Source organism: Neopelma chrysocephalum, unplaced genomic scaffold (assembly GCF_003984885.1).
Source record: "Neopelma chrysocephalum unplaced genomic scaffold, ASM398488v2 Primary Assembly neopelma1_253, whole genome shotgun sequence".
NCBI classification, from domain to species: Eukaryota; Metazoa; Chordata; class Aves; order Passeriformes; family Pipridae; genus Neopelma; species Neopelma chrysocephalum.
In genome coordinates, this window is record NW_020897915.1 from 67,416 (window position 1) to 138,508 (window position 71,093).

The following is a 71,093-nucleotide window of genomic DNA, read 5'->3' on the forward strand; positions in this document are numbered from 1 at the left end:
GTCACCCCACATCACAGGGCATCCTGTATGACTTCATTTATCCTGGGAACAGGCCTTCATTTATCCTGGGAACTGCCTCCTCGTCCTCCCCAGGTGAGCAGCTTTAGATACTCTCACGCCCTGCAGCCTTGGCAGTTGGCTCGTGGTGCTGGATCTCCTTGGCCTCTGCTGCTTGGGGTTTTGCTGAAGGAGCAGCAAAACCTTCCTAGCTGGCAGCCTGGGTGAAGCCCATCAGCCCTGCTCCTACCTGAGTGAGGGAAAAGGTGTTGGCACTCAGCTGTAAGAATCAGAAAGTCACAAAGTGAGGCTGAAAGTGGATTTTTGTGGTTTGTTTTCTTTTTTTTTTCTTTGCTGTCAGGACATGCAGATCTCATCCAGGAGGTCCCATGCTGTGCATTGTCTGAGGTCTTGGGATCCGTCAGCGGCACAGCATCAGTGACCCCACTGAGTTCTTTGTAATCTGAGCAAAACTCCCTTTTCCCCTATTTTTTGGAGTGCCCAGGATCAGGAGGATTCCCCTTGGTTTGTTCTCTCCTTGCGACCTGCTTGCAGCATCTCCCCATCATGTGAAAAACACTGTGGCCCTTCTGTACCAACTACATGGGTTGTGCTGCTGATCCAGCCTCTCCACTTCCTCAAAATCATCTCAACATAGCTCTGATTTGTGGCATTCACAGCAGCCTGTGCAAGGACAGGGATCCCTGTGACATCCATGAGAAAAGCTGTCTCCTGCTGCCAGTCTGACCTCTGAAAAGAGATATATGAATGGAAAATACCTGGGACTTTAGGGTCTTTAATTCATTGTTATTCCTACTCAGAGGAATTGCTGGTTGCTTCCTGTCTGGATTTTGCAGGAGGGTTTGGAAGGGAGCTGCACTGACTCTTCCCCAAGGAATGGCCATTGCCACCAGCTGCTGAGCCCTGGGCATGGCTCTGCTGTGCTCTTAGCAGGGAATTCTCATCCTTCCCAAAACTTTCCCTTGCTTCCCTGCTCCTTTCTGAGTCTGGACTTGTGTAGGTAACAGGACAGATTGTCCTGCTCTGGTGCCATGGGCATTTCTGAGACGATTATCCCATGGAAACAAGAGAGTCACCAAGTCCCACTGCTCATGGGAGATGCTGTTGGAGTAGCACCCAGATCAGAAGGAAAATTTGGGTTCCCCTTAGCTCTCCTCCATTTCAGACCTGATCATTGTGATTGCAGCTCTGGCTGGAGTCACCTTCCCAGCTCTTCTCCCTTAGGATTGTTGCTGAATTACAAATACCAGCATCAGTTGTCTGCTTTGGATATATTAAGATATGTACTTTGACAGCACGTTGTTCTCTGAGAGATCCTGGAGTTGTTTCCCTGGATCACCTTGTTCTCATTCTGCCCTGGCACTGGAGAGATCATTAGAGAAAACTGCATTTAAACATCACCCCAAAAATAAACTACTCAAATCCAAACGAGCCCTGAACTGTTTGGTGAGGGTGTAGGATGGTGTTACAGGGAGGTGGTTTGAACAAACACTGCACTGGTGCCTTGTCATGGTCCTGTCAGAAAATCCCAGAGGCCCTGGATCATCATAGAATCCTTGGAATGGTTTGGGTTTGAAGGGACCTCGAAGACAACTTAGTTCCAACCCCCTGCCATGGGCAGGGACACCTTCCACTAGACCAGGTTGCTCCAAGCCCTGTCCAGCCTGGCCTCAAACACTTCCAGTGATGGGGCAGCCACAGATCCTCTGGGCAACCTGTGCCAGGGCCTTCCCACCCTCACAGCCAAGAATTTCTTCCCAATATCCCATCTAACCCTACCCTCTGTCACTGTGAATTCATTCCCCCTTGTCCTGTCCCTCCAGGCCCTTGTCCCAAGTCCCTCTCCAGCTCTCTTGGAGCCCCTTTAGCCACTTGAAGGAGCTCTCAGGTCTCCCTGGAGCCTTCTCTTCTCCAGGCTGAACACTCCCAGCTCTTCCAGCCTGTCTCCATGGCAGAGGTGCTCCAGCCCTCAGAGCATCTTTGTGGCCTCCTCTGGACTCAATCCAGCACATCCACATCCTTCTTAAGCTGGGGGTCTCAGGGCTGAACCCTGTACTGCAGGTGGGTTTCTAAATATTAATTTTTTATTTTCTTGCTGATGGGAAACATGGCATATTTGCATTTTTGAGCCTGAACAGTTTTAATTCAGTTTTTTATTGTACAAGCTCAAGAGGAACATTTACTTTGTTTTCACTGATTAGTTATACAATTATTCCTTTCAGATACCACATGAACCATGAACCATAATATTGTATTCTTTGCTAATACATTTTGACTGAGGTATTTACATGAAAACACAATACATAAATGTAATGAATTTTTCAAATGAACACATTGGTAATATAAAGTAATCTTTTCTTTTTTTTTTTTCAGGCACCAAAAATTCATTAAACGTTTTCTCAATTAGCAAACTGACTTTTCTAAATAAGCTGCTGATTGAGCACGAGCCAGTCACGCAAACCAGCTGGATTTGATAACTCTGGATGGTGTGTGTCACTGGGGAGAGGGAGATTATCTCCACCAGCCCAAGGCAGGAATCTTCTGCTGGATCTGACACAGGTTGAAGGGGGTACCACTTCCAGCTGCCCACCAGTGAGAAGTCAGTGTTCTCTAATACCTAAATGACAATAATCTTCTGTCTAGGAGGTGAAATGAAGTCCTGAGCCATATCCAGCCTGCAGGCTTGTATCAGCATCCATGCTGTGGCCAGCCAGGTCAGGGAGAGGATGAAGATGGGAATGAAGGAGGAGAAAACCTGGTTTGTTTTCAGCTGATTGAGGGCACAGATGTGGCTGCTCGCATCCCTGCAGCTGTGCCAGGAAGAATGAGGCCCAACTGCACTGCAGACAAGTCACATGTATTGCAAAATAATTTTTCCTGGATTCAGGAATCTGTAGAAGTGTTGGGATTTTTTTTTCCCCTCATGTGAGTCTCAAACACATGATCATCTGGCTCATCTCAGGTTTGCTGGGCTGGGCCTGGCAGAGCAACAAGTGTTGTGGAAGTGTCCAAGGCCAGGTTGGACAGGGCTTGGAGCAACCTGGTCTAGTGGAAGGTGTCCCTGCCCATGGCAGGGGGTTGCAATGAGATGGTCTTTAAGGTCCCTTCCAACCCAAACCACCCCAGGATTCTGTGATTATGTTCAGTGATGACATGAACTGTTGCAGCCTGGAGAAGAAAACTCATCCTTCTTTTCAAGTCAGCACCGCACTATAGTTTTCATATTCTATTTATTTTACAAGTCTTGTTTTTTCCATACTTTCCAGAGACAGTAATTCTTTTTTGTGGACCCCTTTAAGTATTCCCTGCAGAACCCAGTGAATGATGCTGGAATCTTGGTCTCACTGAAGTTAGTGGGCAGCTTGCTCCTGTCTTTATTGGGGAGGTTTGACTCTGATCGAGTCTTTTTGCATGAAGAGGAATAAATCTGTCAGGAGAGGAGTGTCTCAGCACAATGAACACCTCCCAGTGCCTTTTACACAGGTCATACTGTTATGTTATGTGTCTGACCTACTTTGCTTTAATAAGCTCCTCTGTGTGCAGTGAAAGATAAGTAAACCCACTCTTCCAACACCGAAAATCCATCCTGTCCATCAATACCTGTGTGTTGCCATGGGTGGGGGCTGATCCTGGGCTGATAAGGGCTGGTTTTCCCTCTTGAGCAAGCAAGACTTCCACAGGCATCCAGTCAGACTCAGTCTGCGAGGACTGGCACAGGTTGCCCAGAGAAGCTGTGGCTGTCCCTGGATCCCTGGAAGTGTTCAAGACCAGGCTGGATGGGGCTTGGAGCAACCTGGTCTAGTGGAAGTATGCCTGCCCATGGCAAGGAGTGGAATGAGATGGTCTGTAAGATCCCTGCCAACCCAAACCATCCTGTGATTCTATGACTGGACCCCTGGGCAGTGGTGGGAAGGACAAGTAGTCAGCTTTGGGGTCTGGTCATGGACTAAGAGTGAGGAGTGGGATCAGTGATGGGATTTAAGAAATATGGCAGGGTGTTCCCTGTGTTGGGGTACCCAGGGCTCAAGAGGAAGTTTGGAAAGACCCCAGGCTCTGTGTCCACCTCCTCCTGGATGGGCCACAGACCCGTTTCTCTTTGAAAGCTTTATTTTCAGGATACAACTCCCCAGAGCCACCATGGAGCCTCCCAGGGTTTCTGATCCCATGGGACATTCCAGACACTCGCTCCTGCATAACATCTACATGCTTGGGTTTCCCACCAGGCTCCAACTGAGCACGGGCAACCCCAACTCCAGCATCTTTGCCTTTGGAGGGGCAGGATCACAGAATCACAGAATATCCTTAGTTAGAAGTGACCCACAAAGATCATCGAGTCCAACTCCTGGCCCTGCACAGGACAATCCCCAGAATCCAACCATGAGCTGTGTTCAAACACTTCTTGCAGCCTCTCAGGCTTGGGGCCACGACCACCTCCCTGAGGAGCCCGGATGTCCTATCCTACCCAAAAATACTGTGTGCCCTCTGAAAAACCCCAGCCTTTCTTGGGAAAGCCTCCTCCACAAACTGTGCTAGATATGTCAGGGTGGGTGTTACGGCTCTCGTTGTCAGAGGCATCCCTGAGACAACCCCTCCGAGTTCAAAGCATTTCAGCAGTGGAGAAAAGCTGGTTTGGTTCCCAAAATAGCTCCCGCACGCGACGTGGGAAATGACAAAGCTCATTACCTGGGTCATGTTCTGGGGCGTAGCTGGCAAATTCCTTTGTGAGACAAAATCCTGCCTGCTATGAAATGCCCTTGACCAGCTCTAAACCTGCTTTTCCTGGGCTGGGAAGAGATGGGAGCGCAGCCACAGCTGGCTGAGCAGTGTGGAGGTGAGCAGGACCTTTGTCATAAGCAAGAATCCAGAATCAAGATGCAAACTTCCTGTGGTTCCCTCCCTCTTTCTTTTGTTTTATCTTTGCCAGTGAATCCAAGTCAGTATTTTTTTCTTTATTTCCCTCTTTTCCCCCCCTATTTATTTATATGTTTTCTTCTTTACTTTTTTTTAAAAAAGATGAGAAAATAAATAAATAAAGATAGCAGTGCGGAGGAGAGGGATTTGCTTTCCATGTGTTCCTTATTTTGGAGACGTGGGGATTTTCCGGATGTTGCTTTGATTGCCTCAGCCTTGAGGATGAGAGGTGGAAAAAAGAGCATCGTTTCACCACTGAAAAAACATGATGGTAGGGGTCTGCACGAGCTTCATTCCAGCTCTGATCCTGCCTGACTCACACCCCAACTTACCTTTATTTATTTTCTTCACCCGAGGTGGTCTTGGAGCATCAGGATAACACAGTGCTCCTGTAACACTGGCTCAGGGTCTGATCCTGGCTCTGTTGGGACCAGTGGATGAGTTCCTGTCCTCAGGATGTTGTAGGAGGATGTTCCATCAGCCTGGAGAGCTTCACAGCTTGCACTGACCACAGCTTTTTTACAGGTCTGAGGCTGTTGCTGGTCTGTGAGTAAATGCAAAGAGCTTTCCTCTGGAGCAGGGGACAAGAGGAGCAGCAACTTCTGGGTAGGAAGGACACAGGGACATAAATAAGGTCTCTGACAGCCTCTGGTGGAAATAGCTGCTTGCAGGGTGTCAACCACGGGAAAGCTGCTTCTTTGAGCCACCTGGCAACAGCAGCTGTGACCTACAGGCTGCTTCTGGATCCCAACAGTCCAGTTTGGGAGGAAGGATCAGGTTTATTCATGCCAAACCAGTTTAGTGGTTCAACAAAACCCCAAAACGAGACCTGAAAATTAAGCACAGCTCGAAGTGCTTTGCTGGGTGGGGCTGGAATATCCCACCTCACTTTGATGAATCAAGACCTCATTTTCTCACCCAGCTATGGTGGAAGGTAGTGTGACATCTGCCTGGTCCATTTTTGGTGTTAATGTGCTGTAGCAGCTCTGAAGATGAGTTTAACCCTTTTTGTGGCGAGATGAGACATTCCAGAAACCACGAGAATCCACAAAGGTTGGTTCTGACTCCTGGGAACGAGATCCCAACGTGCCTCCAGGGTCAGCAGTGCCTTTGTTTGCCATTACTGGTGTTAATATTTGGTCCTGTGGGACATCTTGGGTTCATGTTCTTTCTAGTTAATCACAGCCTTTGTGTTGTCTCCCCTTTGCTGGGGGGGGAAAGGCTAATGCAACACTCACTGTGCTCCAGCTGCTGGCTGGGAATTGTCAATAGGTCATAAATAAATCTACCACTGCACAGGAAAGACAATGAGATTATACATCCTCCTACTACTGCCAATTACAGTAAGAGCAACAATTATAAGGTAGCACTCCTACAGGTACCCTGGGGAGAAAATGAGAGGAAAATGTTCCATTAGCCTAATGAAGAGAGTGTGGTGGAGCTGCAGTCAAATTTTCTCACTATTAGCCCTGCCTGTGTGCCACTAACACACGAGGGAAGCAGGAGTCATAGGGTAACAATTAAACTTTCTGACAATTAACCCCTACAAGGTGCATGCCTCTAATCTGATGAGGAAATTAAAAAGAGGCACAGCCACATTTTCTCACCATTAGTCCCCGGAATGTACAATGTGGCATTTGCAGGTGACAATGAAGGTTTCTCACCACTGAGACCTGGGAAATGCCCTGTGTGTTGCAGATTTGGTGTTAAATGCTCTTGGGAGCGCCGGGGTGACAAAAAGCCATGTGGAGATGGGTTAAACCCCCTCTATTTAACACAGAGGAAAGAGTTACTGGTACATTTCCTCATTAGCTGGAGGAAAGGATGGATTCGCTGCAGGGAATTCTCTGGTGTCCAGACCCTGTGATATCCCCAGAGGAGGAGAAAGATCAACTCTGGGAACAGCAATGGGAAATATAGGAAATACCTTGCTGGATTTATATTGGCAAAAGCACAACTTGAACCCTGACTGGCAGCACCCACAGGCTGCACTAAGAGTTGCTTCATTTCTCGTGGGGTGATTTGGTCAGTGCAGCCCAATATTTTCCAATTTTTCCCCAAATATTGCTGTTTCCAAGACTTTTTAATGCAAGGGGAAAACTGTGGTATCCTGAAAACCCACCCACTAGGTATTCTGTTGTTTAATGGCATGCCATAGATCAATTTTCACACCAAAAATTCCAGGATAAAATTCAAACCCTTTCCCAGCGTGGACCCAGACCCGCTCTTCACATTTTTCATTTCTGCTGTTGCCTCTGTGACAAGTTGATATTAGCTTGAGGATCACAGTCAGCAGCCAGATTGGCATCTGGCTGGGGGATTTGGCCTGGGCTGGGGATTGGCTTTATTTCCACACCCCATAAAATGTGAGAAGGGAAAAACCTGTTTTCGGACCTCACACAGACTCGTGGTGTTCGAGTATCTCGACACCACTCAGGCTGTAACATAATTATCCTCAAAAAGCCCCTCTGAGGAGGATGTCAAGACCTCCTTGGGATCACTTACAGATCCTTCCCCTCAGGGGAACAACAACCACCCCTTTACCACCAGTTCCTGGCTGGCAGGACTCCGGGCACCTTTGGTCTGGAAGCCACTTCCTGGAACAGGAGCAGGAATTAGTTCCATGTGTTGTCAGACCTATCGGGTCTTGTAGCTGCCTCCTGTTTAGTCTGCTCAGGACTAGATGCATTGAAGGTCTTGCCCCACATCCCAAGAAGGTTTATGGCACTTTCCCAGCACAGGCTTTTTGAGCTGACCCTTGCTGGGAGGGTCAGCTGAACCATCCTGTGTCTGCCATGGAAGGATTTGTACAGGTAGGAAAATGAGCCCTTTGTGCTTGAGCTGGACACTGTCCCCAAGCACAGCCCAGTCCCTGGATCCCTGGAGTCTGCCTGTGGGTCTCCCCATACCCTGTTTAGGATCCTGGGTACAAGCTGGGGCCAATTCCCCTTTCACTGCCAGTCCAAGCAGTGGGATCTGCAGTGCCAGCCCCTTCCTCACTGGGGCTGAGATAACCACCCTGAGATGGCTGCTGCCTTGCCATTTTGGGGAGTAGCCATGGATTAAGCCATGCTAATTCCCTTGTACAGCTTTAGATCATCCTCCCCTAAGCTACACTGAACCACAGTTTTTGTAACTTGCCGCTCAGCAGAAGGGCAAAAGCAGTTTTTGCAGAATTGTCATAAGTTTTTGCTGTGCCTACAAACACAAAAAGACTCTCTATCCCTCTCTTTCCTTTTCTTTCCCGCTGTAAGTTCTCTGCCTTCCGAGATGTCCATCACTGCTACAGATTTACTGTATTTTTGGTAACTCATTTCTGAGTGTAAAAGAGAACTTGGCATCCATTTATTTATGTGACATTGGGAATGAGAAGCAGGATGGGAGCTTCAAAGCCAGCAGAGAGGTTTAGAAGCACAAAAGAATGACAGCTAAATCCTAATTACCTGCTCAGAGAGGATGGCCCAGCACAGCCCCTGGATGACTTGCCACCGGAGTGAGACCTGCCCGAGCACAGCTGCTCTTGAACCTCATTTTTGGTGGAAGGAAGATGAAAACCTGTAAAAAAGGTCAGAACCAGGTGTTCCTTGAATTTGGCTCGCTCTGGGTGGCGAGGATGACCATGGCACAGCACAGACCATGGGGTCCAACCTGTGAAATCAGCTGGTTTTGGCCAAAATAAGAGCTCCCCTTGCTCTGTGGGTGATGGTGTTGCCCCTCACCTGCTCCTCGGGGTTAATACCTTGAATTTGGGTGCTTTAGAGAAAGCTCTGTTGCTTGACTCCCAGTACCATGGAGCAGAGGGATTCATTGTGAGCAGCTGGAGAAGCACTAAGTGGAAAAATCTCAAAGACCCACCCAAATATTCCATCCATTGACAAGGAAAGTCATAGCAGGGTGGGAAGCTGGAGCAGGAGGGAGCTGGAGGAGGAAGATGAGACCATGTTTGACTCCTCCAGAGAATCCTTTCCCCACTTTCCATGAGTTTGAGGCAGTGGGGCTAAAAACTTCAGTGCTCTGAGTGATTTGTGTAGTAATTTCAGAGCTGACAGGCACTACATGGCAAATCTGAATTCCACTTTTAGCCCTGTTAAGAGATAAGGAATAGTGATTATTATAATTACGCCGTGGTTACTTTATTGGTTAAATTAACATTCCGTTGTTGGGGTTGCTGTGCAATATACAATATTATTTTACCTACTGTGCCTTCAAAGTCATCTTGTCACAGCAACAGCATGGCAGCATGGAAAAAGCCTTTTAACAAGTAGGTAAATACATGCCTTTGGGGAAGTCAGAGCGATAATTATGTCAGCTTCAGTACATTTGATAGTGAAAAAAAAAAGAGGCTAAAAATAAGTTGAAACATAAAATGATAGAAAATATTGAATGCTTGGAATTAAAAAGGTGCAAAAGTATTCAATACACTGGGCTTACTCTTTGGACCAGGTGTCAGGAGTCCAACTATTCAGACTGCTGGGTTGCTTTAGGTTTACAAGTGTGTGTAAAGGGATCTTACAGCCCTTCTCTGGGGATAAAGAGAGATTTATTGGTAATTCCACCTCAGTTCTAGAATCACAGAATCACAGAATGGTTTGGGTTGGAAGGAAGGTTAAAGATTGTCCAGTTCTACCCCATGCCATGGGCAGGGACACTTTCCACTAGATCACATTGCTCCAAGCCTGTCCAACCTGTCCTGGAGCACTTCCAGGGATGGGGCAGCCACAGCTTCCCTGGGCAACCTATGCCAGGGCCTCACCACCCTCACAGGGAAGAATTTCTTCTGTATATTCACCTAAACTTCCCCTCTTTCAGTTTGAACCCATTCCTCCTTGTCCTATCACTACAGTTCCTGATGAAGCGTCCGTCTCCACTGAGATCATGTTGTTCCACAAATGACCATGCTTTTGCAAAAGAAAGCCAGGGGACACCTTTCCTCTCCATCCATCCTTCCTTAATGCATGGGGATGCTCCAAGTTTTCCTACAGAATCCAATTTATCTGGGCACTGACAGAAGCAGCTGCAGATTTTTGCTTGAGCAAGTTGCTTGGTTGTGTTTTTGTGAAATTTGATGGTAGCGTTGTGCCAGACATGAAGCAAAGCTGGTCCTGGCTTTGGGGCTGCATCATCTCCCAGACACAGGAGGGGAAGAGGGAACATGGAAGGGAAGTGACAGAAAGGATGTTTCACGCCAGTTTTGAATCACCAGAAGGAAAACAAAGCAACACCTCCTTGTAGGCACATGAGTCTTGCAGCACTTGCTGGCCAGAGGGGTCTCCTTGCAGCTCAGTCTGGTGCAGCTTTGGAGATCAAGATGGACCTTGGCCATCACCCAAAGGCTGGCTGAGTGTGACATCAACCTCTCAGCATGAGCTGGAGTTGACATGGCTCATTCTTAGTGCTTGCTTCCTGGGAAGAGGCAGAGTGAACACCCACATGTTTGCTGCAGGATGCACCTTGCTGGATTGCTTTGGGACTTTCCTGCTGCTTCTGGAATGTGGGGCAGGAGAGATGTTGTAGAGTGCTCCTGTTTGGGATCTACAGGCAAAAGATCACCCAACAAAATGCTCTTGTCCTTCTAGAGAAAGAGGTGGCCAAGAGGACCCAGCACAGAAATCCTACCCCTGGGGTCTGTGCTGAGCCTGGGACTGAGACCAGCGGTTTCCTGACCCAAGGATTAAGGACTGGCTGATTCCCTTTCCCTTGTCTTTCCTACCACTCTGCCCTCAGATGTCAAGGAGAAGAGAAGGAAACTACAGAAAAATTGGAAAATTCTCTCTGTGAACAAGCACTCCCTCGGCTCTTGTCCATGGGCCAGCAGGCACGAGCGGCAGGAGAGAGCAATGGGATTTGGGGCTTAGCTTTCCCAAATAATTGACAAGGACAGAGCAGGACTGGATGTCATTAACTGTGAAAAGCATCAACACCAGACCTGCTCTCTGCCGTGAGCCTGTCACACAGGAGCCCAGGAGGAGGGTGGCAATGGGAATTGTCCCTCCACAGCAGCTATCCCAAGGTTTCTAGGGCACACCCTGCTTGGACATCTGAGGTCTCCTCAGAAACACAAGTGCTGATGTGGGACCTGCTCATCAGAGCCAGCACTGCCACGACAGAGGCACTTGCAGCTAAATCACTCTGATTATTCTTCCAGTTGAAACCATTCACTTGGGTCCCAACTGGGCACACTCCCCTTTTCTTTCCCCCAACATTTTATCCTACAGGTGCATCAGTGCTTTATTTTAATAGAAGCTGTGACATAAGTTAGAAGAGGGAAGGCTCATGATGTGCAAGTGATTTCCTTGCTCATCTCCACTGCCCCAGCACAGTTTCCCCTCCCTCTCCTTCTCCACTGCTTATTGAAAGTCAAAAGGTTCAGTGGAAATTGCAGCAATGAACATGCAATTATTCTTTTTACAAGCTAACGAGCATATATGATCAAATATATTCAATTACACAACCACACACAATTAAACAATACCCACACACAAGTTTGCATCTGTATCAAGCTTTCATTGGACACCTTGAATGGATTGTGCCCTGGTCTCCATGAAGGAAAGCAGCAGGACTTTTGCATAAAGCACATGTTGAGCGATCCATTATGCATAAAATGACATTATTTTTCAAGAAAACTTGATTTGGAATCACAAAAAATCCCCCATAATGTGCTTTTTCCTTAAAAGGGGTCCTGGGGGACAAAAGCTTTCTCCTGAGGGCAATCTTCAAAATCTGAGTTTCCTTTTCATTAGCCTGGGAGAGAGAAATATGATTTTATTGGGTTTTTTCCCCCCACAATAAAACACTTGTTTCCACTACTCTTCCCTCCAAATGGTGCAGCCCATCCTGAGAGGCTGGAGATGAGACTAATCTGCCCCTCCAACACTCCAATAAATAAAATGTAAATGTTTGTCATAATAATGCCCCCATTGTCAGCACCATCCCGGGATTTTTCAACCTCTGACTCCCGGCAGTGACCGGCTGAGTAGCAACAGCCGAGTGCTGAAAGAATTTTTCAACAGCAATTTGCTTGTTCCAATTTGCTTTTCAGGGCTGCTGCTCGGGATTGCTGGCCAGGCTGTAAAAGGATCTCGTCCCATTAATTTGGCCCAGCTTCTCCTCTTGTTCCCGTCATATTCAGTTTCTCCGGGAGTTCCAGTGAGTAAGTTAATTGAATTGGAAGTGCCACCGGGAGCCCGCCTGCGGATCTACGGTTTCATGTAGGAAAAGCGGCTCCCTTCGCCCGCAGAAACGGATCCGTGCACCTGTTGAGAAGGTGAAGAAATGTCTGGAGATGATGACTTATTCCCCTGATTCTCCTCTCAAATTGGTCAGACAATAACACTCCCTTCATCTGGCACCGGTTATTCTCCGGCCAGTTCCTTGGGCAAACGAGGCTGAGGAGCACAATCGGTGCATCAGGGCAGGGACTGGGAGCGCAGCAATTTGAAATGTGATTTTGTAGGAATGGGTTGATGTTATTTCATGCTGCTTGTTCCCTCTGTGTCTGTTTTAGCCATGCAAAGTGTTATTTTTCTAATTGCTTAGTCTGCAATCTCAGCTCACCCTCTGATGTCAATAAATACGACGGTACCTGACCTGGATTGTACTGGCTTTCAGTTGAGCTCAGGGTTAAGTGTGGACACGCTTTTTCTGCCAATAAGTAGAAAAACGGAGACAGAAATCATAGTTCATGCTTACTATTGCATTTTTAGTGAGGTTTAGGGGTGAAAGGTGCATAATATTGCACTCCTGAGTCTTGAAAATTCTTCTAAAAACTGGGAGAAACCTTGGAGAAGCCCTGCCAGCGGCAAAGTGATTCCACAGCAATTTGCAGAAATAATTCTGAGCCCGTTTCAAAGCTTTGCCACCACTTGTTGTAGTCACTGGAGGTTTTCCCAGCATGATGTACCTCTGCTCACCTGGAACACCCCAGGGAGCTGCTGTGGCCCGGGATGAGGACAGGTCAGCTCCAGGCTCGGAGGGGAGCTGAGAACGAGCCTAAATATTTGCAAAGGCCAAGCTGTGGTAGCAAAGTGATTCCCAACCCTCTTCCATCCCCAAAATTAAGCTATCCCCACCCAGACTCTGAAGAAATGTGTACCTGGATGAGCAACAAATGACAGAATAAAATAAAAAGGGTGAGGACCAGGATGACAGTGCATTCGAGGCAGCAGAGCAGAGGTGGTTGCAGTGCTTACAGCACAGAAGGGTGCAGCAAACCAGTCACACCAGTGAACCACAGAATCACAGAATGGTTTGGGTTGGAAGGGACCTTCAAGACCATCTCGTTCCAAACCCTCTGCCATGGGCAGGGACACCTTCCACTATCCCAGGTTGCTCCAAGCCCTGTCCAACCTGACCTGGAACACTTTCAGGGATGGGGCATCCACAGCTTCTCTGGGCAACCTGTGCCAGGGCCTCACCACTCTCACAGGGAAGAATTTCTTCCTTATATCCAATCTAACCCTTCCCTCTGTCATTTTGAAGCCATTCCCTCTTGTCCTGTCACTCCAGGCCCTTTGTGAAAAGTCCCCCTCCCGAAAAAAAAAACCCCGTGAACCAGTGACCTGCAGACAGCCCGGATACTACATAAATAAATGACACATCCGAAGCCATCCCTTCCTGCCGGGCTGGTTTTGGAGCTGGAGCGCTGGTTTGGTGCCACCACCGGGGGGCAGAAACGACCTTTAGAGAACATCAGCCTTTCCCAGGAAAACTGCAGCAGTGCTGAAGTAAGGAAAGTTCTTCCTTTATTAATATATCCCTGCCCTTTATTGAAATTGGGAGGTTGACCTGCTGTCCACTGCGTTTAAAACAGAGCTCTGTGCAGTGGTTTGAGGTATTTCTCCTCTAGAAATACTGCTGAGGGCCGAAAAACAGAAATTATCTGCACTTCAGGGATGTTGGAGATGTCTTCTGGTTTTGAACAAACCCATACTTATTAAGAAATTAAGCAATTAGGAATCAGTTTACTATTATTAATCAGTAAATAGTTTTTAACGTCATCAGAATAGACTATCATCCCATGTTATGCCTTTGATGAAAATTTGTTATTGCTCAGTTTGGGAAAACAGCTCACAAAACTGATAAATATCATGCAGATATTTTGCCTTAAGATATTTCCCATCTTATTTATATCTTTATATATTGTATATACAGGAGCACAGACTCACACAACCACTGCAAAGCAAGAACACCCCCTCCACACTTTTCATTTCGCTTAAAACATGAGGCATTTTTTTTATCTCATATAATTACAACCCAGTCTTTCTAAATAATTTAATGTAGTCATTACCTAAATCAAGTCATCAATTACCACTGATGAGGCAGTACAGAGATCAACATGGGCTTTATGGGTCTTTGCTCTAACTGCTTGCAGTCCCCGTGTTCTATTTATTATGCTACAAGATCAGGCAGACAAAAATTTGGGCTTATTTTCAAATATAAATTTCTCTCGCTGGCTTGTCATGGAGTTCATATAGCAAATATAGTTTATATAGCAAATACAAAAAGCATTTTAAACCCCTCCCTTTTTATTTTTACCAACTCCCAAGTACGTGTAACATTATGTTTACCAGAAAGACCCTAAAGCCTCACAGACTATCACGTTACTCCAGATTTTGGCATTTCTTAAAAGGGATTTCTCCCTGGAAGCCACTACACTGTAATGGCTCTTGAGAAGCTGTTACTGTCTCGAGTGCAAATCCTTCTTAGTTTGTGTATTATTGACCTGATCAAGTGTGATGGGGGCCTTCCACGAGCCTTCGGGGGGATTTTGCGGCTGTTGCGGGTGAGGAATCCCATGAGGAGGTATTCACTGGAAATTAAAATTTCCCTAAATGTGTGTGTGTAGGGGGTTGGAACTGGATGAAATTTAAGGTCCCTTCCAACCCAAACTATCCTGTGGTTCTATAAAATGCGAGTAAATGATGAGGGGACACAATTGGAGTGAGGGGACCCCAGCTCAGGTTCAAGCCCCTTCACGTGGATCTTCCTAAAAATCTAAATCATTTAACATGAGGGAATGAGAAAAACAATAACAAGGTATCTGGATGGTTTACAGTTTGTCCATGCAATGTAGAAAAATCCAAATACAGCCCCAATTCCGCAAGGACGTACAAACACAGTCATGCTTTGGGAGGTTGATTTTAACAGATCCTACGCACAGGGAATTTGTTCAAGTAACAGCCTGATATCTCAGGAAATGGCAAAGTCCTAAAAGTGGAATAAAATAATTTTCCTCCCCTCCTTCAGCCATATTTACATACAAACAACCCTCCCCTAAAATCACTGGGATTGGAGTGAAAATCCTGGCAGCCACTTTAACCGGGAAAAGGATCCCACAAATGATATTGTTCCGCCTCTCCCTTTGCTATAAGAAAATACAGCTTTATGCCCAATCCCGTAATCAGCTTCTCACGGGCTGACCCAGCTAAGCCCTGGATCAGGACCGTGCTCCCGTGGTGCTGTCTGGGTTGCTGCAGCATTTTTGCAGTTTAGGCTTCCACAAAATGATGTCATAATTCAGCAAAAAGAAAACACAAGCAAAGAAAAAAAAAATATTATTTCAGATGTCGGGCAGCCCCGGAGCAGCTGCCTGATTTTCTTTTTTTATTTTAGGGAATGACTTCTGTCATCTCTAGTGATGTGTTTTCCTTCATGAATAGGTACAAAAATATTGTGCTGTGTCTGCTGGAGGTATAAATATACATCTAACAATATAAACCTGCCCAAAATGATCCCAAAGAGCCCCAGGTACAGCAGCAGGTGAGAGCCAGTGTTCCTAAGACAAAGGTCAAATAAAAAAAGGGATGTTAATAAACAGCCCTCCAGTTTAAAGGGACTTTTTTTTTTCTGAAGGATTACATCTTAAATTCCAATAAATCAGATTTAGGAGTTACTGAAAGTGAAATGGATCCAACCCTCCTGTGACTTCATTTAAATGGCTGCATTATCAGATTAAAAATATGTAATTTTATAATATGTACAATATTATATGTATTTATAGAATATATATTCTGTATTTTATCTCTCTCTATATAAATATATTTAAATAAGTATAAATATATATAAAATGTATAAATATATATAAAATATATAAATATATATATAAAAGTATATATATAAAATATATATATATGTAGTCACTGGAGAAGTAGAGAAGGAGGATTTTTTTTGCAAAAGCAAGGTGAATCTCAAGGAATAACAATGAACATCTCAAAAGTGGAAAATATCATCCCTCATCTGCTTTTTCAAGAGCAAAGATCTTTCACACATGCCACGTGCTAATTTGAAATAAAGAGGCAGCTATGGAAGAGTGAGGGAAAAGCAGGTCCCAGGAAAAAAAATCCCCGGGGGTGGGAATATCTCGGGTTTGGAGGCGACGTCTGCGCTGCGCATCCCGTTCCATCGGGACCAAGCAGCATTTGGAATTCAATTGACTTTCTAACTCGGGAGACAGGACTTTCCATCTTCAAATGCTGCAAATAGATTGCATTCTTGGCCCTTCCCTTTGAACGGCTGGGGAGAATAAACGCACACCCTGGTCGTGTTCTAGTGATCTCCCTAATCTCGGTTGCACTTTGTCAGGACGAGGTAACTGGTAGTTAAGTGAAATACCTTAGATCAAAGGGGGATTAATCGCCAACTGAATCCTTGCTGAATAAACCTGTCATTCAAGAAAATTATTTCCACTGAACTAAGCAGAGGATTGAAGGTATTTGCATAACAGGGACCCAACGTACTTCAGCCAGGTTAAAAGGTTCCGAATTCAGGCAGTGTTTAGCTTTTTGGCTCCTTTTCCTTTCAGCGGCCCTGTACAATGGTTTTTAATCTGATAATACAGCTAACTATCTAAATGATGTCAGAACAGGAAAGTATTGCAAAGTTTGGCTGAGGGATGGATCAATTTCACTTTCAGCAACTCCTAAATCTGATTTGTCGGAATTTAAGATGTAATCCTTAAAAAAAAACAAAAAAGAAAAAAGTCCCTTTAAACTGGAGGGCTGTTTATTAACATCCCTTTTTTTATTTGACCTTTGTCTTAGGAAAAGCGGATCTTGCCTGCTGCCATACCCGGGGCTCTTTGGGATCATTTTGGGTAGGTTTATACCAGCATCCACCAGTGGTGCCCATGGATTCGTGTGCCCACGGATCTGGGCAAACACACACACACAGAGATTTTCAGGCTTTTTTTCCCCCCTTTTTAAGCCCATCTTTCGGAGGTCACGCTGAATTTGAATGTAAGTGAGAGGGAGATAATTAAATAACGGGACCCAACAGGCTCCCATCATTTCCCAGGATCAGCCTTGGAAGAGATTTAAGCGCCGCAGCCTCGCTCAGGGTTTGTTTTGTGGTTGTGGCGATGATTTCAAGCCACATGAATTATCCCTGTTTTATGGCTGTGAGTTTTAACGGGGAATTCATTTCTCCAAGAGTGAAGAGGGGCTCTTCCAGACAACGGCTTTTTAATCTGTGCTATTAAAAAATGGAAAGAACAGCTAAAAATACACATATTTCTGGAGGATGCTTTATGCCACCTCCCTCCCCAGCCTTCCCGGGAGTTCATTTGCGAGCGCTCCCACCTCTCCTACCTTTCAGGCATGTGGAATGATGTCAAGCTACACGGAGGACGTCAGGTTTCATAATCAGATTTTGACAATAAATGGAATTTAGGCACTTCTGCATCCAGCCCGAGCCCGACACCATTCATTCCTTGGGTGGGTGCAGCTCATACTCGTCGCAAACTCAAAGCATCTTTCAAGTCAAAAAAATCGCAAAGAATGGTTATCAAAGAAAATGAATAAAATCCATATTGAGATAATTTTTTAGAAAATGATTGAAGTTTTAACCCAAGAAAGGACTCTTAGAGTTTCTTATAGCTTAGAATAAGAACGTGTCAATCACGATTAAGCTTCTGGAATTGGAATCCCTTTGAAATGCAGCTGTTTCTTCTTTAATTGTGGCAGCGGACTCAAAAGAAAAGAAAGGTCCAGCCTTAAAGATGAGTAAGGAATACAAAATAGCTCAGGATTAGTTGTGGAGTTCAAAGGTCGCTAATTACACTAAGGAGTTCCCAGACACAGGGAAAACATTAAACAGGTCACCTACCAAACGGGAAACAGACTTTGACTTCAAAAAAAATAAAGAAAAAAAGGGGGAAAAAAAAAAGATCTTGAAAAGATAGGTTTCTAGAGAAAATCAAAAGCCACCAGCTGATCTCATTGGGAAGAAAATGGGTTGGGTTTAGTTCTTTGCTGTTGCTACAGAAGGCATCAGGCTTTCAAAAATTCATCTAGAGCTCAACCAGGTTTCAAGGAAGTGAAGCAAGAAGAGGAAAGGGAGCAGGCCTGTGCCTTAAAATACCTGATTTTCAGTTGAATTGTGGGTGGGGAGTCTGTGGAAAAAAGCATCCATGAGGGTAGAGACCTCCCCGTGGTGTCTGACTTGGTTTGTTGAGGACGTGGCATCTTGGTGAACAGGTGCATCTTTAATGGGAAGCCTCTTGGGAGAGTCTTATGGCCCCTTTGTGGGCAGTGAGGTGAGGTTTGGGGTGCAGTGGGACATCCCACTCCCTGGGAGAAGCACAGCTCCTGTTTTCCAGCTCCTCCCTGGCCTCAATGACTTGAGATAGACTGGTGAAGCTGCTGTCCTTCCAGACATCTCACACATGCAGCAGCTCCTTATGGACCAGCACTCAAGTTCCTGGGATGCTCGTTTCCCCTGAAATCCTCTTGGGAATATGCAGCTGGTTGTCCTGTCTTCTGGAGGGCTGCTGTAAGCTATGAACCTCTGGTCCTTTAGATCTGGCTGTGGGTGGAGAGAGGCAGTAGTTTATTGCCAGCCTGTTCACAAGAGAGAGAATTCCCATTTTTGGGGGGGTACAAAGCCTTTTTTTCTCTCAGATCCTGCTCCCCTGCATGAATTACCAACTTATTTCTGCAAAAAAGTCAGCAAATTAGTGCATCTTAAGGCAACATGGGATTTGTGGAAATAAGAAAGAAAAATTTCAGAAAATCAAGGAGGTGCACTACCCAAGTGGCCTGTGCTGGGCCCATACAGGATCCTGCTTGTGCCCCTGGAATTTTTAGCATTGAAACTGGGAGTCACTGAGAGTTAAAACTCCGTTCTCTGTTTCCTGCACCTGAATAACTTTGGGGTGTTGTACTGGGTTTGTGTGGTAAGGCTTTGGTAGCAGTGAGGGGCTACAGGGGTGGCTTCTGTGAGAAGATGCCAGAAGCTTTCCCTGTGGCCTAGGGAGCCAATGCCAACCATATCCAGGATAGACCTGCCACTGGTCAAGGCTGAGCCCATCAGCAACAGTGGCAGCATCTCTGGAATAACATATTTTAGAAGGGAAGAAAAAAAACTTGGGAATCTCAGAGGGAGAAAGGAGTGAGAATAAGTGAGAGAAACAGCTCTGCAGATCCCCAGGGCAGTGCAGAAGGAGGGGCAGGATGTGCTCCAGGTGCTGGAGCAGAAATTCTCCCACAGCCTGTGGTGCAGCCCATGGAGAGGCAGCTGTGCCCCTGCAGCCTGTGGAGGCCCACGGAGCAACAGATCCAGGCAGGACCTGTGACTCCATGAAGAGGAACCCAGGCTGGAGCAGGTTTTCTGGCAGTACTCATGACTCCATGGGGAACTCACTCTGGAGCACTCTGTTCCTGAATGACTGACACTGTGGGAGGAACCTACACTGGAGAAGATCATTAAGAACTGCAACCCATGAGAAGGATCCATGTGGGAGAAGTCCCTCCTCCTGTGGGAGGGATCTCGTGCTGGAACAGGGGAGGAGAGTGAGGAGAAAGGAGCAGAAGAGATGACGTTGTGATGAACTGACCACAGTCCCCATTTCTCATCCCCCCTGTGCCACTGGGGGGAGGATGCAGAGAAATTGGGAGTGAAGGAAGGGTGGGGCAAAGATCTTTTAAGATTTGGTTTTATTTTTCATATCGTACTCTGATTTGATTGGTAGTAAATGAAATTCATTTCCCCAAGTCAAACCTGAGTGATCTCCCTGTCCTTAGGTCTCTTGTCCTAATTTTCTCTCCCTGTCCTGCTGAGGAGAGTAATGACAGAGTAGCTTTGGAGGGCACCTGGTGTCCAGCCAAAGTCAACTCACCACAGGGGATGTGAAGGGAATGGAGTTTAGGAACAACTCCGAGGTGCCCCTGTGGGATTCCTACTGACTGTCCTACAGGGACTATGGCAGCTCTTCCAAGGAAGCTTGCACTTCCCAAACTGGGATCCACGAAACTGTCATCTAATGTCTTCTTTAGGACTGAGGGATGCAGGGATTTCCTGTCCTGGTGCTCTCAGGATGAACTTTCAGGATGACTGGGCTTGGTTTTGTCCACTCAAAAAGATGCTGGAAAATACACTTGTGTTTTGTCCATCCTCTAATGGATGAGAGAACGAGGTGGTGGTGAAGGAGTCAGCAGGAGCAGTGGGGGACAAACATGGACTTACTCACAAATTCTCATGGCTTAAATCTCAGCAGGGCTTGTACAAAGAGGACAAAGTGTGGGAAATTCCTAGGACAGTGTGAATAAACAGAGGAAAACTGTTGTTGATTGTTTAATATCTTGTTGTTTCAATGTTTACTGTTAACAAGTGGCCAAAGTAGTTAATGCTGGGAAAACCAGTGAAAAAATGCAGTGGAGAGAAGGGCTAAATTATGTAAAAAATATCTGAAATTATCCAAATTATCTGAAGGAATGGGGTTTACCCCAAATACTTGAGGGACTGGCATATATCCTCTTGGGGTTGTCACCAAGTACCTTGGGATCCTGAGGTAGGGAAGAGCTTCTAGAAAACTGGAAAAGCACCAAATTACTGATTAGTGATCAGTAACAGCCGGCACAAATTTGACCACACAGAGCCATGTTAGGTGGACTAAATCCCTCCTGTGGTGAGAGCAACAGGCCCTGGGAATTTAGAGGGGAAATTTGTGTCCCACACGGACACTGACGATGGTTTGACTCTGCCTCCCAACTTGACAAGTAAACTCAGGAGATGAATTCAATACTGAGATTTGGTGGGTTATACAAGAATTTTGCATTATTGTAATTTCTTAGAGGTCTGTTACATCAGTTCTCGTTGCCAACTGAATGTTCAGTCTAAAGAGCTTGACAGTGTGTATTTGCTTTAAATTAATTTTAATTGCTATTTCTTACATTATTCTCAAATTTTAATGAAATGAAACAAACAATTAAACTAATGAAGTGGGTTACATAATAACTTCTTAATATTTATACACATTATTTTATTTGGGAAAATGTCAGGTTGGCAACCCAACGTTTATTTAAGTCCCTACATATCTTGTTTTCAATTATTTCCATCTTAGTTTTCTTCTGGCCCTCTGAAATGCAACATGAATTCTGGAGAACTCTTCAGCCACTTCTTTTTGGAAGTCTTTGAAGTTATCTCCATAGATCTCATACAGTCTATACCTGTGAGGAAATTATAAATAGAAGCACTCCAAGCAGCAAACATTCTTGTAGAAGGAACAGCACTCTGTACAAAAGAGAAATATTTTTTCCCCCTTTAACACATTTTTAAAGAAACTGTTGTGTTAAAAACTTGTGGATTTTATTTAAGAGTTAAAGGAATACCACTGACACTTGATGACCTTTGGAGCTCACCAGAACTACTGTTAGATGCCAGCTCTGCCATGGAGTCCCCAGGCTCATATGAGCTCTCAATCATATTAATCAATTCCTGATTTAAGTTTTGAAGGTTTTGTTGTTTTTTTTCCTCTCTCTTAAAACAGGAAAAGTGGTCAGACCATGTAGAGAAACAGTGAAATTGCCTGAGCAACTACCAGGGAACAGAGAGAGAGAGGCAGACAGGTTTAGTCATTTATAAATCCTTGAACTCTTCCAGTGTCCCCTCTTGTGCCTGAGTTGTGACACACCTGAGCTGTGAACCATCTCGTTTACCAAGCCTACTAAGTTTAGTACCGAGCTCACTTTACTAGTTTTCTACCTTACAAATACTTCTAAAGCATCCATGGGAATGGGTCCTTCCCAGAAGACAAGTGCAGCCAGCAGGACAGGGGAAAGGCTTCCTCTGACTTCCCTCCCCGCAGCGTGGGTGTCTCACGCTTGTTGCACAAGGTTTTTGGATGAAGGTGGGTACCTTTAACCTGGTTTGTTTTGCTGTCTGACCCGTCCGTGGTGCTTCCCAAAGAACAGGGCGTGCTGCACACTCACACCTGCCAGAGACACCTCAGCCACTCTCCTAAAACAGGCAGACAGAGCTGCTTTCCCCACTCCTCTTACCACAGAGCTGTCCCAGAGCACTGCAGGGAGGGTGTGAAGGATTCTAATCCAGGGGTTTAATGGAGCAAACCCTGATAACAGATCAAAACAGGTGGTGGCTTGCATGAAGCTGTAAAAAACTGCTGAGGGCTAGAAGAGAAACATCACCCACACCCTCCCTCCCTCCCTTCAAACCTGCACTGATGGGTGTGTGCAAAGTGACCCAGAGCCACAGCCCTCCCTTCCTGAGCACTGCAACTCCCCCAACCATCAGAGAGACAGAGGGAAACAAAAAGGAACAGGATTTGGAAGAACCCCCTGCTGTTAAGTGCAAAGGGTCTCCTTTTCTAACATGCTATAAGTTTTGGCAGTCCCATTTCTTCCCAGCATTTTTTGAGCAAGAAGAGCCATTCCTCCCCAGTGCTGCTGTGCAGAGCTCCCACCTTTCTCACGGGTAGGTGAAAACCAAACATGAGTGGCCTGGTGGACAGAACATGATCTGAGCCCTTCCAGCAGAGACCACCTCTCCCCACTCACATCCTGGTGCTCGAACACACGGACAACTCTAACAGGTAGGGGCTGGATCCTGGGCAAAATCACAAATTCACCTGTCACCTGCTGAGCAAAGCAGACACTTCACCTGTGTGAAATAGGTGGTAGCACAGCTCTGTTTCCTAAGTTCTGTTTCCTGAGTTTGCACAGCAGTTTCAGCTGCACTGTGTTTCACGTGGATTAATCCACCCTTTAGAACATTCAACCAAGCAGTTAGATCACTATCTCAACATAAGTATTTTTTAAATTATAGCTTGGAACTTTTCTCCTTACGTAATCACTAATCTGATTTATCACACGGTGTGTACAGCGAAGCAGGAGGTAGGGCAGGAGCAGCTGGTGCACGTGGTCATTACTCAGCATTCTCTGCTTTTGTGCTGCTCTCCAGGCTCTGTCAGCTCTTCACCAGCCTTCCAGAATCTGCACATTTCCTGATGACTCTCCTAAAGTCCATTTCCTGTGTTCCTGCAGATATTATTCTCAAAATCAGAGATCTATCTCCGTAAATTGAGTCCTTTTCTGCCTATTTTTCCAGTGAAAACAGTTCAGTGATGTTTTTGGGGACCTCCAGCAAACTTGGTTGATTTTGCCTGCCCAGAGCTAGTCTTGTGATTTGAAAAAACACATTCACACCTCTCACAGGCATGTGGGAAAGGGAGTCACCACTTCTGCTGACTGAGGTAATGAAGACTCTTGTGTCATCTCCACTATCAGAGGTGCTGATGCTCATGCCATGCTGCCCTTCTTAAAATGTGGCAAATTATTGATAATTTATTGACAATTTATATTGACATATAAATCATCTATGTATTCTGTAGGCATCTTGTGAAAAATAACAGAACTCCTGCTTTTAACTGTCCTCTTAGTCTGGGGTCAGATCAGATTCTTGTGATTTCAGGACAGGAATAAGATACTGAAACCTTTCCCATCCTGAGAGCTCTCTGGTTTACAAAACCAGTGAAGTAACTGGAGTCCTTTGTCTGTATCACCAGGTGTTTATATTTTGTACCAGTTAGTTTTAAAAGGGAAAGTGAAAACAGCCACAGCAAGTACATTTCAAACTGTCTTCTCTAGGCTGTCATCCACGACTAAACAATATAAAAACCAACTTATGTTTTTAAGAGACTTATGTTTTTTAAAAAAACCCTCTTTTGTTTTTCCTCAACAGAAAATTTTAAGGACACACACAAAGCACAAGTGCTGGAAAACATTTATTTTCACTGTATCATAATCTCATTAACTATATGCTTTGATTAAATACAAAAATTATTTGCAAGCAAATTAGTCCAGTGAGGTTTTGTACACCATGGGTGCTGGTCCTTTGGAATTCCAGAGGTAGTAATCAGAAGAAATCAGTTCCCGGGCTAAAGGGGAAAAAAAAGGCAGGAAAAATAAGCATTACAGGATGCCTTACAATCAGACATTCCTTCATCCAACTTAAGTGACTACTAATCCATCCTTACTAGTTTACAGAAAAGGTATAATGGCCTCTTTAAACTGTAAGACTCTTATTATTATTTGAAAATCGTTTCTGATAATGAGACATTTAAAGTCTCAGCTTCAATTACCTTTACTAATGTATCAGCCATGAGCTTAAAATTCAAACAGAGGTTAAGTTAAAAGCAGGTGGATGGCTTGGATTTTGCTCAATGAATATAAATTGCACACTCAATATAAAACACACAGGAAGAAAATGCTGCTTTTCCAGCGTTACAATTTGGGGCTGAATGTGCCCTGTCACAAAGTTAACAGTGCAGACCACAATTTTTATAAGGCACTTACAGACTTCTGCTGACATGACTGGCAGAAGTTGCAACAGACAGGCAGCTACAAATAAAAATGCTTCCATTGGGCAGAGCTGCTCAGGTTTAATGAGTGCCTTCTGTGCCCCAGTTAGTGTAACTTGGGAGAAGAAAAGTTCAACATTAGCTCCATAATTTTAGTCATTGTCACCCAGTTCATAACTTCAACATGCAGTTGCAGTTAAATAAATGGCATTTTTAGCAACTCACCTGCAGTAACTTTGGGTTTCCCTGGTACAAAGATCTGAACAGAATGTTGGTCTACGTAACATCCAGTAAGTGTGAAGTCTGGGATCCTAAAATGCAGCTACAGGAAGACAGGGAAAACATGGTCAGGTGCATGTTGTCACCCTTGCTGTGCAAATACTGGCAATCTGTGCTACGTGCTCTTGGTTTGAAACAAACTCCAAAGGGACAGGATGTCAAATCCTCCAAGCAGGAAAACAAAACTCCATGCTGAGAATAAAGATTTTAAACCGATGTGTCTTCACAGCCAGCTCAAGGCAGTTAAAAAAGTGCCTACTAAGGCCTCTTTTCCCAGAGCCTGTGACTTACTTTGACATAAGGAGTGTTCCCAGTGCACAGGTAATCAGTGGGGTGCTCTTTGCCTGCAGGGCCAAAAGACAAGGTTCCAGTCAGAGAAACTTCCAAAGACTTGGGGAACTTCTGTCCTAAAGCCAGAAACAGGATCTGTTAGAAATGCTCCAGCTGTGCCCACACTCTGGAGAACTGACTGGGGAGGAAGGAGAGTGCACAGGGTGCGTTTCTTACCGATGACCCAAACCAGGAGGCTCTTCTCCCGGGACAAATCCAGTTGGCCATAACTAACTTTGTACTCCAGCTGAGCAATTGGGCCCCTACGTGTGACAGAGGAGAAAGAAAACCATTGGAATAACTACAGTTTAATGCCTATTTTGTTAAAGAAAGCAAGCAAATGATGAATGATTAATGTGCATACAGAGAGACCATCCCTATGTGAGCACACTGCTGATTTATGAGGAGAAATTACAGGGCAGGAGGGAATCACCGTGGCCTCAACCCAGGAGTCACAAAGGGGTTGCTGCTGATCTTTCAGTTCACTGATACTGTTTTACTAACACTATGATCAGCATCAGCAACTTGTATCATCTCACCTTTAAATTTTCATGACAATTATGTGCCAGCGCAGCCCTGGCAGGTGTCAGAGAGGCTTAAGTGAAAACTATCGTTTTAATTTGAAATAGCCATATTTTTGATAAGCTGATCTGTAGCTGGGATTAGCAGCCTTAAGGAACAGGTAACCCTGGGCTGGAAGTGATCTCGAGGCTTAATCCACCTGGAGGATTGTGGCACGTGAAAAAAATCCCCCAGGGAAACAGGATGAGCAACAGAAGTATCTGGAATGTTACCAAACATCCTGGTACAATTCTGTATTCTGGAAATTACAGGAAATCCAAGGGGGCTTCCCAACATTTGCAAGGTTGGTGTCCACTGGTGATAGAGCATAACCTTGCTCTATTGAATCCTCACAAGTTCATTTCAGGAAGATCACAGAGAAATGGAAAGAATTTATTTAGGATTTCTTTATTCCTACCTGTTGAAAAAAGGTATCCGAGCTTCACAGTACTCAAAAGAATTCTTTATGCTTTCATGGAGCTTTAAATTAACTGTTATTTTTATCTGTGATCCCTCTTCAACGAGTTGATAACATCCCAAAATTGGTGGAACAGGAACCTGGAGAAAACTGTATTCATTCTCAAGATATATTAACACCATCATCATAAGATCAGTTATATTACTGTTTACATTGCTGAGGTACTTTAAAAACCAAACATATTAATTACTGACTGTGCCAAACTCTTCAAGGCTGCTTGCAACGCACAGATTTGTGGTACATGCACTTGATATCTCAGCCTGGATAGATTTTGTCTAATTCAGGCACTTAAGTGGTTCATTTAAAGTTAGAGCAGTGTTGTCAAGAAATCAAAAGTACCAACAACTCCTGAACTCAGGCAACTCAAGTCCTGAAGTGCCTTCCAAGCAGTTAGTTATATTAAAAAAACCATTTAATTATATAAAAAGCATTTTACTACTTGTATTGGACTCAAACTCATCCCCACAGTTTCAACACCACAGGGGTTTTTATTCCCATTTGAAGATTCGGAAACAACGAGGGTCAAGGGTGTCCTTACCTGGGAAGTGTAGTAACACAAGTTGAAGGAATCTGAAGGAGGAATGAAGGGAAATTTGTAAGGTCCATTGTACACAGAATCATCCAGTGGCTCAGCACTAAAGGACATCAGCATGGCAGGGTCAATGGAGGTCACACAGTGATGGATCACGATATCCTGGAGCGGAGGAGCGTTGGTTGGGAGATTCAGGGTGAGGGTTACTTTTGGTGCAGATCCCTCTATGTCACACTTGAAAAAACAAAGTCAAGAAGTTATTCTAAAATACCTCCATCAAGCCATAATTAGATGTTCAAAAATATAATACATTTATAGCTTTTGAGAAAAAAAAACCCACACTCAAAATTTTCATCTTAGTGCTGACAATCAGTACTGAGACATTAATATCACACACTTGGTGACAGCCTAAATAATTCAGTCACTTTTACAACATCCACTTAATGGATTCCAGCCTGCTATTAATGGTCACTGTGAGATATTTTAATATTAAACAATGCCCAGAGAAGCTGTGGCTGCCCCATCCCTGGAAGTGTTCAAGGCCAGGCTGGATGGGGCTTGGAGCAACCTGGGATAGTGGAGGGTGTCCCTGCCCATGGCAGGAGTTTGGAATTGGATGAGCTTTAAGGTCCTTTCCAATCCAAACCATTTTGTGATTCTGCACTGAAAACCATTGTCACATATAAAACCATTCAAAATAATTACACAACCTGTTTCTTTCATCAGATTCTTTATCAACTGTTCTTATGTCAGCCAAACAACCAATGTCTGTGCATTCAAAATGGTGTCGTAATAGAATAAGGTAGGATAGAAGATTAAACTTTTGTCTGGTAGGAAAATTAATTAGAAATGCTCACGTAAAGATACTTGTGGAAGACATTTAGAAATGCTGTTTCTAATCATTATTTAACACATTGCTCATTAGATAGCTGGAAATAAACTTGGTATTAGCACCATCATTTCTTAGTCTTTATATGCCAATACTATACGAAATTATTTCTCCCTGTTTCCTTTAAAAATAAGAAAAATTTGGGAAAATATATGCAATGTAGCTACTGCTGGACACTTAAGTCCTATAAGTAGTTAATGAAAAAAAATGCATTAATTATAGAACCATAGAGTGGTTTCAGTTGGGAGAGAGCTTAAAGACCATCTAGTCCAACTCCCCCTGCTATGGGGAAAAAAAACCACAGTAAAAATCAAAATAAAACTAAAGCATCAAATTAATATGTAATATTGGTCACACTTTGAAATATTACAGTATTAGAAACTTGCTGGTGAGTTTCTTAATTTTACTGAGGAGTAAATAGCCGTTTCACTTTACTTTCACATGTAAAATGACAAGAGTATTTACTTTCCCAGTGTCCCACAAAAACTACTCCGGTCTTGCACACCAAACACCCTCACCTTGCAGTTTACAGCTCCATAAACCTGCCACGTGTCCACCACATCCCTCTGGTCATACTGCATGCACTTGACCTTCTCAGTGATGCAGACATTGACCTGAGGTTTGCCTTTGTAGCTGCTGGATCTCCAAGCCGGCTGATCCTTATCCGCAGGCATCTCCTGGATGTCCTCGAAGGAGCTGTTCAGGCTGCGGATGTTCGTGTTCAAGGGGGTGCCCAGGGGACAGGCCTGGATGAGCAGATTTCGGAGCTGGCCCACCTTTGTGTTCATCTCAGCTTCGTTCTTCCGACTGGGAGAGACGTAGTCCATGATTCCCAACAGAAGAGCCAGTCCCTGGGAGAGCCCGCTGACGGTGAGGAGGGGAGGCCGCGGCTCCAAGGGCTCCTCAACCAGCGGAAGACAAGCGTAGATCAGCCCACTCTTCTGGAAAGCAAGGACAGGCCAGAGATCCCCCGAGTCAGTGGACACTGAATACACCGAGGAGTGGTCGATCCGAGTGCAAGTGTCCCGATGCTCCACGAAAATGTGGTCGTCCACCAGCCTCAGCTCAAACAGCAGGGCCTTCAGGAAAGCGCCGTCCGAGGGCACCGGCACGTGCGTGGACCCGTTGAAGGTCTCGGCGCGCAGCTCGACCGTGGGGTAACGCCTGGGACAAGGGAACAAGAGCCTCTGATTTATCTATTTATTTATTTATTCACCCAAAATATCGTACCAACGGAGTTGCCAGGAGCAGAGCCACCCAATCCCTTTTCTGGCCGTCAGAGAAAGCAAAAACGCTATAAAAATCTTTGGGTTACTGTTAAAATCAAGGATGGGTTTCTCTTCTCTTCTCCAAAACCCACTGGTCCTAAAAATAACCTTGTGTACATGGAAGCCAGAAGGAATTTGGTAGAAACACTGATGGGATCAGAATCTAAATCAATAAAACTATTTAATGAGTAATTAGGATTCATTCTGGCCCGTGGATTTTTACTGGAAAATTTGAGCAGCTACATTCACTCATTTTTTAAAATAAAATGTGAATCTGCCCCTGCCTGTTGCACAAAGGCACGGGATGATTAATAAACAGTAATGAATGACTCCCACCAGTGCAGCAAAACTTCAACACCCAAATATTTCTAAGAGATGAGATCAGACTGAAAACAAGTTCTCAGATATTTAAGAAAATGGAAGTTACTTATATACAGGTTTCCCGTTGCTGTTCTGAGCTTACACAATTGATCAACAAGATCAACTAAAAATCTTTACAATATTATAAATCCAAAAATATTTCACTGTACACATGTCCAATTTTTCCAGCAAGGCCTGTATAATTTGGGTGGACAGGGCACAAAACTGATTTCACGCTGCACATGCAACATATGTGACTTAAAGCTTTTACGACTATTTCATTTTTTTTCAAGTATTTAAGATGTAATCATGTCACAGACACAAGCATATTTTAAAACTGCTATGTTGCATCATGTTCCTTTCATTTATTCTGCTTTTTATACCATCTTTTTAAGGTCACACTGACAGTCTGTTTGTTAAATTGCCACGGAACTTGCAACCCCAGCAATGTGGTACTTTGTTATATCTATGACCTCCATCTGTAGCACTTCCCTCCTGCTCCTGAACACTTCCATGGATCTTATCCTGTTGCCTCTAAGTCCCACCTACACCCTCTTTTCTTAACTGAGTAGCAGAGTCTCTGGCTGGAGGCAGCTACACTTCCTCAGGCTTATTTTCAGTGACTGTGCTTTTTTTCTTTGATTCCTAATCAGGCACTTAGGGCTTTTGGGTTTGGCTTTTTTTAAGTAAGGAAAAAGCAAGCACAGGCAGGGCGAAGCCAGAGCTACAAAATCCGTAAACAGGATACAGATGACAGTAGAACACCTCCCTGCAATCTCACATCTATTCTGGAGAGCAAAGAAACAAAGTGGTTTTGCAGCTCGAAAATTTATGAGAGAGGTTGCTCATAAGAGGCTGTGTGTAACCTTGGTGAGCAGCTCTTATTTTTGGTGGACGTTCCCAAAACAAGGGAAGAGGAGATATTTCAGTCTGGTTTTTTTCTTGCTCAAGTCCCAGTGTCTCTGCTCCATGTGTTGAAGTTGTCCCCGCACCTCAGCAACCTTCTCCTCCTCCCACTGAATTTTCCCAGCTGTAGCTGAGCCATTAGACGATTAATTAGCCCTTCAGATCTCCCTTCAGTATTCCCTTCCAGAAAGCGAGGCAAACTTAAAAAGATGAAAGTTTCCAGGGACTTGGCGATTCAAGAGAGACACCATACTTGTTGCCTGAATTAAGTTATGATCAGCTCAGGAAAAAAAAAAAAAAAAAGGGAATGCTTTGATGTCCCCGATGTCTCCCCCGAGGTTAAAGATCAGGGCTCACGTATCTCCAGCTGAGTGCGTAAGTCCCGAAACCAGCAGCTTCCATGTGATCCCGCATTCTTTATATTGTCTGTGTGCTTTGTTGAATTTAAGGTCAGTTAGGAGGATAAACTTGGGGCTTCCACAGCCCTATTATTGCCTCTGGGAACTTGAAAGATCTAAGTCTGGAAATCACTTGAAGCATCAAGTATAGTTTGCCCTTTCAAAGGGCAAGGACTCCTTGTCTCTGCAGCTCACTGTGTGACAAGTTACTTCACATATCCCTGTCACCAGCCCCCCCCTTCCTCCCTGGTGATTACACTCCCTGCTTTTTTGGGACAAGGCTTTCTCTTTATCTGTGTTTGTAGAGGGGAGGCCTCATCACTAGTCCTGTAGGTAATACAAGGACCATAATACTAATCCTAAAACAATCAGAGGAATGTCCAATGTAAAGATCTGTCTGCACCTGAAGATGGGAGATAGTCTACTTGCTCTTTTTTTTGTTGTTTTTGATTTTGTCCTAGGTTCTCTCTTTGGTTTTACTGAAGTCAGACTAGGACTGTAGCTCTCTTTATCCAGATCTTTTTTTTTAAACTTTCCCTGGCCTCAGTTATTTTTCCTCTCATTGTTTGGAACTGATTTCCCTGAAGTCACAGAGATAAAAAGGGCAACAAATTTTGCCAGCCCAACAAAAGCAGCCTGTCTAGCCCTAAGTCTTACTTAAAACTCCGCAAGAGTTCTGAATGAAAACTCCTCCTTTGGAGAGCTCCTTAGTGGACTCCTCCAATAACTTTAAAAACCTCTGTATTTGTATGCAAAAATCAATATCAAATGAAAAGTTAAATTTCCGACTGAAAAAAAGCCTATTTTTTGTATAGCTACAGAACAATATGAAGATAATATAAGTAAAATGTAAGCAAAAAAAATATGTTTTCTTGTTTGCCCATTTTGTTAATTTGATAGTATTCCATAATCACTGCCTCGTCCTTTCCCATGTTAGGACGGAGAAGAGCTGGTTAAAATCTTTACAGTGACGAACAGAAAGAGGAACAGAGCAAGCAAACTCAAGTGCAAAATGCAGAAGTTGTAAAAAAACCAAACCCAGATATAGTTAAAAGCACATGATCTGAAGCCAGAAACTTTCGAAATCGGGGTCAGAAGTGAACAACATCCAGCGGCGCTGGGATGAGCCAGGGGACTTATTTATTCAGCATCATAATGTTTTGGTATTTCTGCATCCGTTTCGTGGTCCCGAGGATGCTCTGAACACTCCGGAGCCTCCGCTGTGAACCAGGGGAGTTTCCTCTGGGCTTCCCCCGGCACCGAGGGGAGGAGCGGCCGAAACACGGATTCCCCAAAGCACCGGTACACCCCAGAGCACCCAGAGCCCCCAAAGAACACTCGGACCCCCAAGAACATTCTGATTCCCAGAGCAACCGCTCGCCCAAAAACGCCCGGACCCTCCCAGGGCACCCGATCCCCCCAGAGCACCGGGAGCCCCAAGAACACTCGGATTCTCCTCAGATCACCCACTCCCCCCAGAGCATCGGGTCCCTCTGGGCATCCAGACCCCGCCAAGAACACCCGCACCCCCTGAGGGCACCCGGACCCCCCCAGGAAGATTCTGATTCGCAAAGCACCCAGACCCCCCCAGAGCACCGGCTTCCCCAGAGCACTGGGTCCCCCAGGGCACCCAGACCCCGCCAGAACACCCACCCGCACCCCCTGAGGGCACCCGTTCACCCCAGAGCACACGAACCCCCCCAAAGAACACCCGAACCCCCACAGGGCACCCCGACCCCGCCAGTACACCCACCCGCACCCCCTGAGGGCACCCGTTCACCCCAGAACACACGAACCCCCCCAAAGAACACTCGAACCCCCACAGGGCGCCCAGCCCGACCCGCGGACCTGCCCGGCCCGCCGTGCCCGAGCCCTCCTCCCTCCGCCCCGCCGCCGCTACCTGGAGAAGAGCACGGCTCCGCCGGCCGCGGGGTCGTGCCTGAGGAGCCACAGCGCCCGCAGGGCCATGGCGGCGATGCCGATGCTGTCGGTGATGCCGCTGCCGGCGGTGCCGATGGCGGCCGGGGAGGAGCCGCGGCCGGGCCGTGCCCGCCCGGCGCAGCCCCATTTCCGGCGGGCGGAGGCGGTGCCGCGGCCGCCGCTGCTGCTGCCGGGGCGGGGGACACAATGGGCGGCCGCGGCGGGGCGGCGGCGGCGGCCGAGGGGCGCTGAGGGGCCGCCGCCCTCCCTCCTTCCCTGCCTCCCTTCCCCGCGGCCATGGCCACCACGGCCGAGCTCTTCGAGGTGGGTGCGGGCGGCTCCGGGGCTGGGAGGCGGCGGCCGGGCCGGGCCGGCTCGCTGTGAGTGGGATGCGGCGGCCTCTCCCCGCGGGGTGTGCGGGGTCAAGCTGAGGGAGCGGGGGGTGGGTGCGTGGGGCTGAGGGAGCGCGGGGCGCCCGGGCCCTGCCGGGGGGCTGCGGTTCCCTCCTTCGCTCCCTCGTTCCCTGCCCGGGCTCCCCGGGGTGACAGGCCATGCCAGGCCCGGCCCCGCGCTCCCTCTGCCTCCCTCTGCCAGAGGAACACGCTCCTCGGACCCCGGCGCTGGGGTGTCTCAGTGCGGCTCCTGCTGCAGGGAAATAAGGAAATGACTTTGCCCTCCCGCTGTGGAACCGAGGAACGGGAAAGGGAATTGCTCACCCAAGGCCGCCCAGGAGCGGGAATGGCAGGAGTCTGTCAGATCCTTCTCGTGGAACCACAGAATGTCCTGAGCTGGAATGGACCTACAAGGATCATCTCCCTCCTGAAGGGAGCCCAGGAGAAAGGTGGAGAGGGACTTTTGACAAGAGCATGGAGTGGCAGGACGAGGGGGAATGGATTCAAACTGACAGACAGCGGGGTTAGATGGGATATTGGGAAGGAATTCTTGGCTATGAAAGTGGTGAGGCCCTGGCACAGGTTGCCCAGAGAAGCTGTGGTTGCCCCATCCCTGGAAGTGTCCCAGGCCAGGTTGGATGGGGCTTGGAGCAACCTGGTCTAGTGGAAGGTGTCCTTGCCTGTGGCAGGGGGTGGAATGAGATGATCTTGAAGGTCCCTTCCAACCCAAACCATTCTGGGTTTCTGTGAACTCCTGGCCAACTCCTGGCCTGGACCATGAGCTCTCATGATGTGACCTGTGATAAACACAAAGTGTGTCCCCCCCTTCATGCACGGGGATGTGGTGTCATCACCAGGTGTCCTGTATTTGCTTTCCAGATCTCTCATGAGCCAGTTGTTCATTTGATGGGCTATCACTGGGACACGCTTTGCCCAGCCTGCAGGGAAGTTCTTCCTGTTTCTCTGGAAGATCCTATATCTGTGGTTTATATAAATGCATTGTGTGCACTTGAATTTATGAATCACAGTTACGGCACAGGAGTGTTATGACTCACATCATTTGGCTTGCACCGTTTTAAAAAAATAGCAGGACTGAAATGCTGTGTTCCAAGTAGCTGGATGCCAGGTTTTGTGCCCTCTCTGTACCTCTCTAGGAGCCCGTTTATTTCTCAACATAATGACAATGCAGTTCTGTTCTTTGTGGGATGTTGGATGTGGGGTAACTTGGATACGGGAAGAAAACTGTTATGTTTTAGCTGCTTTGGGCCATGCAACAATTTGCTCCATTTTGCGATGAAATTTCAAATTAGGTGAGAATTTTGCCTAGAGACTGGGCTTGAAATTATGTTTTCCAACATAAAATCCAGTATTTCTGTTTCTCCTGCTTTCACTACTCTTTCACTCCGAAAGCAAGAGAGGTTTTGTTGACGTTCACTAATTTAATGTTGCCTACTAAGTTAGTTTGAAGTTGCTGCCTTATAGGTCAGAACATGAAAATGTGCTTGTTATGGGAGTAACCCTTTACCTGTGTGCTGAGGGTGGAATTTGATTACCATGTTTTCATGTCTGTGTGTTCTAAAGTCATTTTCATTCTGGATGTGTGACATTGTGTGGCAGGATCTGTGCTGAAAATGGACATAATGTGGACTCCGTTTTCCCTCACATCACTTAAAGCATAAGTTAACAATTATTACTTCTAAACTGGTTTTTAATTTGGCTGGGTCCAGTATAGTTTCATTTATAAAGACCAGATCAAACCAGGTTATCATCCACTTGAGGCCTATCTCTTATTAAATCAGGAGTATTGGCTGAATGGAGAGGATCACGTTAATTCATCTGGAGCCAGAGGGAAGTTCAAAGCTGGGAAGAAATTGACTGTTGGGGCTCATCTGATAACAGGCAAAGGACTTGCAAATGACATTTGTAATAGCTGATTTTCAGCAATTTCTGCAGGACAGGATAGGAGACTTAAAATAGGAATTAGACTGTCTGCTCTGGGTAACCCTGTTATCAAGATAACATTTTAAAAAAGCAAATGGATGTGGAAGATACGATATACAAACTAAACTAAAAAGTTTTGGATCTGCAGTGGAACCTGGGAAATCATGTCTTAGAAAGACACTGTTGAACTTCATTTATTCTTTATAAATCAAGTAGATTATTTTTAGCACAGCCTTTGTGGAAATTTGGAAGAAAAAGCTCTTTTGTTTTTCTCTGTTGATCAATATTCTTCGTGTAATATCCGCTGCAATTAATGTTCCTTAAATAATACAGAACAGGATTTATATGATATAAATATAAATGTGATATATTTATATGATTGAAGAACTGAAGGACAGCTGTCCTATGTTCTTGAAAAACAGGTATTTTCCAGGTTATGCCCCTTTGAAATATTACACCTGCATATGGGGTCAGCCACAAGTATTCCCTGTCATCTGCCTGGCTCGTTTTTGGGATGCAAGGGAGGGAGCTGCAGGAAAGATTGTGATTTTCATATAAAGGAGAAGTGCTGCAAAGAGCCCTAAGGTAATTGGGAAGCTGGAGAGCTCCCCTGAAGGGAATGTTACAGTATCAAATGTCTCAGTTCACCCATAATTAAACTTGCAAAAATGCTCCCAAACTTTTAGATGTAAAGGTGGAATAAAGAGAGAATTTATACTGGTATGAAAACATGGCATTTTTGGTGAAGAGGATTCAGGTAAAGGAAGTTTCGTGTTTTGTATCAGGAGGAACTTGGTTAAAGAGATGAGTGACTTGTAGGGAAATTGTTTTTATGCAGCATCAACCAGTTATTTTTGCAGTTTAACCAGTAAAACACAGTTATTCGAGTCAGTCTGTGCGTGAGGAGTTACTGGGTGATCTGTTGAAAGGGTGAAATTTCTGCCCCATCCAGCAGGATTCAGTATATTGCAAAGTATATTTAAAAAACTTTAATCTTTCTCTTTAATGGCTGGGCCTGCCTGGATGGGGCATAATTTGTTTCTGAGAAAACAGACCTTGAACTGGCAAAATGTGCTTTTTAACCCTTGGTTTTAGCTATTAAACTAACTCTATAATGCTGGTTTTTTCCCCTCCCTATTACTTGTGACAAAGTTTCAGACATATTGATGCCATAACCAATTTTATACCTGTTTATTTTTTATTATTCTCATTTTTTAAGACCAGGTTTTATCAAAAGCATGGTCACACGTGTCATCACCAGAAATGGCAAATACCACCAGTTGTGGCAAATACCTCTAATAACCAGAGCCACTCCCAGCTCTGTTTTGGGTTGTTTCACACTTTCAAAACTGTTGCTGTGTGTGGTTTAAAAGGTTTCTATGAAATCCTGATGGTTGTGGGAATACTTTACTTGCTGATTTTAGATGTGCCGAGCTTAGCACCTACTCAATGCTGCTAAATTACCAGTGAGGCTGAAGTGATAAATACTGGTTTTTTAAGGATAAATGTTGGACTCTGTTTAGAGTAATTTAGTATTAACCATGTGATGAAATGTTTGAGCTGGTGTAAGTATTGTGCCAGCCAAAATAGGAGATGTTGGTTTTATAAATGAGGTTTCTGCCTTCAGGAAACATCGCTGAGTGGAGAAATAATCTTGACTCTTCAGCCTGGAGCGGTATTTTAAGGGAAGAACTAGCAAATATGGAAGAAACTTGCATAACCTTGAGCTTTTAGCATCCCTCATACCCTGTTTTTCCTTCTTGAGAAGGTCAAGTCCCTCGTGTTTGTATGAATTGTTTTTCCCTTTTTATCTGCTTCGTTCCTGCAGCTGCAGTTCGATGTTGCACAATGTCCGGTGGCATCTGGTGCTGGTTTTGCCACGGGGCAGTGCCTTGGCCAGCTCTGGGTGTGATGGCATGTTGTGACCTGCACCAGAGGGTTGAACCACTGTAAAAAAAAAAAACAAAAAAACAAAAAAACTTATTTTTCCACATAATTTCTTCAGAGAGATGAATTCTCCTGTCTGTTCTGCTGTGCAGCTGATGGCTGGTGATGTAACATCTCAAACCAGCGGAGCTGCTGCACGGGGCGGACACTCTGTCAGGACAAGGCACAGGCTCAGCTGGAAATAAGGTCGTTTAGAGCCAACTCACAGACCTGCAGCAAATTCCAAAATCTAGACTAGATGTTCAAAGTCACCATATTAAGAACAGTGTTCTTCAAATTAAATATGTAAAGCTAAGAGGTGATGGGGTAATTGTCAGCACTGTGCTTCCTCTTGATTGTAATAAAGCTTTTTAACACTTTCAAAATGATGTGTGAGCAGCTGCTTAAGGAAGAACCTGCTGTGGCACATTGTAAGGAGGTTTTTATTCTGTGGCCAGGAGCCCTTTGTGGCAGATGAATACATTGAACGCCTGGCATGGAGAACACCTGGAGGAGGTTCCAGAGGTGGAGAAGCTTTTGATCCGAAAAGGTAAAACCAAACTGCATAATGGTCAAAGTGAACGTGTCTCTGATTGTACTGTTTTATTCCACATGTAACAAAAAGCTTGTATGTGGTGTTGCTGTGTGTCCAAGGAGGTTTTCATTTGGGAGAATTGCTAAAAGTTGTGACCATGAGCTAATTATTCATAACTAATTACTCAGTGACAAGAATAGGGAAAGTCACTGTCCAATTTAGACCTTTTAAATGAAGGAAATGTGATGTTGTTTGTCCTTGTCAGACACAAATGTTCCAAAGCACTAGAGTTGCTGGATTAAAGCATAACATGAGGCTTCACTGCTGTGATAGTTAATTTAATGAGTTTCTTACTTCATCTCCCTGAGCTGCCTTGTCTTAAGACCCCATAGTTTGCAATCCTGGTGCAAACAAACAGCACAAACAGGTAAGGTGGGAAGAAAGGCAACTCTAGAGATGTGATCCCATGATAAACTATTCTGATTTCTGGATCTACCTGGATCTTCTTTTGCTTGAAAGAGTACCTTTCAAACAGTGCTACTTTTTAGCTTTTGTACCAGTATTGGTGATATTTTTAGAGACACAACTAACTTAAGTGTTCTCATTTTCCACATGATTATAACTTGGGAGATCAGCAACTGCAGTAGCTGTGCCTTGGGGACTTCTCATCCACGTGATCCTGTTCCAGATTGACATGGTTTGCAGTAACCTGAGCTACTGCAATTTAGGAATTTAGGAATTTAGAAATTAGGAAATTAGAAATTTAGGAATAACTAACTTCATAGACAAGCTGTTGCTGTTCAAAAGCAAATAGAAAACGCTTTATTAGCATGGCCAAAGACATTCCTCCTGGAGCAGTCTGGCTCTCTGGAGGCACACAAGAAGAGGAAGGATATTGTTGGATTTCTAGCAAGGTGCTGAACCCTTGACATTCAGTCTGGGGCCTGTATCCTGTGCAGAGCTTTACATGTGATTTAAGCAGGAAGAAACCTGGAAAGACACAACATTGCTTCCTGGAGCTCTTTCTCCACTTTTTCCTAGGATCTACTTTAGGGTAGTGAATAATTTGTAGCAGTACCAGTTCATTTTAACAGATCCTCTATATTTCTGCTGGTTTGCCTGCGTTAACTTCTGTGATACACCTTCATATTTTTCAGGACAAGTAGGAGAATTCTGCAGCAGTTAATATTTTTCTTATGGCATGTTCTAGTATTGGGAAGGGAGCCAAAATTAATATCAAAAAACCCCAGATCTTTTGGTGTATGTTTTTTGTTCTGTTTTTAGAAGATGCTGCTTTTGTTTGGTTGTAAGAGTTTTGGAGTCTTTATTTATATTTTGAGAAACCTGACCAGCAGCTGCCTCTTCTGCTTGAGCATTCCTTCCTCTCTATTCCACTTATTCTGTGGCCGAATAAGTGCTGAGTTGGCACAATATCTGTTTAAAAAACAAACCCCAAGTTGAATCAGTTTGTTAAAATTAATAGAAACTCTCTGCACTTCCCTAGGGTTTTGTTTGAAAGTGTGCTGTGTGTCACTATCGCTTAAATTTTATTTTAAATATATTTCTGTAAGCTTGGACCTGTTCCTTGTGGTTTTCTGTGGAATCTAATGCAATGTGCTTCCTCTTGGGCTTCTGGCAAGCAGGAAGGGAGTCTGTGAGGGTGGAATAATCCATTCTACTTTTTCCTTCTGGTTGCTGCGAGTCTGTAGCCTGTAGTTGGCAAGCCAGGAGAGGAGCAGTGGGCTCATTCTGCCTTGCAGCAGCACCACAGGTTGGAGGGCTTCACATCCACCTTCTGAACAGAGTGTTTGTAAAAATGCAGGTTCCTGAGTAGTCCAGAAATAGCTCCCTGGAAGGACTTCCCATTTCCTCTCCTTTTCTGCTTGGACATTAAACCTGGACAGCGGAGTTCTCTGATGGTTCAGATGTTTTAAGTTACTGCCATGAGTTTTATGGCTCTGGAGGATCTGGGAATAATCATTCCCTGAGCATCAGTGACTGGGATGTTTGGAAAAGTAGAAGTGAAAAGGTGACAGGAAGGGGACAGAATGGGCAAGAACAGGAGTGAGAGAGATATTAAGAATGGAATGAAAATAATAGTGGAAATTTAAGAATGCATTGATGTGTTATTGGGGAGTAAACTTTAAGTCTGAAAGAAAAATCAAAGTGATGGGAAAGGGCAGAAAAAGCCTTAAAATGGGTATAGGAAGAAGTGAAATCAATCAAACCAACATTATTAAACTATGTATTAATTGCCTATTAATAGGATGCTGATTTACAACTTTACAGTAACATGTGCAGTAGAAAATATTTTCCCTTTGTAGCCCTTCCATTGAAGGGATTTAGTGGCCTAAGCTCTTTTTGTCCTTATGAGAATTATTAAGGGAAGATGGGGATAGAAGGATTTTGAGCCACCTTCTTGAGTGATTGGAATTTAGTTATTCCCCTACATTCCCTTAGCCTACCATACACAGATTTTATGCAGGCATTGAGTGCTGCACAGCCAGGGGGATAGACTTTAAAACAAAAGAGCCTTTTTAAGTTGTGGTTATATCAATCTTGTTGGCAAGTTCTTTTCTTCAAGGTGTTTTAAACTCTCTGCAGAAGACAGTGTGTTTCAAACTGAAGTGTGTTTTCCTGTATTTTATTCTAAATCAGATTATTGGAAGAATTCGTAAATCATATCCAAGAATTACAGGTGATGGATGAAAGGATTCAGAGAAAGGTGGAGAAACTAGAACAGCAATGCCAGAAGGAAGCAAAGGAATTTGCCAAGAAAGTGCAGGAGCTGCAGAAAAGCAACCAGGTAAAGTCTGAAGAGTAGAGTCAGTGCAAAGCTGTGCAAGTTTTAAAAGCATCGTGTGCTCCTTTAACGTTTCTTGGTACATTGTGCTACTCTTTGAGATAAGAGTAAAGAGGCTTTGCTGGAAAACAATTTCTCCTGTCAAGGGGGGCTTATCTGCATGTTCCATTAGTGAGTGTTAGTGATGGGTGAAAGTAGTGAATCTTCACAGTAGTTTAAAGGAAGACACTAAACTTTAATGGGATGTGTGTAACTCATTAGTGGTTCTGAGTGGGCCTGTGATTCTGAGACACAGCACCTGCTTTCACTGTGCCTGTTCCTGGAGTAAATCTAGTGTTTCCTGAAGTACATTAAATGGAAATCATGGGTTTAGTGTCCACGTCTCTGTTCTCCCAGGTTGCCTTCCAACATTTCCAAGAGCTGGATGAGCACATCAGCTATGTAGCAACCAAGGTCTGTCACCTTGGCGACCAACTGGAGGGGGTAAACACGCCACGGCAACGGGCTGTGGAGGCTCAGAAGCTGATGAAATACTTTAATGAGTTTCTGGATGGAGAGCTGAAGTCTGATGTTTTTACAAACTCTGAAAAGGTAAGAGCTGTCAGCGGGATGAAAGCAGTTCAAAGCAACGAGCGGTGCTGCCCTAATTACAAGCTGCTACCATGACTTACCATGGTCAGACTTCAAACCACTGGGTGACTGACTTGTTAAAGTGGCATTGTTCTGAAATGTAAATGAACAACACTGGGCTGCAGATTGCTGATAAAGCATTTGTATTCAGCGATGCTTAATGTGGCAATGTTGGCATTTCTCATTTTATGAAATTATCGGAGATTTGAGGAACGCTGGGAGGGCAACTTTGGAGTCCACACAATATCTGCCTTTTCCCTTTGAACCCCTTGCCTCAGTTCCATCCTGTAATGCAGAACAGTTCTGAATGCAACTTCTTTGTGAAACTTTGCTCTGTTGGGTCAGTCCACTGGCCTTGGATACCTTTTTGTCACAGCATGCCTTGGGGCTTTGTGTAGTCCTGTGGTTATGTCTCCACCCTTGGAATTTAGAGGAATCAGGCAGGAAGACTTCAAAGAACTGTTAAAGCATTTTGTTTTTCTTATGCTTGAAGAGTGTGTTCATGAAGCAAATAGAAGCTGAATGGTGTGGCAAATAGAAATAAACTGAAGGAAAAGAATCCCGCTGTAAACAAAAGAGCACTAGGTTTCCCTATGCAGATTACGTAGAGTTGGCTTGGTGGAGTTTTCTTTAGAGTTGTTGGTTTGGTGGTTTTTTGAGGTTTTTTAGGTGTGTCCTGAAGAATCTTCCCTCTCTCCTTAAATTCTGTGCAGTGGTAGGATTGTAGTCAGGAAAAAATTATAATAATGTGGGAACAGCAAAAACTTGGTTTGCACATTCAGCAAAAAATATGTGATTGAAATGCAGCTCACAGAAGACCTGAGAACAGGTTAATAGTCACCCCCTCTCTACTGAGCTGGAGGTATCTCAGGGAAATGAAAAACTCATCATTTCATGCAGTTGTATTCCCTGACTTTCAGTTCATGGGCTGTGGATAGATGGTAATTACCAGTTGATAGTTTGCCCTAATTCAAGAGGGAGCACAGGAAAAACTTCTTTGACTTCCAAGGGAAACAGAGAGGTTTCAACATAATGAAAGTTCTTCTCTGACCAGCCTTTTCCAGATCTAGGTAAAGTTTTCTTTTCTTTTTTTTTTTCCTATGTAGTAATAGAACATGCATTTTAAAGAGATTTAATGACAGCATGGTAAATAACAAAGCATAAGTTAGAGAATTATGTGTTGTCTGCTCAAGAGTCTCATAGAATTCAGCTTTCATTTTATTTGTAAATTAGAGTTTCATAATCCACCCTGTTGGAGGATCAGAAAAATCAGGTTTATAAATAGGGTAAAGCTGGAAATTTGTAAACAAATGAATCTTTATACATCCCTGAAGAATAACAAAATATTCGGCAAATCTGGAGGAAGACAAATATAGTAAAGGCTGTAAGTCTTGTGCCAGTCTATAGGGGAAGTGTGTGGGAACACAAACAAGAAATTCTGGATACAAATTAGCTTACTGAGGTAATTTCACTCAAGTGGATTCTGTAACTTGTTGCCTCCACGTTTAATAATAAAGTTGTGTTTAAAAAAGAACCTGCCTAGACATGTGCTGTTACATCTTAATGCATCTCTGAACTAAAAATAGCTCTGAAGTATGAGATAGTAACAAATATTTTTAAATGTAAAACCTTAGTGCTTTGTCAGTGTCTTCTGATCTTTGAACTGATGTGGCTTTTAGATGGTGTTTTGGAGGATGTTAAGATTTTTTGTGCTGTGCCAGACCTCACAAGTGTGGGTTTTTCTTTGAGACATTGAGGGCAAGAGATACTGTGAAAGGAGAGGCACGAAATGAATTATAATGCAGTTATTTCCTAACTGATATGTTTCTCACTAGTGTCAGTTCTTAAAGTCCATTGGATTCCTTTTTTCCCCCTACACTCAATTTGTTGCTTCCCATATTCCCATTTCTCCTGGTCTAATTTCTGCCTTATCACCTCTGACTGAAGGTTTTCCCTCCTGTATTGTCCCATCCTATGTATTATGTCTTTGTATTTTGAATCCTTACAATTTTCCTTCTGCTGCCAGCTAACCAATCCTTCTTGTGTGCTGAAGAGTCTTGAAGTGAGCAAATCACTTCAGTTAACGTAATTAAACTATCAAAATGATGTAGCAGCTCATTTGTTTAGCGTGCAGTAACATTGTCCTGCTTAATGTGTTTACTGTTATTCTTATGTCCCTTTCTCTCTTTATGTTCTGTACTCAACATTATTCCATTATACCTTTTAGGTTGTGCATAAAAATGTGCCATGTTAAAATTCTCTTGTTTCTCCATGATTTTCAGGGTGATTTTTTTACCAGATATGTTCCAGTGGTATTTTATAGAATCTGTATTTATTTTGGTTTTAATAGTTTAAAGAAGCCTGATTCAATTAAAAATGAAATATGTCCGGGTTTAAGCAGAAACCACAGAGGATTGATTTGTCATGGCTTCTGTTGTGCTTAAGAAAAGGCCCTAAATTCAATAAAATCTAAGTTTGTTAACAGCTGTTGTGTGAAGAGGAGACAAAGAAAATGTTGTGTCTGTGGTTTGTTTTTTTTTGTTTGAGTGTTTTGGTTTTTTTTTTTATTTTATAGCATTGGTGAATAACTGCTGATATATAGACTATTTACTGACATCAGTATTGATCACAACTGTTGGGTATTAGGGTTGCTGTAAGCCAATAGAAATAACTGCTCTTTCATTGGATTTATTTGAGGAGCGTGGCTGCTTTTGACTTAAGAGGCTATTGTGAGCTGACAGTTCAAAACATAAGCTGCTCTTAATAATCAGAGTGGATATACTTTGAGTGCCCCTATTTTTGCTGAACAACCAACCTCGTGTGATGCCTGTGCTCTCCATTCTTACCTGTGTGTCTGGTTCTATTCTTGCAAAGTTTTAATCCAGCCTGCTCTGAGTGCTGGGAGAATAGGATTTCATTGCTTCCTTTCCTCTCACTTCAGCTCCCTGGATCATCACTAACAGGAAGAACAAGATAAACTGCATATTCTCCATGTTCTCCATTGTGTCAGCTTATAAAGGTTTTAATCATAGAATAATTCAGGCTGCAAAAGCCCTCTAAGATCCTCAAGTCTAACCATTCCCCCAGCACTGCTAAGCCCACCACTAACCCATGGCCCCAAGTGCCACATCCACAAGGCTTTTAAATCCTTCCGGGGTGGTGGCTCCACCACTTCCCTGGACAGTTGTGCCAGTGCTTGACAACCCTTTCTGTGAAGAAATGTTTCCTAATATCCAATCTAAACCTCCTCTGGCACAACTCAAGGCCATTTCCTCTCATCCTGTCCCTTGTTCCCAGGGAGCAGAGCCTGACCCCCACCTGGCTCCACCAGGGAGTTGGAGAGACCAAGAAGGTCCCCCCTGAGCCTTCTTTTCTCCAGGCTGAGCTCCCCCAGCTCCCTCATCTTCTCCTCATCAGACTTGTGCTCCAGACCCTTCCCCAGCTCTGTTCCCTTCTCTGGACACGCTCCAGCCCCTCAATGTCTTGTCATGAGGGACCCAAAACTGACCCCAGAATTCCAGGTGAGGCCTCACCAGTGCCCGGCACAGGGGGACAGTCACTGCCCTGGTTCTGCTGCCACATTATTGTTGATCCAGGCCAGGTGCCATTGTCCTTCTTGCCCCCCTGGGCACACTCTGGCTCACGTTCAGCCACTGTCAGTCAGTACCCCCAGTACACAGACCTTTATTCACCACCCCCTTTGAGGTGCCTTCTAATCCCCAGGACAGCTCAGTAAAGCCTGTAAAACCATCCCAGAGCTGTGTCCGGTTTGGCCCAGCCATCACTCTGCTTAAATCCACTGAGGTTCAGCTGCAACCAGCTGCGTTCCCCACATTTTCAGATTGGTGTTTTCTATGGTTTTATTCAGGCCAATGGAGCTGAAGTCACTAAGCACTACTTAGATGCACTTCCCATGCTGATCCATGGTGGAAGAATAAATGATAAAAGGTTTTGCTGCCAAGGACAGAGCACGAATTTGCATGCTGTGTTATCTTTATTTGTTAACCTTTGTATTTATACAGCTATTCTTAGTTTGTAGCTATGTAATTAACTGACTTTCATCTTGGTTTTTGCTTTGGACCTCAGAGTTTATAATTTCTAATACAGCTTCCATTTCTCCTTCCTTGGGAGAATGCTCTGCTTTGATCCCCTTTTTCCCCTTCCTCCTCTCTGTGTGTTGAGCAAGGTCATGGCTTTTTTAGATACAGCCAATTTCATCAACTGTAAAGCATTTCCCAGTGCTTTCCCTGACAGGGTTGACAATCCATTTCCCTTCTCAGTTCAACAGAGGTCTCTTCTGGTTGGGTGTGAGTCAGTAAGACTTTCATCCCAATTACTCTTGAAGTTTGATGTCACAGCTCCGTGTCACAGTTATATATTTTATTCCCAAGTGGAAGGGTACAGATTTCCATGAGACTGCTCTACCCAGGTGTGATCTAATCAGCCCTGAGGAATCTTTGGTCTTCAAGCTCTGTTGGCCCAGTGCAGTGAAGAGATGTTTGTCCAGGTAGCTCACACACCCCCACAGACCTGCCCAATGGGAACATGCAGCAAGACTTTTCACCCTGTTTTGACCTATATAACTTTATGTTAAAGAAAAATACCTTAAGCATCTTAAAAGTACATACAGGAGCTTGAAGGGGTTGATCTCTTTCAGGGGTATGTCAACTCAACCAGCTTTAGAAATAGGAACTATGGGTATGAAAATTGGACAGTGGAGGGGGTAGGAAAGGAATAGCCCACAATCAGACCTTCTTTAATAGTTCTGTCATGTCTTCCTCTCAACAGATTAAAGAGGCAGCTGATATTATTCAGAAACTGCATTTGATTGCACAGGAACTGCCTTTTGACAGGTAAAAATCTATCTGCACATCTTTTTAAGAAAATAAGTCTTCACATAGCTGTAGTTTCCTGATGCTTCCCTTGTCTCCCCTTTGGTGCTGTGCTTAGTGATTCATGCAGCTGCTGAGCTGGATTGTGTGCTTATTGCTCTCTCCTCTATTCTCAAATTTGTGTTCACATGCTCATGTTGTAGGATCATCTTTACATACACATCCTAAACTGCTTAACAGACTTTTAATGGGATAATTTTGCTTTGCTGACTTAATGCTAGATTTGAATTAGATGCTTGTAGGTTTTTAGGGGTATAAAGCGGGGAACTTTTCTGTCGTCTTTGTGTTACATGTTTTCATTTTTAAGTAGAGTGCCTCTTATTCATGTTCTGGGATGCCTGTGATTCCTCTTGTGATGTGGATTTGAATTTAATCATGCTATTTTTTTTGTTGTTAACAGGTTTTCTGAAGTAAAATCAAAGATAGCAAGTAAGTTATCTATGCAGTTCAATCCATATTCCTATATTTGAATTGTTAAAGATGATTAGAGAAGTAAGCAATACTGTCAGTATTACAGTTTTTGTCAGTGCCTGATGGATTTTTGTTGTTATCCCCTTTTCTCTCCAGGTAAGTACCACGATTTAGAGTGCCAGTTAATTCAAGAGTTTACCAGTGCACAGCGGAGAGGAGAAATCTCCAGGATGAGAGAAGTAGCAGCAGTTTTGCTTCATTTTAAGGTAAAAACTGAGGGGTTTAATATAAGTACGTGAATAAAACAACCCGTGGTACAACAAGTGCCTGTTTTAAGTGAACATCTTGCATGGGAACAACCACCATGTCAGATGACATATATAACTTCAAAAATACCCTGATGTTCCATCTGAAATCAGATGAAGGGGAATAAAGGGGGGCAGATGATGGGGGATTGGAGGCAGCATCAGTGGAGAACATTCTAAGCTAATCTTTTCCTGCATGTTTGTGAACTTTTATGTTTGAGAAAGAACGTTAAAACTTGTGTATATTCCTGTAGAGTGGTGGTCAGTGAAGGTATGTTAGATCTGTGACAAAAATGAGTTTGGAAAAGTCTACACTTAGAATGAATCTCAGTTTTTTTGCAATAACTTTCACAGGTGTTTTATTTCCTTGATTTCATTCTACACTGCTTTAACACTGAGTTGTTTTTCTCCTTCCACAGGGCTATTCCCACTGTGTTGATGTGTACATAAAACAGTGTCAAGAGGTAATGCAGTTTGTTTTACATGTATCTCTTTGGGTGCTGATTTATTTACTCCTATAGGTGGTTGTAAATCTATTGTGAAATGTGCTTTTAAATCCCTAGGGAGCATTCCTGAGGAATGATGTCTTTGAAGATGCAGCCATTCTCTGCCAGAGAGTGAATAAGCAAGTTGGAGAAATCTTTAGCAATCCAGAGACTGTGCTAGCCAAACTGATTCAAAATATCTTTGAAGTTAAACTTCAGGTATTTCACATTCTAACATGTTGAAGTTCATTGAGGAAACTTTTAATAAAGAAATATTTTATCCACTAACAGCAATTAATGAGAATTTATAATATTTGTAACCTTGTAGAATCATATTCATTGCTCTGTAACAACTCAGACAGATAATCAAGCCTCTATTAAATAAAGCTGCTTGTGCTCTGGATACAGGGCGACTGAAAATACTCGAATTCAATATGAAAAATTATTAGGGAATATTGTTGGGTAATTCATGAGATGTCATATGTGTATTTGATTTCTTCTCTATGCCCCCTACCAAGAATATGTCAGGAAAAGAAGTTTAACAAGCATCTTTAATTTGTTCATTCTTGGGATTGGGTGTCATGTGTGTTCACTGAATAAGTGAAAATAACTTATGTTGTGAATACTGTCTTGCAGCTAATGCAATATTTATGTGAAAATCTAGAATAATTGAAAATGTTAAGTTTTCCATCCTGCAAATACACTCACTTAAGTGCTTAAAGTCAACAACGTGACATCCCTTGCAAAAAGCAATTTCCCTGTAGATGTCTTTCTTGCAGTGCAGAGATTGAGCTTGTGTTTCAACCCCAATTTTCTGTGTCAGTTTTGACTTAGTATGTTATGGTAAATAATACTTTTGACCAAACATTCAATGACAAGAAGACTCTAAGCTTGTATCTGCTTTGTGTCTGTATTATGATAAGCAAATATAGAACCATCTCCTTTGCTTACTGTCAACTGCAGTAATGCCCTGAGGCCTCTGGTGCTTTTGATTCTTAAAACGAGGGGATTTTGTGTTAGTTGGTCAAGCATATTTTCAAAGCCATCTGCCTTTTGTCTTTGCTTCACACATTACTGCCTTTATTATTAAATACTTTTCTTCTAAAAGATGCATTTAACTTTCTCTGTAGATAATGCTGGATGTGTAAATTAGAGATTTCAAAACAAAGGATAGATGAATTACCTAAAGTAAGACATACATTTTGCAGGAAATTATATATAATCTAGGAAGTTGTGGTTAATGATCTAAGAATCTGTGGTTGTCAGTTGATCTTCTAACAGATGTGCCAAATTTCACAGGGTTATGTAAAGGACCAGCTAGAAGAACACAGGAAATCAGATGCAGAACAGTATCTAAAGAATCTCTATGATCTATATACAAGGTATTTATATATCAATGATGAAATTATTGTTGTAGATATTCTCTTGTGGTAGATGGATTGATTCTCAAGATGTTGAAAGAGGAGCCAGAAATGGAAACGTCTCATAAAAATTGAAAAAAATGATATGGCCATTAACTTCTGCAATGGTGGCTTTCCTAAAGAAAACCTAAAATTACCATTATTATTTTAATGGGAAGTACTGAGTGTAGTGATGATCTCTGAGAGTAATTTTAAAACTGTGCAAAAGCCAGTCCTCCTCATCTCACTGGCAACTTGATGGCAGTTGTGCTGTGTGTAATTAAACCTGAATTATGGGAAATTCTTTCCTTAAATGTAGAATGGCTCCAAGCCTTGCAGGGTTCTGTTGTGCTTTACAAACATGCGATGCTGTAGCTCATCCAAACTCAACCTTTTTTCCTCCTCTCCCTTTCTTTGTTTCTTTTGCATGAAGAACCACTAATCTGTCAAGCAAATTGATGGAATTTAACCTGGGCACTGATAAGCAGACTTTCTTGTCTAAGCTTATCAAATCCATTTTCATTTCCTACTTGGAGAATTACATTGAGGTGGAAATTGGTTATTTGAAAAGCAGGAGTGCAATGATTCTGCAGCGCTATTATGATTCCAAAAACCACCAGAAGAGGTCCATTGGCACTGGAGGGTAAGTTCCTTCTGGGAAGTTCCATGATTTTAAGATGGAAGGGAGGTGGTGAGGGGAGAAATGTCCTATTTGCCCTGTCAGATGTACAGTGATGAACTGCAAAAAGACCTACAACTTTTTATAATTTGCTTTCACTTTATGTTCTGCTAAAAAGTGTGTTACATGTGAAAGGTGATGCATGGTATTTATACATATGGGAAGTGAAAAATACCAGTTCAACCTATGTTTCAACTTAGGATCCAGATCCACAAAAGGACTGAAGCAAAACTAAGGTACCTAAAGCATGTATATGTGTGTATCTAAAAGCATACATTTTTTTTCACCTGCCCAGGTCTTGTGGTTCCCCTCCCAAGACCTAGGAAGGGGAAAAGACCATAGCAATGTCAGTGAGAAAGCTCTTAGTGAGCCCAGAAGATGCAATGGACTTAGAGAAAGGTAAAACAAGACTTCATTATCCTCAGGGTAGAGAAACTAAGAAAGGAGTAGTGAGAAGTGGGATAGGAAGGATTTAAACTTGTGTGAGGCAGAGGTGCAGAGGCTACTGCATCTTTCAAAGAGCTCAGTGTGTCAGGAGTGAGAAGTGATGTGGAAAAAGCAGCAGCAAAGTAATTAAAAAAAAAAGATGAAAATTTAATTTTCTTGGGGAAAATTAAATTTACTGTAGTGAGTAGCTTTCTGGGTTGTTTTATGCATGGAAATGTGTCGGAGCATGCTTGGCTAAATAAAGGACTGCTGAGGATGAGAGGATTTGTGGGTGTGGATGAGATGGAAAGCTCTCATTAGTGCTTTGAAAGTGCAGAGTGACAGTGTATGGAGGCTAAACTTTGTCCATGGAGCACAAGTGCCATAGGATTCCATTGAAATTACTCTTATCCCACAAAGGGGAGTAGCTGGTCCCACGTGTGAACGTGCCCTGGTAGAACACAGTTGATGATGGAATCAGAGGTGGTAGTTTTGCATTTACTGGCAATGTTTTTTAAAGCTTGCAAGACTTGTCTTAATGCTTGCATATCCTAAACTGTGTCTTGGGTCCTGTTTTTTTTTTTAAGTTAACAACTAAAATGTCCTAAATTGTTGAGGAATTTCAGTAGCGAAATTTCCACCCAGTGAATTCTTCTTTGGGAATGTTTCTGTTCCAGTATTCAAGACCTCAAAGAGAGGCTGAGGCAACGTACAAACCTACCCTTGGGGCCAAGCATTGACACACATGGGGAAACTTTCCTGTCACAAGAAGTGGTGGTCAACCTTTTGCAAGAAACCAAACAAGCTTTTGAAAGATGTCATAGGGTAAGTTCGCTTCCTGTGATCTTCATTTTGCGTGTGAAATTCAAACTGGAGGTTAAATTTTTGTTTGAGGAATAAGGAAGAACATTGTTAAATAAATTATCTTTGGTTTTTTATCCACTGGAACAGGGTCATAGTGGAGCAGGGTTTGCTCTTACATGTGTATTTAGTTGTATTTTGTGTGTTTTAATACTATTTTAATACTTTTTTTGGAAGAAGTGAGGATGCTTAAACCTACTGCCTACATTGCTTTTCTTACTGAATTACACCCAAGACCTGAGAAGCCTTTAATGTGGTTTTCTTTTCCTGCTCTAAAAATACAGTGAACAGTTCAACACTTGTTATCCTGTGTCAAGTGTCATTTCTTCTTGCCTTGGTGAATGATCATTAATGAGAGGAATAGTCTTTAACATTGTTTACCCTCTAGTGTTCTTTAAATGCTTTAGTCTAACAATGAAAAAAAGGATTTTACTTGTGATTAAATTGCTGCTTTTACTGCCTGTCAGTCATATTTATCTGGTACTTGGGGTAAATGAAAGCCCTTGAAATTCAATTGCAATCTTAAATGCTAGTGATTTTTTTATTAGCTAAACACAGTGATTTCTAACAAATTTTAATTCCTCTAACGTTCCAAATGAGCTGAGGGCAGAAAAACTTAACATTTCAGACATCTAGAAGTTTTAGTATTTTATAAACCTAGCAAGGCCAAAGATAGAACAGAATACAGACACAACAGTGTTACCTGCACACCCTGGGATCATCTCCTTCCTAGTGGTGAAACCACTGCCTGTAAGACAAACAGGTAGATTATTAATTTTCTCAATATCCCAGTTGCTAGAAACAGTTGTTAAATTCATAATATAAACTAATTTTTTCCACATGTGCACAACCTTTTTTTTTTCCCACCTTCCTGTTGGAATCAGATTTATTCGTATTTGGTCTAAAAATAATTGTATTGGGGTGGAAACCTCAAGATGGATCTTGGAACGTAAGGAGATTTTTAGAATTAGGGTTTTAGAACTGAGGGGTCTGTGGACAAGGCAACTCACTTTGCAAAAGAGAAGGTACACATATCCCTGGCTATTTAATTGTGATATTTATGTCACATAGCAGATGTGTGCAGATACACTGCACCAACTGTGACTGCTTCAGGAAAAACAAGTTGTTAGTTCTGAATGTAACCATATATTGAAACATTTCAGTGTTTGTAAATGTCTGTTGTTGGGGTTTTTTTTGCAAAAACAGCAAAAATATCTGTGAGTGTTGTTGTGTAAATTAACTTGAATTGCAGTAGTAATCTTTGTTACTCATAAAAGCCTTCACCTAATTCCTTAAAGACCAAAGCTGTATCTCTTATGTACAAAAGCCCTGCCACGTTTTCCTTTGGAAAGGGGATTTACTGACAGGTTGCTGTCCCAAATCCCACGTTGCTCCCAGCTCATCCAAGTAGAGGTGCTGTGTGGAAATGTGGGCATTGCTTCACCTCATAAAAGTGTTCATGCTCCATTGGCTCCAGCTGAACTGGGCTAAATGGAGCTGAGCTTCAGCTGCATTAGTTTTGCTGCAGTGATGAAAGGACAGAAACTGGAGGTCCAGCTTAACCCACTGTCCTGGCTCTCACTGTGGCCTGTGGCCTTTATTCTTTATTAAAAGAATAAAAATACAGGGAATGAATAAAGTAATTTCTTGTGTATGCATATTCCCAGCATCCAGTGGCTTGTGTTTTAGGTAATTCCTAAGATTACATCTGAAAAAATGTGTTTTAAGGACTATTAATTAATATCTTCCTTTATTATTATTATTATTATTATTATTATTATTAGAAACTGTTTATACATTTGCTTCTTGTAGCATCTGTGGCAGCTTAAGTTGACTTGTAAATGCTGAAGGGTTTATTGATACTAAAGGCTGTTCCTATAATTCTCTATATGGATACTTTTCACTTAGAATAAAATTCCAATTATTCTGGAATACTTGTTACATTTTAAGCTTATCCCCTGCGCCATATCAAATAAACTTTCAAATCTATGTAGAACTGACCTTTAGGATAATTTTTTCCTTTTTCTTTGAAGCTCTCTGATCCCTCTGACTTACCCAAGAATGCTTTCAGAATTTTTTCTATGCTTGTAGAGTTCTTATGCACTGAACACATCGATTATGCATTAGAAACAGGCCTTGCTGGTGAGTACAGAATTCTCTGAGCATTTCATCTCCTTGGCCTTTTTGTGCAGAGGATCTTTGCAGGTCCTTGCTGTGCCTTATTGATTGGCCTTGTTCACAGTGTGTTGGTTAAAGGAAATTTTATGTGTTTTGGAGTCAACATTTAATGTCTTCTAAAGTGTAACTTTCATTTGGGGAATTGGTGCTCAGATGGGAACAGGCTTCTGTCTGCAAAAACATTTTTATCACAGAAATTGGGACATCAGCACTCTCTGCCTCTTTTAATTGTTGTGTGTGCCATAACAAGAGAATATTTTTATATTAAGGCTTAGTGTCTTAATCTTCATAAGAATTCTATTCTTGTTTGTTATGTTTGTGCTTTTTAGAGTAACAGTAAATAAGAAAACTGCTTTTTTAAAGAAATTAAAATCATGACAGTGAGAACCTGTCATTTTTAAATGACAACATTAAACTCCCATTCTGAAGGAGGTTTTAAATTGACTGTCCTGTTGTGCTTTTAGAAATTTTAACAGTAAGATATTTCTCTGCTTGTGCCTGTTACCCAATATAGCTGTGAGAAGTACCCTATATATGGCACCACTGTAAATTTTTGAAACTCTTAAGCCTGTGATTTCAGCATTCATGGAAAAATTCTGCATATTTAAAAAGTCATCGTGCTAATTATAAGAACTGCATATCTGTACAATCCTAATGAAACCTCCTTTGCTTTAGGCATTCCCTCTTCTGATTCAAAGAATGCAAATCTGTATTTCTTGGATGTTGTCCACCAGGCCAATACGATTTTCCATTTATTTGACAAGCAGTTCAATGATCATCTGATGCCATTAATCAGGTACCTTTATTTTGATTAATATTTCCAATGTGAGTGGTGTTTTTTTGGTAAAGAAAGCAATTTTTTTTCATTCCTCATCTCTGTTAAGAGGAGTTTATGCTCAGACTAGATCAACTTGATATTGTGGAAGATAAAATCCCATAATGGGAGGGGGAAGAAGGGAAGTTAAATTGGTTCCTTTGAAAACTAATGAAGGAGAGTGAGCTCCAAGAGTACTGATAGGTAGAAGAAGCAATTTTTCCTTGGAGACATCACTGCTGCATTCCAGGTAGGACTAAAGGGGGTTTGTGGCTGTGCCTTGGGGTCCTTTCTGATGGGATGGGAAATCTTCACTGAATCCTGTTGTAAGCAGCAAACCCAGCAGAGAAATTTGTCCTCATATTTTAACACTGTCACACATCCAACCTTTTACACTGTTGCAGTTCCTCTCCTAAATTATCTGAATGCCTTCAGAAGAAAAAGGATATCATAGAACAAATGGAAGTGAAGCTGGATATGGGCATTGATAGGCAAGTAGAGATTTAAAGTTTCTCTTAATTCTTAATTTGTATAAAACTCCTTTGTGATACGTTTTAACTGTCCTTTTAAGCATGAATTATTCCTGAACACAAAATTGATATTTTAATATTTTTTTTAAATTATAAACATGTGTTATTGTGCATAGGAAATTCAGATTTTATATGGTTAGAGGGTCATCTTTTCTGTGGCCCATTTCTGATCCATAAATACTTCTGGAAGGATGTTAAAAGATGGTTATGTTGAAAGAGTGCAATAGTTCAGTTTTACCTTATTGTCTCAAACTCTTTTTTTCTACTTTAAAAGAGGGAGAAATGATGATTGAAATAGGTTAAACACTTACAGGATTTCCATTAGGAGCAAAGTTTGACAAAAATAGGTTAGATGATTTGCTGGAATCTGTGCAGTGCTATGGATTAGACCCAGTCATAGAAGTCTGTAGACCTGGAATAATTTTGATTCTGACATTGACTTGCTTTGAGGTTGTGACTCATTTAATCTTTTTTCTGTTTCTCAGAATATAAATGAGGGGATAGCTATAAAAATTGTAAATTAAAATCACAGCTGTTTTGCAGCAGAGGCAAATAATAAACTAACAAGCTTAATATTGGGAAATGGAGCTGTTGTGTGATGCCCTACTTTTGATTTGGTGTATTATTTTCTGGAAGTGCAGAAAGAAAGGTGGAAATAGGGGATGTGTAAGTGGCAATTGAGATTTTTAGCTGCTCCTGCTGCAAGTGACCTCAGAGATTTAAACACAAAGTTTGAAATATTTCAGGCATTGAGGCCATAAGCTTAGATCTAGACAGATACAGGTTGGTCATCAGTGTTAAAATAGTTTGTGTATAAAATAATTAATCTTTTAAAAGCAATAGCAGGACTCACAAGAACAAGTTGGAAAACAATATGTTCAAAGGTTTGTGGATGGAAAATTCAAAAAAATTAGTGTTTCAGGCATACAAAAGAGATTAATTTGGAGATGAACATTACATGTGAGATGTGTCTGTGTGCCTCTTTCATGCTGCTTTGTGGTGCCACTGGTGCTGTTGAGAATGGATTGTCTTGCTTAAAGGAATTGAGTTTAAAATATAAAGCAATTTTTCTAAACATTGGTGCTTTTTCAGCATTATCCAATCTGGAAAAGTCCAAGTGCAGCTTCTTGAGTGCCATTCTCAGCAATTGAATCTACCTCTAAAAGTGATTTATTAGCCAAACAAAATTAGTTCAGCCAGTTTTCTTTCAGCATGTGTTTTGTGTAAACAGCCTTCCGGGAGTATTTATTGCAAATGGAAATTGAGGAGAATGAAAGATATAATTTCCTTAAATTTCTGTGTGGATTGTTGGATGAAGTACACCTGAAATGCAAGTCTGAGCTCTGTGCATAGTTAAAAAAGGAGTTTGTTCCCTCTTTGGATACATATATTCCTCTCCCCTCCACCCCACTCTGGCTTGAATCCTTCAAGGCCTATAATGGCCTTGACTGTTTTCTTCAGGGAAGTTGGAAGGGTGAGGGAGATGAAGGAAAGGGAAGGGGGGGAAAAAACCCAGAGGGATGTTCCTGGCCAAGGTAGGCACTGGGAGAGGTTTGCAGCCTCTCTCAGATGCTTTGCTGTTTGACCTTTGCTTTGGACTTAAAGGAAACCAGGGCCTTGACCTTAGATAATGTTCTGAACAGATAAATCCTATAAGGGAGAAATAAATGACACTGTAAAACTCCATTAGATTTGTGAGAACAAGAGAAATACCAAGCTCTGGCAAAGGAAGAGGTTTTTCCTTCCCCCTCACCCCTCCTTCACTTTCCAAGTGTGTTCTGATGCTCCTGACTAATATGCAATGTGATCTAATTCTCCTAAACCCTTTGGAATGCTTCCTTCAGCTTTCTGATTCCCTCTGCATTGAAGGATCCTCTCCAGTTTCTCTGAAGAGCTGGATTTGAATGGATTACCTTCCAATTAATGTGTCCCCTTTAAAAGCAGCTGGCCAGCGTGCTGTGTGCTGTGCTCCAAGACACTGAACTTGGAGGGAAGAGTTTTTAGGGATTTTTAGGCTGATGCTTCTTTTTCCAGCTGCTCACTAAAAATCAAGCATGTCTTCTCTATAGAATTACATTGCAACTCTAGAAAAGAGTGTGTATTTGTGCATGTTTGTTAAATGAAATATTTCCTTTGACACACTAAAAGCATTTATTGTATCTTCTGTAAATTACTCAAATATCAGGTGCTGGGTTTTTTCCTCATTGCTTTATGCTGCTGACTTTTGTACAGTCGTGTTAGTTTGTGTAAATATAAAAATCGAGGAAATGAAAATGTTCCCTTCCAAACCCAACCTGTGTTTGTAACTTTAAAGGACACTGAATTGCATGATTGGACAGATGAAGCACATCTTGGCTGCAGAGCAGAAGAAGACAGATTTTAAACCAGAAGATGAAAACAATGTTTTGATTCAATATACTAATGTAAGTAACTGAATTCTCAGCTCAGGAGTGTCATCAGGTAGAGGATGTTCCCTGCCAAACATGCTTCAGACAACGTGTGCACGTGCTAAATTTACTTCCATTCTGCACCAAGCAGCTCCAACTCTGTCATGGGCTTTTTTCTCAAGCTGAAAATGAACATGAGCAGTTTTGTCTCCAGTGTCAGACACAAATCAGTAGGTGCTGGAGGAACTGGCACATTCTTTCCCCTCCCAAGAGGCCCAGATTTGGAACAAGGCTTTTTTAGCTGATAATTGGCTTTGAGCTATCAGTTTCAGAAAATCAATTATCAGGTACTCTCTGGTTGCTGGGTGGTTTTTCCCCTCAGAGTGGCAGGAACATGACAAAGCATCACAGGTACTGCATGAACATTCTTTGCTGCACAGTGCTGTCTGGGCCACCAAATCTGTCTGAATCCCAGCCTAGGGGTTTCTGAGGAGCTGTAGGCCTGGCTCACATCAGGCTCTTGTTAGGGAACAATGCAGGGAGGAGTAGAGAACAAACTCACTGGGAAGAAGTGAGAGCATTCCCAGATGGGAATGGGAGAAGTGGAGCTGTAGGATGTAGACCTTAAACTATGTGGGAATGGTGAAGATGCCTGTATGGCTGTTAATTTGGATTTATAACTACAGCTGACAAGGTTTTTAATCACTTCCCCCTCCCCACCCACCCCTTGGTTGATCATTGTTTGAATTAAAAGTCAAAATGAAACTGTTCTATCCTTAACTGCTCTGAACTATAACTTAATATTGTCTTGCATCCATCTTCCTACTCACATTTTTGCATCTTTATGTGGCAAATAAAAAACTGTTGGAAAATTGTTAATTGGAGAATGACTAATTTCAGTGCTGTGCTGTGAAAGTTTAAAGATTAGTGGCTGATGTTCGGCTTATGATATGGAAACCACTTTGAGAAGAAAAGATTCCTAGAAAGTAAGTTACCTAATCATTCTTATTTTGTTTTAAATTTAGGCTTGTGTTAAGGTCTGTGGCTATGTTAGAAAGCAGGTGGAAAAGATCAGAAATTCCATGGATGGCAAGAACGTGGACACAGTTTTGATGGAGCTTGGAGTTCGTTTCCATCGGCTCATCTATGAACACCTCCAGCAATATTCCTACAGCTGCATGGGAGGCATGTTGGCTATTTGTGATGTGGCTGAGTACAGGAAGTGTGCCAAAGACTTCAAGGTAAGACATGAGGAGAGGATGATGGATGTGAATCCTCTGTCAGGAGGGAGTATTTTGGAGATCTAGGTGGACAATCTGTTACAAGACTTCAGGCAACTCTAATAATTTATATCTGTTTTTTCTTTCTTTTCTCTTGCCCACAGATTGCTCTGGTGTTACAGCTCTTTGATACCTTGCATGCACTTTGCAATCTTCTGGTTGTAGCCCCTGATAACTTAAAGCAAGTTTGCTCAGGAGAACAACTTGCTAATCTGGACAAGAACATCCTTCACTCCTTCGTTCAGCTGCGTGTCGATTATAGGTCTGCTCGTCTCGCCCGTCACTTCAGCTGAGAGCACAGCAAGAGAACCTGTACCTTTGGGCAGGCCTCAGTTGTCAGAAAGCACAGGGAATGATTCCTTACCAACCATGGGTGTAACTTTTGTGGGACAATGACTGTTCAGAATAAAGCAGCAGCCATATCTAAACATGACAATGTAGGAGGTGAGCAGGTGAAACTCGGGGTGGTGTTTCATGTGAGCTAAAGTTCTCCCAGTGAAGAATTTCACAAATCTACTTGCTACTGATTTCTTTTTTTTTTTGGTTTGTTTTGGTTTTTAATTGGAAACATGTTGGTGTAGGAAAGCAAGTGGTGCATTGGAAGTATTTTAGTCTTCAATATTGAATTATGAGATACCGTTTGTTAGACTTGAAGTACAGAGCATAGCGTAGGTAATGGATTACATAGACTAGACCAGTGTAAAAACATCCTTCATCAATTTTAATGACTTAGACTTCAGCACAGCTAATCATAATCAAATTATCTTTGATTGGTGTTTCTAAGTCATTTCTTTCATTTAAAACCTTATCCTGCTCAATGTAATTTCTTGCTCTAATTAATTAGCTTGGAATTTCTTTGAGATGTAGGAGTAAAAGCAACACTATCCCAGAAAGATGTAATTTATTCATTGTGTAGCATTCTAAACAGAACTAAAGTGGTGAAAAGTTTTGGATTATTATGTTTTTTTTAGCTCTTTGACTCTGTTTTTTTTTTTTTACCTAACAGTCAAAGGCCCACTGGAATGTACTGGCATTGTATGATCTGACATTATTGTTTCTGTTTGATACCAGCACACTGAATTTTATACATGCTCCTGAAGTAAATGCGGCTGCCTTGCCTAAGGCATCCTTACTACAAGGTGAAGGTGCCCATTGTTGGGTTAATATACAAGAACTTCCTCCTGTCTTACTTTTTATGTAAATAAATTCAAATTCTAATGAAGTGAAAGGATAAAATGTAGCCCAGTTTTTCCTATGTGGCTCTGGCCAAAACCTCTAGTGGAAAATTCCTGTGCTGAAGGTAATTGATCCTCAGTGCCTGAGCAATATAAAATGTTGAAGTGTGCAAAAGCTGCTCTTCCACTGCTCATAATTGTCATACTGGACACAGGCTACTCTGTGTCCCTTGTGCTCCAGTGTTTATTCAAGGTGTTTCTGACATGGACCCGCAGTGAATTGAAGGAACAGTGATGTTTGAAACATCCGGGGTGGCTTTTCCACAAGCAGTTGAAAATTGATGTAAATAAACCTTTTCTCAGAGCAGACTCTTGTGGAAACCAGGTTGGAAGTGCAGTGGTTTGTGTCTTCAGTCTGACCTACACCATCCCTGAGCAAATCCTTTCTAACACATTGTTTGTACTGTTATGGAAACTTCTCTCTCTCCCACCCTCAGAGCAGCATTTCTATCAATTTACTTTATGGGTTGGACAGATAATTCTGTTTTCCTCTTTCCTTAATGAATTCCCAGGTGTAGTCAACATTGGCAAGACTTGTGTGGGACTTCTCTTGGTTAGTTGAGGTTCTCCTGCTTCATTTTATATTTAGCAGAGCATTGTATCAGTAAACAAGAGGATGGATGCCAGAGTGTCTCCAAGTATTCCAGGGGACTGGCTGCTTTGCTGAGCTGCACTGCTCTATTCCTTGGCCATGGCAGAGCCACAAAGAGTTTTGGACACTGGAGGAGGCACATGCTTGTACTGCTGCCATTTTTTTTCAAAAGCTCTGATGTGAGTTCAGATGATACCTCTCTGTTACCTCTGTAACCGAAAGCCAACAATTTTAAGGCTGTGGTTTTATTAACCAATACAAAATCTTTCTACAAAAAAATAAAAAAAGTGTCAATTTGTAAACACACCTCAGAACAGTGAACATCATCTTGAGATTGCAGATCACAGAAGTGCTTCAGAATTTGTTGTATGATTGTTTGAATTTTTTTAAGGTTGTATGAAATGTATTTACCATATTCCTCGCTTTCTTAGCTGTGTTTTCCATGCATATGCTCAGTGCAATATTTCCATTATGCCTGTTAACAGGAGGCAGCAAAAAGTAGGTGAATACTTAAACTTAGATATGTAAACTCTTCCTCAATAAAAAAAAAAATTCCTTCCAGACACTTTTTTTCATTTCATTTCCATGTTCTTCAAAGATATTTATACTCAATTGTATAAGCCCTTCTATTTAAAAAAAAAAAAAAGAATAAAAGTAATTTTACTGACCAAATTTATCACTGGTGTGAGCTTTCCCCTTCCTTTTAAAAACCTCCCCCAGCACATACTGAAAGTTTTTATTTCTGGAGAAGGCTGCATTGGCAGTAAGTTTATTTTATAATACAGGTTGGATTGGGATGGGGCGGGGAACTATAATTTTCACACATTTTTAAGTTTAGAGCTCTTATAGCAGCTAATTTAGAAAAATATTTCCAGTGGCTTCTGAATGCAATAAAATAGTATCTTAAAATACTAATATGCCTTTTAATGTTCATGTAATGAGTTAAAGTACTGCCTGTCTAATGTTCCCTCCTACAATGTGGGCATTTATTTATCAGGCTGGCAGCCAAACAACTACCTGAGAGGGGGAGAGTGTGTGTGTGTGTGTGTGTAATTATGTTGTCTACAATTGGGGAAAAGGGCTTTGCAGCAAACTGCTGTAGGCTGGAAAATAAACTATTTTTTTTTTACAAGTCCTATAATTTATTAAGATCATTTGGTTTTGTGTTCTGTTTGCATGTGCACAGAGGGCAGGGTGGAGTTGGTGTTCTGTAAGAATACTTCACAAATAAATGCAAAAAAAATTGGGAAATGGAAGTGTTTGGAAATATGGAAATAGAGGGTAAGGAGTGAAGAAGACCTGAACTAAAAGGGTGTGGAGAAGGAGCAGTTTGAAATGAAGAAGCACGTGAAGGAGGAGGTTAAAACAGGATTAATGGAAACCTGACACACACATCAACCTGGGAGAATAAGCAGGATTGGCATTAAATCTCCCACCCTGAAATGAAGTGAGCCTCTAGAGGAAGGGGACTGACTCAAATACTTTGCTGGGCAGCTGTTCATTCGTCTGGAGACTTGGATTCACCAGGAGAAGGCTCCAACCTGGCTGTGGGTCTGCTCTGCAGGACAGGTGGTGATGCAGAACCTGAGCTCTGTGAGGAGCAGAAATGCCTCAGCGCTGTGCAGCCTGATGGGAGGGAGGGAGAACTTGCCAGAGCTGACCTTATTTTTTTTAATTTGAAGACTGCAGTGATCTGGAGGATGGTAAGTGACTGCTGGATTTGAGGATGGGGAGTGGGTGGGGTTAGCTCGTGATCACTAAGAAAACTTCGGGTTTGGTTTTATTTCCCTCTTCACAAAGTCATTTTAAATTGTCAGTGGTGTAATTGAGAGTCCTCTGAAGCGGTTGCTCCATTTCTGCAGGAAATTTTGTGTCTTACAAAGTGACCTGAAGAGTGTGAGGCCAATTGGGTCCCTTCATGGATTGGGTACACCTTGGCCTGTCCTTCAGAAACCCACAGTTCCAGGTTTCTCAATCTGCTATGTGCATGGCACTAAACCTAATGTACTCAGTTTCAGATGCCATGAAAAATTCCAAAACACAGGAGTACTCTTTGGATTAAGTTCTCATAGCAATAACTATCTTAGTTCACTTGAGTTGAACCACTCATGGAAACCAGTCTGAGGTGATGATTTTTTTCTATTCAAAGGAAAACATTATCTAAATAATTGCTTATCTAATTTTAAGTGCAAGTGGCAGCTCTTCTCCTTTGCCTTTCTTGTGCCAGGAGCAGCAGGGTGGATAAGCCAGCCATCAACACTCTTCCAGAGGGCAACAGAAAGGTAGGAGCACCTTTCCTCTCCTGATGTTCTGCTGGAAATTGGCTTCTAGGCATTATTTCTACCGCCACCTCCTCTGTGGTAGCTGTAAATGGAGACAGATTTCTGTTTTGCTGTCTGCATTGGAGTATTTTCTCTCTGGACGTCAAGGCTGGCATGTTGTTGATTTTTTTTTGTTTGTTTGTTTTTCCCCTGGTGTTTCTACACCTGTTTCAGGGAGGGGAGGGAGCCAGACCTCCTGCCAGTTATGTTCACTGCTTTGCTTGTGTTTTTTCCCCTCCATTCTGATTTCTTTTGGTGGTAGTAGATTTATTTCTATACCACCTCTTCTGCTTATCTTAGAGTGGTGAAGCAGCTGTGTTTGCCTCTCTTCTTTTCTCTTGTGTGGGGCACTGCTTACTCTGTGTCAATACAGCCCTCAGTGTGTGTGGAAACCTTGGTTTCTACTTCTATTCTATTAGCTTTATGTCCCTCTGCCCTGTTTTCCTTTCAGATCTCAGGATTGCACTATCCCTTCCCCTCTGTTACCACACTGCCAGAGAGAAAAAAAACTTTAACTTTGCAGTGTGGCTTCTGGAAGACCTTTATATGTTACATAGTGGTTCTTCATCCACATGTAGCCCAGTAGGAGGAGTTTGGCTTCATTCCTCTGTATTTTTCTGCCTTCCCCATGTTCTCTCATTTCTGCAGGGCTCTGTTTCCATATTCTCTCCCCTGACCTGGCTGTGCATTATATTGAAAGTTCATGTAAGGGACCAACCATGGGGCAAAAAGTGTCAGATGTCTCAGTTTATGTCCTTTAGTTAATGTGCCAGGAAAGCAAGATGAAATGCAAAGTTGAACCATCTCTCAATAGTGTCTTTGAGAACAGCTTAATAAACAAAAATTAATTATTTTGATACTTGAGGGTCAACATATCTTGAAATTTTATTTGTAGTTTATTTGTTTGTAACTGAAGTCCATCCTGATATGGGATGAAGCTAAATCTGAGGCTCCCTTGCAGCAGTCCCAAATCCTGCTCATCTGCACTGCTGCTTCCCCTCTGTGAAGTGAGAGGACCTTGGAGCTGAGGCTGGAATGCTGACTGAGCCACAGGCTGTGGCAATTCCCACCCTTGCCATTGCCAAAGCCTGTCCTGGTCCCAGCTGAGCAGCTCATCCCTGCTGTGAGGGGTCAGCACCCACGTCCTCTGCCTGCCCCTGCCCTCCCCTGATTGTGTGGCCTCAGTGTGGAGTAATGTGAGGCTTTTGTGTCACCTTTGTGCTACAGAAGAGATCTTTGCTTGTCCTGTGGCCTGTGTGGGAGTTTGGGTCCCCGAGATACAGGGTCCAGTAGCTCTGAGCTCATGGAATCAGAGAACAAGTATTATCAAGTCCAACTCCCTGTTCCTTGCAGGACTACCTAAAATTAAATCATATGACTAAGAGCATCACTCTGGCAGGTCTGGTGCTCTGACCATTTCCTGGGGAGCCTGTTCCAATGACCACCTGCCCCTTCAGTGAACAACCTTTTCCTGATGTCCAGTCTCTTTGAGGGGGTCAGAATTCCACCCTAGTAATGTAATTTTAGAGCATGTGTGACCATCTCAAGAGAGCTGCCAGTGCTGGCCTGTTCAGCTGATCTTCCAGCATACAACATTCTTTGAAAGTTGACATTTTAAAATTTTTCTTCTTGAAGTGTTAAACCTTCTTTCTTGTCTCTCACTGAAACCCAAAATTCTTTGTAAGGCTGCTGGAGCCAGAGTGGGAAGAAAGAAATGCTGTTTGGGAGACAGGCATCACAGCAGCAGTGGCTGTTGCAAAAAAAGCTTCCTCACGCTGTGTTTTGTTGTTCTTAAACCTGGATTTAGGAAGGATAGAGGGGAGAAAGGACTAAGAAGTGTTGGTCTTTTTAATTTGCCCCCTTTGTGTGCACAGTGGGGCTCTGCAAGTTTTGGGGCTGTTTCCTGTCCCCAGAGGAAGCTGTTTGCCCCACAGCCTTCCCTTGACATTTATTCACCTTAACCCAGCCTCATCTGTTCCCAGGGCTGCCCTTATCCTTGTCATCCCTATCCCAACCTCACTTCCAGCCAAGGGTATATCCTGGCACAAAGGAGCCCTGGCAGGTCTTGGATGTCCATCTGCTTTTCCGTGTTGATCATCAGCCTGGTGGGGACAGGAGCTGTTGTTCTACCATGTGTCCAACCTCATCAAGGCTTCCTCTTTGCCTGGAAAGAAAGGAACCGTGGAGAGATGTCCCAGAACCAATTCCCAGGTAAATAAGCTCCATGGTGTCAGGATAAACAGCTCCTGCTGGAGGACACAGTTAAGGTTCACCTGGGTTGATGTTGCCAGTTGAAGATGGTCATTGTGAGCTCTCCACTGCTTTGACTGTGGCATTTGAGTGTTGTAGAGAAGCCAGAGAGCACCATCTTGCATTTGAAACATATTTATAACACCCATTTTACTGTAAACAATTCATTAAAATTAGTTTCTAAGTCTTAGGCAAGTGGATTTTTGAAGGTTGCTCATTTTACTTATCCACCCAAAGTCAATTTGAGTATGAATATATAACATTTTACTCATAATAGCAAACAACTTCAGAGAAGAGACATTTATTCTGGAGGCAGAGATTCAAACTAGACAGCAATGATGCATTACAAATATATAATTATTTGCACTAATATTTGAGCAGGTGGAATGGATTAGTACATAGTCAACATTGCACTGCTGATAACATGTATTTTTCTATATTAATATGTACTGTGCAACATGTATTAAAATTGTCAATAATTCATTTTAACAGAGATAGCAATATTTATATTGCTGTGTTCTACAGACAGCAGAGTGAATTGGTAAAATGTGTAAAGCTGAGCTAGATTTAACTTAACTTTGTTTCCCAGCGTGTGTGTTTTTAATTTCTCATTAAGAAAAAAAAATTACCCTTTCAACCCAGAAAGATTCTTGTTCTTCTGTGGAATTTCTGATCCAACTCCATTCCTGCTCTCCCTGACTTGTTAGGAATTAGCTTGAAATGAGACCTCCAAGACCCAGCCCAGCCTCTGGTAATAATACTGGGATACAACCTCAGTTTAGGTGCTTAATAGGTGGATTCTTTCTGTGGATGTTCCTGAATTAACTGGAGACCGCTTTTTAATTTATATTTTTTTTATTTTTAGGACCTGTTTTGTCTTCTGCTATGTTGCTTGTTGTTTTCCCTTCTTAATGCATTTTTGGAAGCCTCTGGGGGTAAAATTAGTCAGTTTAACCAGCGAATGTATCTTTTTATAAAGAGGGATCAAGGGAATATGCTGCGCTCTGGGCCTTATCACTGGAAAAATCCAGGGATATGCAGAAAGTGCAATATGGGGTGATCCACTAAGTTTTAGAGGGATATCTTAAACTGACAGAGGGCAGGGTTAGGTGGAATATTAGGAGGAATTTCTTGGCTGTGAGGGTGGGGAGGCCCTGGCACAGGTTGCCCAGAGAAGCTGTGGCTGCCGCATCCCTGGAAGTGTTCCAGGCCAGGTTGGACGGGGCTTGGAGCAACCTGGTCTAGTGGAAAGTGTCCCTGTCCACAGGAGGGGGTTGGAATGAGATGGTCTTTAAGGTCTTTTCCAACCTAAACCAACCTATGATCTTAAATCGTGTTGTCTGCAAGTGTCTCTTTACAACTGCTCTGTTCTGAGATGCAGAGCTGGGGTTATATTCAGGGAAAAAAGTGGATTTTGTCGCTTTTCCCTCCTGGGGTCACCTGTCTGCAGGGAGGCAACTGAATTGGATGCAGCAGCAGTTCGAAGCAACCAGAATCCTTACATCCCTCTGAAGGTTTTAAAATAATGTTCCTGACCAGCCAGACACAAGTTAAACTGGGCTAGTGAACCTCTCCGTTTATTTGTCCTTTTTTTTTAATACATGCTGACATATATTAATATCAGAAGTGTCTGTGGGGGTGGATTGCTCCTTCCTCTTGTCTAGGCAACTCCTTTATTCTGAAATAGCAATGTTACATTTGAAAAGCTTCTTTAAATGTGTAAGGACATCCTTCTGTGGTGTCGGAGAATCTGCCATAAACGTCTGCGTGAACTGAGCCCCCAGTCGAGACTAAAGAAAAGAAAGTCTAGCTTAGCTGTTGAGAATCAACTTGCTAGGTTTTTAATTTGCTTTTTTTTTTCCCCCCTTCCTGCAACAGTGAGAGCCTTAAATAGTAATTTTGAGGCAGAGCTTGAAGTCCAGGTCTTCTGAAGGAGACCAGAAATAGCTGGCTTATGTTGGCTCAACGTACAGGGCGCTGTGCCAAATTCACTGCTGGTGTGAGCAGCTGTAACTTTGCCAGCTTCAATGGAAATATGAATTTTTAAAAGTCCATAAGCACGTTAGACACATACCTTTGTCTTCCCACAATTAGTTTTGTTGCTTACATAGCATGAGGCTTTCTGTAGTGCATAATCCAATGCCTAAATATAGTAATTCCAATGCACTTGAGATCAATTAGATTTGTACTTTTAAACTCAGTTTTGTCTATAAAGATAATGTTATGTTGCTGAAGGGATTTGGTATTTAAAGTGTCTGAACAAGTCTAAGTGGCTCTTGGGCATTATAATTTTTATTTAGCTGCTTTTAGCCCAATCACTAATCAAATTAAAACCTACCATGACTGGTGTATAACTCAGAGCAGACGGTGGAGCGTGTTTAGCTGATGACACTCAGTTTTTTTGATGAGAGGGGTGCTAAGGTGGTGCTTTTGTTACAACAAAAGAATGCTCTTCTCTGAAAATTGAAAAATAGGTAAAAGTGACTTTGGGGGAACAAAAAGATGCAAGTTCAAGGTTGTGGTAGTCCCTACAAAGGTGGGCAAAGATCTCTTCGAAGTCTTTACACTACGAGGGCGCTTTGCTTTAAAGGAAATTACTTTATTTGGTCTTTATAAATAACAACCCTGTAAGAATAATGCTGCTGGTTGTGTGGAGGGAGGAGGGGGAGGGTGTGAAAGAGCTGTCAGCTTCCCTCTGGGAAATTATTCCAGAACGTACCCTCGGATCAGACCACCAGAGGGAGAATTCCTCGTGTGGCAGCGACGTGATCCAAAACGTGGTTTGGTTCCCATTTAAGAACGTCAAGAAAGCCCAAACTGTTCTTTGTGCAACACGTAATTCCCTCCACGTTGGTGTTTTCCATTCAGACCCCACTGTATGAGGTAATGAACAGGAAGGTGGGCAGTTTTCTGTTTTGTTTCATGTGAAAATGGTACATTTAGCAACGTTAGGGGCCTTGCTTAAAAAGAGAAGGCAGGAAATAATGATTCAACGGGAGTGCTTAGTGCTCAACTGTTCAGTCACGTCGTGAGGGCAGAAATCAACAGCAATGTCTGCTAAAGAAGAGAGTTCATCCTGGTTCTTTATTTCCAGGGCTGAATAAGGTCCTAATCAGGCTCAGGATGTCTGCTCTTTGAAACTTGTAAGAGTCTGTCAGCTCGGCTTAAAAAAAATGGCATGAGTTATATATTGTGCTGTCAGACGCACTCTTACACTTGTCTCCAACTTTGAATTGAAGTGCACTTGTTTTTAATTGTCAGTGCCAGAAAATTGCTTCATGCCAAAAAAAAGACAAGGAATGGCTCTTCTTCTTGAACATTCTCTGTATAAAATAGGCGTAGAAAGAACAAGATGTGCTGAGGAAGCTCAGGGGGAGTGACATAACACTTTCAAATTTTTTGGTTTAATTTAGCGGGATGTTATTTTTTTGGATGTCGATCAATGTGGATTCCAAGGGGAAATGGAACAGAGCCAGTTCTGTGATGAAATAAGATTGTAGAAGACAACAAAGCTACTCTGCACTGCCACACAAGATGTAACTGGAGCCAAACGAAGCAAAAGTGGAGCAGTTCTCCAGGCATGGAAACATCATGGGGGACTGATATCACCAAATTCCCAGTCTGTGAGTTTAAATGGGTACTGTGCTAGTTGAACAGGCTCCCCAAGTCATGGACTAAGACAGAAGGGAGCTATTCCAAAGTCTGATTCATCCTGGCATAGAACTAAAGTAGGACAGATGATTTGCTTCCTAGAAGAGTCTCAGTTGCTTCTCAGTTCTGAAGGGACCCAAGCCACTTGTTTCAGAGCAGCTAACATGAGATGCCTGATGAGTAAGACAGCTCACCTACTTGTAGAGGCCAAGAAAACCATGGATGCTTGATATTTTGACCCTGAAAACTGTCTGTGATGAATTCAGCCCTTTCAGCTTGCATGGCTTACTGGGATTCCCTTTACCTGTCAAATGGAATAATCTAGAGCTGATGTTGTTTTACTGGTAAGTCTGGTGGTGGACTAGAGAGCAGAGAATTTGATAGCAGGCAAATGCTTCTTTTCTCTGTTCAGGAGTTGTCTTTAGGAATTCTGCACAGTCCCTCTGGCTGCTGTGGCACAGCATTGCTTGTGGATTTATCTCCCATGGCAGTGCAGTGCAGTGTGAAGAAGCACATCGGTGCACGTGGGGATGCAGCCATGAAAACTGTGCTTCCTAAATTGCTTTGATCTTGGTCTCTTTGGGGATCTCAAAGCCAAGGGATGAGCCTCTTCTGGAAGAGCCATTCTGTTGTGACTGATGAAGGAAACAGGCAAATGGAGGAGCAAGAGAAAAGAGGTTAAACTGGACAAAAGGCTTGGACTGAAATCTGAAAAATGCTTCCTTTATTTCTCTTTGCTTTACTCTAAACAAGTCTTTGATTTCTTTAATCTGACAGTGGCTAACTTCAAACAAAATGAGTTTTCTTCTAGCTTGGTTCCCTTCTGCTTGGCATCTCTCTCCTTGCACACCTGCTGGTCCTTGGCAGAGCAGAACAGGCCCCCTCTCATGTTGCTCCCCCTCGGATCCCAGCTCTGCCTGCCTGAGTGGCAGCTGCTGTCTGACCATTTGCTCCACTGATGATTGTGCACTTGTCTGAGGCTGCAGGATGAGGTACAGTGCAAGTTAGACAATCTACAGATGCCATCCATCTGTTCCAGCACTGCCTTCTTGGAGAAATGGACTTTCTTCAGATGCCCTTGACAGTTTCTTTCCTGGATCTCTTTTTCCACGCTGAACACAGTGAACTTCCCCTCACAGGTGGAAGGTGCAATGCTGGGCCTGCTCTGAGTGACTTCTCAGGCTTTTTGGTATTTCAGAGCTACTCTGGCAGTCTGGGGTGCATCTCATGTCTGTCTGCTTCCTTCAGGGCTCTGTTTAGGACCTGCCCTCAAATGTCCTCACTGCTTTCACCCTCTTCTTTTCCGGGACCCATCTTCTAGCTGAGGCTTATCAGGTCGTAACAGAAATCATGTCTGTTGCCCTTCACAGAGCAGCTGAAGAATTAAGAGATCTTTTTCCCCTGTGCAGCAGTGAAGGGCATTTCCAGCAATCATATTTGCCTTTCTCTGTGTTATGAACTGTGAACCACAAAACATCTCTTTGTCCCATCAAAGGATCACTTATGCTTCCCGATCAATCTCTTTTTTCCTAAACAGGTTTAGGAGTTTGAGAGTCTCTGAAGCTGAAGGCTACCACCAACATCAAGGAGAAATTATTTCTCTCCAGGAAATCCCGGGATTGGCTGGACATCCTCTCAGATGCCCAGTTTCTCCCAGGGTGCTTCCATCTGACCTGCCGTTCTCTTTCAACTCTGCCTTGGGTCTACCTTACCTGGAGGCAGTTTTGATCCTCAGCACTCCCTCCCCTCTCTTCATCCTTCCTCCCAAGCCACCACACACTCCTCAGCCAAGGCATTTTTGGCAGGATAGACAGGAGCTATTCCAAGAATAGGATCTTTATCAGTCAAGCAGTTGCTTGTCATCTTGTCCCCTCCTGACTCACAGGTGGCTTTGAGCTTCCCCGTCTGGCAACACAGGAGACAACAGCTAACAGAGCCTCATTGATTGAACTCAATAAACCAGCAGAATTTGGAATGACAGGATGGAAGATCACCTTTTTTTCAGTGAAGCAGCCTTCTTATTCTGCAAAATCCTGGAAACTGTGGTTGACATCAGCCTTGATGGAATGAAACAGGGGTTGTGTGCAGCCCAAGGCTGCCTTGTTGTGCTCAGTGTTGTTGCCATCACTGCCTGTCTCCCCTGCTTGTTGAGGGTGTGACATAGGCTCACTGTGCCAGTTTATAATCTGTGAGTTTAATCTTTCCTAACTGGAATTTTAATCTTTCCTAAATGGAATTTTTCTTTAGAGTAGCCTTTGCAACTGGAATATTCAACCAGGGCTGCACTGGCATGGCAGGTATAGGTTTTACTGCTTGTATTCCCAGATGTATGATAGACACAGGATAATTCAGATTGAAAGCAACCTCAGAAAGTCATCCACTTCCCCACACACAGCTACTTTTAAAGCAGGATCAGCAGTGAATTCAGGCCATAAAGAGCACTGCATTTATTTACTGATTGTGTGTATCTAAGCCCTGTTTTGTCAGGGTGGGTGTTAATTGCTTTTATTGTGCAGCTCTTTGAACACTGGAATAAACCAAGTTTGGTTTCCTGGGGAATAATGTCCAACAGGTTCTTCCCTCTGCTTGATGATCTTAGAGGTCTTTTCCAACCTAAATGATTGTATGATTCAAAACCCCTTTAAATCACTCTGGAGCACCCTCTATGCTATGCCGTGTCCCCCAAATTTTGGGTGGTTGAGTGTCCATCTGTATTGTGGATCCTTCTGAGAGAGACACAACATCCCTTATATCTCCCATATATTAACATATGATCAAACTGGACACCAGTTCACACATTTCAGTTGATCAACAGGGGGATAAACAACAAACCACTGCTGAGCTCACTCTGTAGCCTTTGTTTAGTGATAAACAAATTTATACTTCTGAACTTTGCATTGAACTTTTTCCACAAAATTTATCGGAACATTATTTTTTCCATAATCTATACCTTTGCCATTTTTGTTCAAAATGGACTAATGGGCCATCCCTAGAAATTAATGGGATCCTACAATGGTTTGTTGGAAGGGACCTTAAAAATCATCTCATTCAAACTCCCCTGCCATGGGCAGGGACACCTTCCACTATCCCAGGTTGCTCAAAGCCCCACCAACCTGCCTTGAACACTTCCAGGGATGGGGAAGTTCAGAGAGAAGAATCAGTTTGAATATATCCATGGCAAGACCCTGGGCTTAGATGCTGGTTTCAGTTTAGAAAAAAGCTTCAGGTTTAGTCCCTAACAGCGGAAATAGTGAAGTTGTTTTCCACCTGCCGGCTGACATCCTCCATCTCACCTGTTTTAAAGCTCAACTGGTCAACTCTGCTTGTAAGAGATGTTCAGTCAGACACTGGCTGAAATATTTGGGGTTTGCTTGCCCAGATGAGACAGAGACACTGAACCCCCCAAGGAAAGTGGCCCAGGGTTATCCTGTGCAGAAGTCCGAAGGCGTAAATCTGAAGTCACTGGTTCCCAGGCTTGAGGGATTAATCTTTATTACAGTGTCCTGGAGCAGCACAGAGCTCAGTGTGGATTTGTTATGCAGGTTTTTACCTGAAATTCTTCATAAGAGCGCTCTGCTCTATGGCTACCTTCCCAAATGTTATTTATATTCCTCTTGTCCCAGCACAAAACACGAAGAATGTTCCCCAGAAGTCAGAGGACACCATGAATGAGGGGTTTATTTGGTGAACAGGCTCACGTGACAGTGAAAGATGGTTTTGGGAACCAC

The 71,093-nt window shown here is 43.0% G+C and overlaps 2 protein-coding genes across 3 annotated transcripts; one reads left to right on the forward strand and one right to left on the reverse strand.

Annotated features, from left to right (window-relative positions):
• Positions 1-23,931: 23,931 nt before the first annotated feature.
• AP5M1 (adaptor related protein complex 5 subunit mu 1) lies at positions 23,932-32,533 on the reverse strand. The gene is made up of 8 exons (XM_027704073.1): positions 32,422-32,533; positions 28,108-28,753; positions 26,707-26,934; positions 26,109-26,248; positions 25,307-25,392; positions 25,091-25,206; positions 24,746-24,842; positions 23,932-24,097 (listed from the first exon to the last, which is right to left on the reverse strand). The coding sequence occupies exons 1-8, from the start codon at positions 32,487-32,489 to the stop codon at positions 24,015-24,017; spliced, it is 1,464 nt and encodes a 487-aa protein (XP_027559874.1). The 5' UTR covers positions 32,490-32,533; the 3' UTR covers positions 23,932-24,014.
• Positions 32,534-32,660: 127 nt separating this feature from the next.
• EXOC5 (exocyst complex component 5) lies at positions 32,661-59,706 on the forward strand. Of its 2 annotated transcripts, XM_027704028.1 has the most exons (19): positions 32,661-32,765; positions 37,159-37,250; positions 39,894-40,041; positions 40,435-40,629; positions 45,457-45,521; positions 45,961-45,989; positions 46,128-46,237; positions 46,696-46,740; positions 46,840-46,980; positions 48,061-48,143; positions 48,595-48,804; positions 49,041-49,076; positions 49,944-50,091; positions 52,161-52,269; positions 52,981-53,101; positions 53,524-53,610; positions 55,964-56,072; positions 57,062-57,277; positions 57,421-59,706. In XM_027704028.1, exons 1-19 carry the CDS (start codon positions 32,739-32,741, stop codon positions 57,607-57,609), a joined length of 2,160 nt encoding a protein of 719 aa, XP_027559829.1. In that variant the 5' UTR covers positions 32,661-32,738; the 3' UTR covers positions 57,610-59,706. The 2 variants fall into 2 exon arrangements, with proteins under 2 accessions (XP_027559829.1, XP_027559830.1); XM_027704029.1 differs by lacking the exon at positions 49,041-49,076.
• The last annotated feature ends 11,387 nt before the right edge of the window (positions 59,707-71,093 follow it).

Coding starts and splice junctions, on each gene's coding strand:
- AP5M1 (XM_027704073.1), bottom strand. CDS start 32,489: ATGGCCCTGCGGGCGCTGTGGCTCCTCAGGCACGACCCCGCGGCCGGC. Junction 25,393..26,108: donor CGGATACCTTTTTTCAACAG/GTAGGAATAAAG, acceptor TGTCACACGTAG/GGGCCCAATTGCTCAGCTGG. Junction 24,843..25,090: donor GGAACACTCCTTATGTCAAA/GTAAGTCACAGG, acceptor GTCTTCCTGTAG/CTGCATTTTAGGATCCCAGA.
- EXOC5 (XM_027704028.1), top strand. CDS start 32,739: ATGGCCACCACGGCCGAGCTCTTCGAG. Junction 46,238..46,695: donor CAGTTTTGCTTCATTTTAAG/GTAAAAACTGAG, acceptor CTCCTTCCACAG/GGCTATTCCCACTGTGTTGA. Junction 53,611..55,963: donor CTGGATATGGGCATTGATAG/GCAAGTAGAGAT, acceptor GTAACTTTAAAG/GACACTGAATTGCATGATTG.